The sequence below is a fragment of the Mesoplodon bidens genome (genome assembly GCF_964165515.1).
Source record: "Mesoplodon bidens genome assembly, chromosome: 15".
Taxonomy (NCBI): Eukaryota; Metazoa; Chordata; class Mammalia; order Artiodactyla; family Ziphiidae; genus Mesoplodon; species Mesoplodon bidens.
This window is the reverse complement of record NC_138171.1, coordinates 7,480,388-7,552,476: the sequence shown is the minus strand read 5'-3', so window position 1 is coordinate 7,552,476 and position 72,089 is coordinate 7,480,388. Positions and strand designations below refer to the sequence as shown.

General features: G+C 39.2%; 1 pseudogene across 1 annotated transcript; it reads right to left on the bottom strand.

Moving 5' to 3' along the window:
- Nucleotides 1-44,892: 44,892 nt before the first annotated feature.
- LOC308628755 (adenylyl cyclase-associated protein 1-like) lies at nt 44,893-47,779 on the bottom strand (annotated as a pseudogene). The gene has a single exon. The product of its transcript is annotated as an adenylyl cyclase-associated protein 1-like (transcript).
- Nucleotides 47,780-72,089: the final 24,310 nt, after the last annotated feature.

Below are 72,089 nucleotides of genomic sequence, written 5' to 3'. Positions count from 1 at the left end.
CACTGTTGCAGCCTCTCCCATTGCGGAGCACAGGCTCTGGACACGCAGGCTCAGCGACCATGGCTCACGGGCCTAGCCGCTCTGCAGCATGTGGGATCTTCCCGGACCGGGGCACGAACCCGTGTCCCCTTCATCCGCAGGCGGACTCTCAGCCACTGCGCCACCAGGGAAGCCCCACACTTTGTAATTTGACATGATATACATACAAAAGAGATGCTATTTAGTGCATTATTTCAAGACCACTATTTTTGGAGGACTAGTTCTGTGAGATGGCATCCATTCATTTATTTCTGGGGTAATGGTAATGTTCTAAATGTGTACCTTGATAGGGGTTTGGGTTCCTAGAGGTGTACACTTGTCAAAAACCCCACCTCCAGAATTAACCACCGTTTTGTGTTTTCCCCACTGTAGTTTATTTTTGCCTGTTCCATAATTTCATATAAATTGAATTTTACATGAATTGCATCATATAGTTTGTACTCCTCTGTGGAAGGCGTCTTTCACTTGATGTTTTTAAGATTCATGGGTGAGGTTTTAAGATTCATGGAGTGTATCAGTAGTTTATTACTTTCTCTGCTGGATAGTGTTTCATTGTGTAAATAAACCACAGTTTCTTTATCCCTTCTTCTATTGGTGGACATCTCGGCTGTTTCTAATTTGGGGCTATTATGAAAAAAACTGCTGTAAGCATTTCTGTACATACCTCTTTGTGAACATATACTTTCATTTCTCTTGGGAAAATACCCAGTTGAATTGTTGGTCCATGGAGTAGGTATATATTTAGTTTTAGAAGAAACTGCCAGGATTTTTTCCAAAGTAATGGTATTACTTTAAATTTACATTTACATTACATAAAAAAATGGGGAAGTTCTGATTGTTCTACACCCTTACCAATACGTGATGTTGTCAGCCTTTTCAATTTTCGACATTCTAATGGGGGTGCAATGGTATTTCTTCGTGGTTTTTATTTACATTTTTCAATAACTGTTGATTCTTAGTACTTTTTCACTTGCTTATTGGTAATTCATGTATCTTTTTTTTCTGAAGTGACTATTCTAAATGTTTACCCACAGAAATCTCTTCTGTAGTCCTTTAAATGCTGAGTTGCTACAATAAATTTGCCTTAGAAGAGTTACCTATCAGTCAGTATTGAAGGAAGTTTGTTTGTGTGATACCCAGTAGTCAAGGAGAAAGTTATTTATGGTATGTGTTTAAAAATAATTATATAAGATCATAAATATAACAATTTTTTCTTTTGACTAGGTAAATTAAACTGGTTTTCATTAAAAGTTAATTAATGTACTGTACTTCTGGAGAATAATATAGATATTAGTCAATACATATAATTTATGGATTTTAATTGTAAAAAAAATAGAAACACCAAGTCACTTATCATAATGTCCTATTTAAGTATGTTAGACTTAATTTAACTTTTCTGCTACTACTGATATAAAAATATTTGAAGTTTGTTTAAGAAGCAGCATCCACATATTGTTGTGATGAAATACCTTTAGTCTGATTTGCTTCATTCACCAACTAAAAATGTATATAAATAGTGATATTCAGTGAAAATTTAATGTGAAAACCAATTTATGATAAACACCTAGCTGGACATGTTCCTGAATGGGTACATTACACTTCTCATTATAGAGAAAAGAAACTAAAAAACAGTGTCAAGAAATCCATCTTGTCAGATCAGTAAGTGGCCATCTACTTTCAAGAAGCTGAGGTTACACACAAAATACGTATTCTCGGACTTCCCTAGTGGCGCAGTCGTTAAGGATCTGCCTGCCAATGTAGGGGACATGGGTTTGAGACCTGGTCCGGGAAGGTCCCACATGTCATGGAGCAATTAAGCCCATGCGCCACAGCTACTGAGCCTGCGCTGTAGAGCCCACGAGCCACAACTACTGAGCCCACGTGCCGCAACTACTGAAGCCCGCGTGCCTAGAGCTGGTGCTCCGCAACAAGAGAAGCCACTGCAGTGAGAAGCCCATGCACTGCAACGAGGAGTAGTCCCGCTCGTGGCAAGTAGAGAAAGCACGCGCACAGCAACGGAGACCCAATGCAGCCAAAAATAAATAAATAAATTTATTTTTTAAAAAACGTATTCGGATAATAAGAAACCAGAGCCCCGTCTGTTCATCCTCATGGAACAAATAAATAGAGTCTCTGAATTTGGATGGTAAGTGGTCATCAGAGATTTGTATTTTCATAAGTACATTTTTAACCTCGCAAATAAGATAATGTTCACATAATTCAAAGGAATAAAGACCAAAGCAAGGTATTCAGTTCAAACTTTGGTCAGCAACCATTTACCCACGAGCCTTTCCAGACAATAAAATAGTAATTTGTAAAATAATGTATTTCAGCACCAGGTTCCTATATACAAAACAAAAGGCATTTTCACAATCCTCCGGGACAGTCCCTTTTTCTTGTGTTGAACTTACTGTCAACCTGCTTTGAGCTGCAGGCTGTTGGAACAAAATTATTCACTACAACTCCAGAGGGCTCCCCACTTTACATAATGATACCATTTTACAACTGGCATTTGCTGGGATAAATCTACCTTGGAACAGCTGACTTTTCAGTCAGTACTGAGGAAAGGTCAGCCCTGCAATCAAAGGGAAGGCTCCTTGCAGTGTAAGATCTGAAGTCTTTTATGAGACTTTTTAATTAATAGCATAACATGTACTGAAAGAGGCTTAAGCTAAAGCAAAATAGGTTGTTTTTTGGTGTGTTTTCATTTGTCATTCTGTTGGTAGAGGGTAGAGCAGACCTTCTTGATGTTCCCAAGCTTGTTAGAGTGAAATAAGTAGGAGCAGTGCAGTGACACAGGCACAGAACAGATAAGCTTTACAGTCTAAAGTTGATAAACTTACAATTAACTTAGGACACTGTAATGCCATTTTTTTTCTATGTGTATTTAGGGATGATGTTTGGCCAACAGGTCAACTATGGATCAATGAGAAATTCCATTTCTTAGGTCTCTTTCCCATTATTCTGCACATACTTTGCTCTGGGGACATTGCTAACTGGTTGATCAACCTGTAGGTCAAAGAGAGATAAATGAGGTTATTGTGTAGGGCAGAGTCGAAAAACTATGACCCCACCCATCCCCAGGCCAAACCTGGCCTCCCAGCCACATGTTTTTTGTAAATAATGTTTTATTGGAACGTAGCCATACCCATTCATTCACTTATTTTTTGTGGCTTCCTTTGCTCTATAAGAGCAGAGTTGAACAGTTGCAAGAAAGCCCCTCTGGCCCACAACTCTAAAAGATTTACTGTCTAGCCCATTGAAGAAAAAAATTTATTGACTCAGTGTAAAGTGATAACATTTCCCTGTTAGCTGGGTTATGTTCCAGTAATGCCTTCCTATGAAGATGTCCAAGAAACTCTCCTCGGAAAGGGAACATTTCAGTAAAAATAAATACAACTGACCTTTGAGCAACGAGGGTTTGAACCATATGGGTCCACTTACACGCAGATATTTTTCAATAGTAAATACTACAGTGCTGCATGGTCCGTGGTTGGTTGAACCCAACCATGGTAGATGCGGAGAAACTACAGATACAGGAGGGCCAACTATAAGTTATACGCAGATTAACTCCTGTGTTGTTCAAGGGTCAACTGTACATTATATCTATTTTGGGGGGACCATTACTTCAGATACTTACAGGTTTCCCCAATGTTCTATCTTCCTACCTGCATCAATAAAAAATTACACCTTTCCTACACACACAGTTTTCATTGGGATTATGACTGTTAAGAATAAGGACTAAATTCCCAACCTGCCTTACAGATAGATTTGACCAGGTGACCAACTTTGACCAAAGGACACAAGCTCATGTTATGAATGCAATTTCTGCTAAGTTTGGTACATGCCTTTTTCTTTTCCTGGATTTTTTTCTGCTGGTTGGAACATGGACATTATGGTGAGGCCAGCAACCTTCCTGGACTTTGTTAACAAGGAACACACCATCAGAAAGATGGGGTAGAAATCTGCGAGCTTCTTGGATTCTTAGCAGGGATTGCCATGCCAGCTCTGAACCACTGATCTCAGACTCTTTCTTCGTTCCTTCCTCCCTCCCTCCCTCTTTCCCTCCCTTCCTTCCTTCCTTCCTTCTTCCTTCCATCCTTCCTTCCTTCTTTCTTCTTCTTCTTTTTTATTTTTAGCATAGCAGGTTGAAACTACATGGATTTAAGTCATTGCTGATTTAAATTTTGAAATTCATGGTGCTAAATGGAAATTTACTTTAGTGTGTGTAGCTGGTGCTTATTAAGTCTGCACTTCGGCCCTTCCTTTCTGGCACTTCCTTCCTCTTTCCCCTCCATCTACATGGATATAGCAAGAACATTTATTATTATAAATTGAGATACCCCCTTGACAGAGTTGATTGCACCAAGAGTGGGCAGAAGACCCTAATGAGGACAAACAGTCACTTGTCTGGGAATTGTTTCTACTGGAGAACTAAGAAGCCTCTCATAACCATATTTTCTGATATCTGAACTTGGAATAGGGGTCAGAGAAAGTCTATATGAAAAAAAAAAGAGAGTTGTAAAAATGTAATTGGGAGAACACTTATGAAAGGAAAAATCCTGAGCACTTGAAATCCCTGCTTTCATTTCATCTTTCCATTTCTTTCTTTTGGTACCATGATACACACCCATCTTTAGTGGATAAAGTTATTCATTTACCAATTCAGAATTGAGAAGAGATGTAACTTTCTGTATTGTTTTCCTATAACTAAAATTAAATTCTGTTTTGAGAACCATTCCTGCCAGGTCATAGAAACTTTTTTCTTTTTTAAATTAAATTTAATTAATTAATTTTTTATACAGTAGGTTCTTATTAGTTTTCTATTTTATACATATTAGTGTATATATGTCAATCTCAATCTCCCAATTCATCCCACCCCCACCCCCGCTTTCCCCCCTTTGTGTCCATACATTTGTTCTCTACATCTGTGTCTCTATTTCTGCCTTGCAAACCAGTTCATCTGTACCATTTTTCTAGATTCCACATATATGCATTAATATACGATATTTGTTTTTCTCCTTCTGACTTACTTCACTCTGTATGACAGTCTCTAGGTCTATCCATGTCTCTACAAATGACCCAGTTTCGTTCCTTTTTATGGCTGAGTAATATTCCATTGTATATATGTACAACATCTTCTTTATCCATTCATCTGTCAATGGGCATTTAGGTAGCTTCCATGACCTGGCTATTGTAAATAGGGCTGCAGTGAACATTGGGGTGCATGCGTCTTTTGAATTTTGGTTTTCTCTGGTTATATGCCCAGGAGTGGGATTGCTGGGTCATTTGGTAATTCTATTTTTAGTTTTTTAATTAACCTCCATACTGTTCTCCAGAGTGGCTGTATCAATTTACACTCCCACCAACAGTGCAAGAGGTTTCCCTTTTCTCCAAACCTGCTCCAGCATTTGTTGTTTGTAGATTTTCTGATGATGTCCATTCTAACTGGTGTGAGGTGACACCTCATTGTGGTTTTGATTAGCATTTCTCTAACGATTAGTGATGTTGAGCATCCTTTCATTGGTTTATTGGCAATCTGTATATCTTTTTTGGAGAAATGTCTATTTAGGTCTTCTGCCCAGTTTTGGATTGGGTTGTTTGTTTTTTTGATATTGAGCTGCATGAGCTGCTTATATATTTTGGAGATTAATCCTTTATCAGTTGCTTCATTTAAAAATATTTTCTCCCATTCTGAGGGTTGTCTTTCCATCTTGTTTATGGTTTCCTTTGCTATGCAAAAGCTTTTAAGTTTCATTTGGTTCCATTTGTTTATTTTTATTTCTGATACTCTATGAGGTGGATCAAAAAAGATCTTGCTGTGATTTATGTCAAAGAGTGTTCTTCCTATGTTTTCCTCTGAGAGTTTTATAGTGTCTGGTCTTACATTTAGGTCTCTAATCCATTTTGAGTTTATTTTTGTGTATGGTGTTAGGGAGTGTTCTAATTTCATTATTTTACATGTAGCTGTCCATTTCCCCCAGCACCACTTGTTAAAGAGGCTGTCTTTTCTCCATTGTATGTCCTTACCCCCTTTGTCAAAGATAAGGTGACCATATGTGCATGGGATTATCTCTGGGATTTCTATTTGGTTCCATTGATCTATGTTTCTGTTTTTGTGCCAGTACCATACTGTCTTGATTACTGTAGCTTTGTAGTATAGACTGAGGGAGTCTGATTCCTCCAGCTCTGTTTTTCTTTCTCAAGATTGCTCTGGCTATTCAGAGTCTTTTGTATCTCCATACAGATTTTGAGATTTTTTTGTTCTTGTTCCATAAAAAATGCCATTGGTAATTTGATAGGGATTGCATTGAATCTGTAATTGCTTTGGGCAGTATAGTCATTCTCACAATATTGATTCTTCCAATCTAAGAACATGTTATATCTCTCCAGCTGTTTGTATCATCTCTGATTTCTTTCATCAGTGTCTTATAGTTTTCTGAGTACAGGTCTTTTACCTCCTGAGGTAAGTTGATTCCTAGGTATTTTATTCTTTTTGTTGCAATGGTGAATGGGATTGTTTCATTAATTTCTCTTTCTGAGCTTTCATTGTTAGTCTATAGGAATGCAAGAGATTTCTGTGCATTAATTTTGTATCCTGCAACTTTACCAAATCATTGATTAGCTCTAGTAGTTCTCTGGTGGTATCTTTAGGATCTTCTACGTATAGTATCATGTCATCAGCAAACAGTGACAGTTTTACTTCTTCTTTTCGAATTTGTATTCCTTTTATTTCTTTTTCTTCTCTGATTGCCATGGCTAGGACTTCCAAAACTATGTTGAATAATAATGGTGAGAGTGGCCATCTTTGTCTTTTTCCTGATCTTAGAGGAAATGCTTTCAGTTTTTCACCATTGAGAATAATGTTTGCTGTGGGTTTGTATATATGTCCTTTATTATGTTGAGGTAAGTTCCCTCTATGCCCATTTTCTAGAGAATTGTTATCATAAGTGGGTGTTGAATTTTGTCGAAAGCTTTTTCTGCATCTATTGAGATGAACATATGGTGTTTATTCTTTAGTTTGTTAATATGGTGTATCACATTGATTGATTTGTGTATATTGAAGAATCCTTGCATTCCTGGGATAAACCCCACTTGATCATGGTATATGATCCTTTTAATGTGCTGTTGGATTCTGTTTGCTAGTGTTTTTTTTTTTTTTTTTTTTTTTTTCGGTACGTGGGCCCCTCACTGCTGTGGCCTCTCCCGTTGCGGAGCACAAGCTCCGGACGCGCATGCTCAGCGGCCATGGCTCACGGGCCCAGCCCCTCCACAGCATGTGGGATCCTCCCGGACCGGGGCACGAACCCGCGTCCCCTGCATCGGCAGGTGGACTCTCAACCACTGTGCCACCAGGGAAGCCCTGTTTGCTAGTGTTTTGTGGAGGATTTTTGCATCTATGTTCATCAGTGATATTGGCCTGTAGTTTTCTTTCTTTGTGACATCTTTGTCTGGTTTTGATATCAGGGTGATGGTGGCTGCGTAGAATGCGTTTGGGAGTGCTCCTTCCTCTCCAATTTTTGGAAGAGTTTAAGAAGGATGGGTGTTAGCTCTTCTCTAAATGTTTGATAGAATTCACCTGTGAAGCCATTTGATCCTAGACTTCTGTTGTTGGAAGATTTAAAATCACAGTTTCAATTTCATTACTTGTGATTGGTCTGTTGATGTTTTCTATTTCTTCCTGGTTCAGTTGGAAAGTTATACCTTTCTAAGAATTTGTCCATTTCTTCCAGGTTGTCCATTTTATTGGCATAGAGTTGCTTGTAGTAGTGTCTTACGATGCTTTGTATTTCTGCAGTGTCCATTGTAACTTCTCCTTTTTCATTTCTAATCTTATTGATTTGAGTCCTCTCCCTGTTTCTTGATGAGTCTGGCTAAAGGTTTATCAATTTTGTTTATCTTCTCAGAGAACCAGCTTTTAGTTTTATTGGTCTTTGCTATTGTTTTCTTTGTTTCTATTTCATTTATTTCTGCTTCGATCGTTATTTCTTTCCTTCTGTTAACTTTGGGGTTTTTCTTCTTCTTCTTCTTCTTCTTCTTTCTCTAATTGCTTTAGGTGTAAAGTTAGGTTGTTTATTTGAGATGTTTCTTGTTTCTTGAGGTAGGATTGTATTGCTATAAACTTCCCCCTTAGAACTGCTTTTGCTGCATTCCATAGGTTTTGGATCATCGTATTTTTGTTGTCATTTGTCTCCAGGTATTTTTTGATTTCCTCTTTGATTTCTTCAGGGATGTCTTGGTTATTTAGTAACATTTTGTTTAGCCTCCATGTGTTTGTGTTTTTTACGTTTCTTTTCTCCTGTAATTTATTCCTAATCTCATAGTGTTCTGGTCAGAAAAGATGCTTGATATGATTTCAGTTTTCTTAAACTTACCAAGGTTTGATTTGTGACCGAAGATGTGATCTACCCTGGAGAATGTGCCATGTGCACTTGAGAAGAAAGTGTAATCTGCTGTTTTTGGATGGAATGTCCCATAAATATCAGTTAAATCTACCAGGTCTATTGTGGCATTTAAAGCTTATGTTTCCTTATTAATTTTCTGAGTGGATGATCTATCCATTGGTGTGAGATGTTAAAGTCCCCCACTATTATTGTGTTACTGTCAATTTCCTCTTTTTTAGCTGTTAGCATTTGCCTTATGTATTGAGGTGCTCCTATGTTGGGTACATATATATTTATAATTGTTACATCTTCTTGTTGGATTGATCCCTTGATCATTATGTAGTGTCCTTCCTTGTCTCTTGTAACATTCCTTATTTTAAAGTCTATTTTATCTGATATGAGTATTGCTACTCCAGCTTTCTTTTGATTTCCATTTGCATGGAATATCTTTTTCCATCCCCGCACTTTCAGTCTGTATGTGTCCTAGGTCTGAAGTGGGTCTCTTGTAGACAGCATATATATGGGTCTTATTTTTGTATCCATTCAGCGAGACTGTGTCTTTTGGTTGGAGCATTTAATCCATTCACGTTTAAGGTAATTATCGATATGTTTGTTCCTATTACCATTTTCTTAATTGTTTGGGGTTTGTTTTTGTAGGTCCTTTTCTTCTTTTGTGTCTCCCACTTAGAGAAGTTACTTTAGCTTTTGTTGTAGAGCTGGTTTGGTGGTGCTGAATTCTCTTAGCTTTTGCTTGTCTGTAAAGCTATAGATTTCTCTGTCGAGTCTGAATGAGATCCTTGCCAGGTAGAGTAATCTTGGTTGTAGGTTCTTCCCTTTTATCACTTTAAATATATCATGCCACTCTCTTCTGGCTTGTAGAGTTTCTGCTGAGAAATAAGCTGTTAACCATATGGGAGTTCCTTGTATATTATTTGTCATTTTTCCCTTGTTGCTTTTAATAATTTTTCTTTGTCTAATTTATGTCAATTTGATTACTGTGTGTCTCAGCATGTTTCTCCTTGTGTTTATCCTGCCTCGGACTCTGCATTTCCTGGACTTGGGTGGCTATTTCCTTTCCCATGTTCAGGAAGTTTTCGACTGTAATGTCTTCAAATATTTTCTCAGGTCCTTTCTCTCTCTCTTCTCCTTCAGGAACCCCTATAATGCAAATGTTGTTGCGTTTAATGCTGTCCCAGAGGTCTCTTAGGCTGTCTTCATTTCTTTTCATTCTTTTTTCTTTATTCTGTTCCGTGGCAGTGAATTCCACCATTCTGTCTTCCAGTTCACTTATCCATTCTTCTGCCTCAGTTATTCTGCTATTGATTCTTTTTGGTGTATTTTTCATTTCAGTTATTGTATTGATCATCTCTGTTTCTTTGTTCTTTAATTCTTCTAAGTGTTGTTTAATTCTTCTACGTCTATGTTAAACATTTCTTGCATCTTGTCGATCTTTGCCTCCATTCTTTTTCTGAGGTTCTGGATCATCTTCACTATCATTATTCTGAATTGTTTTTCTGGAAGGTTGCCTATCTCCACTTCATTTAGTTGTTTCTCTGGGGGTTTATCTTATTCCTTCATCTGGTATATAGTCCTCTGCCTTTTCATTTTATCTATCTTTCTGTGAATGTAGTTTTTGTTCCACAGGCTGCAGGATTGTAGTTCTTGCTTCTGCTGTCTGCCCTCTGGTGGATGAGGCTATCTAAGAGGCTTATGCAAGCTTCCTGATGGGAGGGACTGGTGGTGGGTAGAACTGGGTGTTGCTCTGGTGGGCAGAACTCAGTAAAACTTTAATCCACTTGTCTACTGATGGGTGGGGCTGAGTTCCCTCCCTGTTGGTTGTTTGGCCTGAGGTGACCCAGCACTGGAGCCTGCAGGCTCTTTGGTGGAGCTAATGGTGGACTCTGGGAGGGCTCACACCAAGGAGTGCTTCCCAGAACTTCTGCTGCCAGTATACTTGTCCCCATAGTAAGCCACAGTCACCCCCCACCTCTGCAGAAGACACTCCAACACTAGCAGGTAGGTCTGGTTCAGTCTCCTATGGGGTCACTGCTCCTTCCCCTGGGTCCTGATGTGCACACTACTCTGTGTGTGCCCTTCAAGAGTGGAGTCTCTGTTTCCCCCAGTCCTGTCGAAGTCCTGCAATCAAATCCTGCTAGCCTTCAAAGTCTGATTCTCTGGTAATTCCTCCTCCCATTGCCAGACCCCCAGGTTGGGAAGCCTGACATAAGGCTCAGAACCTTCCCTCCAGTGGGTGGACTTCTATGGTATAATTGTTCTCCAGTTTGTGAGTCACCCACCCAGCAGTTATGGGATTTGACTTTATTGTGATTGTGCCCCTCCTACCATCTCATTGTGGCTTCTGCTTTGTCTTTGGATGTGGGGTATCTTTTTTGGTGAGTTCCAGTGTCTTCCTGTCAGTGATTGTTCAGCAGTTAGTTGTGATTCTGGTGCTCTCACAAGAGGGAGTGAGCACACGTTCTTCTACTCTGCCATCTTGAACCAATCTCTCCAGGTCATGGAAACTTAATTTCAAGCAATTCAAGGTTTCCCAATTCTTTTTGCCTGGGGTTGCATGTCACTTCCTGGAGTTTTCTGTAAAGTGTTCAAGACGATGGTTTCTCAGTCAGTGCCTTGGTCCACGTTAAAATATGCCTACACAGCATCATTCTTAAATTTAATGGTTGGTGGTATCAATTGCCCCGTATTCCCTTTGTAGCAAATTGTATGTCCATCATCACTGAGTTGAATGAAACCCATCATAGTGTTGTTTTTTACTCCAAAATGTTTTCTTGGGATAACCAGCATTATACATTTTCTAACCCAGTGATTCTTACATTTTGATGGGCATGTGAATCACCTCAATATCTTGCTAAAATGCAAAATCTGATTCAGTAATTATGGGGTGGGGTTGAGTTCCTGCATTTCTCACAAGCTGCCCCGTGATATTCATTCTGATGGTCGTTGGCCCACAGTTGGAATAGCAATGTTTTAACACATGTGTAAACATGAAACGTCCCTTTGTTTTATACCTCGTTATATACATCTTAGGCTTCTTAATGAATGCATCTCTGTTCCTTAGAATAGGCCATTCAATATATATATTTTTATAACTTTTGTGTTCATTTTTGTCACTACAAACTGAAAGCATCTATACTTTAAGTAATGTATTTTTTTAATCTTCTTACTTACCATGCTATATGATGTCTTTTGGCAGACAGTAAAATATTGTACTGAGTCAAGGTGAATATATTCAAGTATAGATTCGACTGTACTCAAAATATGTCCTTGAGTCAAATTCACTTCTTGAGTTTATTTTCTGGTTACTGGGGGTGACATTTGCCCCACTTATTCCCACAGTGTTGTGAGGTTGTGAAGGGGAATAGTAGACACGAGAACATGCTTTCAGAAAAAGTGCCATTGAACCTTACCTTTCTAGTTGATACTCTTTGGCAACTGGCAGCTGTACATTTCCAGCTGTTTTCACTGTTCCTACTGTGACCCCAGTGTGTTGGAAATCTTGCTCATGAAAATACTGAATTACATCTTCCTTTGTGACTTCACAGTCAGTGCCAGTGTCTTATTTAGGTGGGCTCTGGTTTGTGTAAACAGGCCAATAAATAGTTTGTTCTGAATCTTTCCTCTGGGAATTTTCCTTAAAACTGCACCCTAACATCTCATTTCAAAGGGAGCAAGGAGGGGGCCGAGTCAAGATGGCAGACTAGGAAGATGCAGAATTCATGTCTCCGCACAACTACAACTAGGGCACCTACCAGACACTGCTGGGGGACCACAGATACCTAAAGGGACGGGAGGAACCCCCAGTGACTGGGTAGGACATGGGGGGGGGAATGAGGGGGGAGGAGAAGTGGAGGCAGGATGGGACCTGTGCCCCTGAAGGGCAGCTGAGGGTGGGGAAGGGATCCCACGCCTGGAGGGGGAAAGGGGGGGACCACTGGGAGGGCAGAGGATCAAAAGGGAGGGTGGCCAGCGTTTCCCCTGCCCACTTGGGCCCCTGGGAGCCTGCTGAGATCCCGGGCCTGATCCTCTGCCCACTGAGCCCCCCTTCAGCCATGCCTGTCCTGAGGGAGTGAGAGGGAGGGAAGGGAGAGGAAAACTAAAGGCCAGACCTATGGGACTGGCACCCCTGAGGGGCAGCTGGTGGAGGGGAGGAGTTCCGACACCCAGAGGGACCCACCCACAGTTAGAGGCCCAGCAGCAACCGGGAGACCCTGAGGGGTGGCAGAGGAATGGCAGGGAACATGGCCAGCTCTTTCCCTGCCCAGTTGGGCACCGGGGAGCCTGTTGGGCTCCCGGGCCTAATCCTCTGCCCTCGGAGCCTCTTTCCTGCTGCACAGAGCCCATGCACCGCCCCTTCACCCCAATCCAGGGCCCTACTTTTACACGTGGCACTTGGCACTTGGGAGCCCCCTCTGAGACCCCCACAAACCATGCTGGGCCTAACCCACACCCACACACCCGAATAGCCAAAGCAATCTTGAGAAAGAATAACAGAGCTAGAGGAATCAGGCTCCCGGACTTCAGAGTATACTACAAAGCTACAGTAATCAAGACAGTATGGTACTGGCACAAAAAAAGAAATATAGATCAATGGAACAGGATAGAAAGCCCAGAGATAAACCCACGCACATATCGTCACCTTATCTTTGATAAAGGAGGCAAGAATGTACAATGGAGAAAAGACAGCCTCTTCAATAAGTGGTGCTGGGAAAACTGGACAGCTACATGTAAAAAAAATGAAATTAGAACACTTCCTAACACCATACACAAAAATAAACTCAAAATGGATTAAAGACCTAAATGTGAGGCCAGACACTATAAAACTCTTTGAGGAAAACATAGGCAGAACACTCTATGACATAAATCCCAGCAAGATCCTTTTTGACCCACCTCCTAGAGAAATGGAAATAAAAACAAAAATCAGCAAATGGGACCTAATGAAACTAAAAAGCTTTTGCACAGCAAAGGAAACCATAAACAAGACAAAAAGACAACCCTCAGAATGGGAGAAAATATTTGCAAACGAAGCAACTGACAAAGGATTAACTCCAAAATATACAAGCAGCTCATGCAGCTCAATATCAAAAAAACAGCAACCCAATCCAAAAATGGGCAGAACACTAAATAGACATTTCTCCAAAGAAGACATACAGGTGGCCAACAAATAGATGAAAAGATGCTCAACATCACTAATCATTAGAAAAATGCAAATCAAAACCAATGAGGTATCACCTCACACCAGTCAGAATGGCCATCTTGAAAAAATCTAGAAACAATAAATGCTGGAGAGGGTGTGGAGAAAAGGGAACCCTCTTGCGCTGTTGGTGGGAATGTAAATTGATACAGCCACTGTGGAAAACAGTATGGAGGTTCCTTGAAAAACTAAAAATAGAACTATGGTATGACCCAGCAATCCCACTCTTGGGCATATACCCAGAGAAAACCATAGTTCAAAATGAGTCATGTGCAACAGTGTTCATTGCAGCACTATTTATAATAGCTGGGACATGGAAGCAACCTAAATATCTATCAGTGTATGAATGGATAAAGATGATGTGTCACATACATACAATGGAATATTACTCAGCCATAAAAAGAAATGAAATTGAGTTACTTGTAGTGAGGTGGATGGACCTAGCGACTGTCATACAGAGTGAAGTAAGTCAGAAGAGAAAAACAAATACCATATGCTGATACATATATATGGAAACTAAAAAAGCGGTACTGATGAACCTAGTGGGAGGGCAGGAATAAAGACGCAGCTATAAAGAACGGACTTGCGGACCCAGTGGAGTAAGGGGAAGCTGGGACGAAGTGAGAGAGTAACACTGACATATATACACTACCAAATGTAAAATAGATAGCTAGTGGGAAGCAGCCGCATGGCACAGGGAGATCAGCTCGGTGCTTTGTGGCCACCTAGAGGGGTGGGATAGGGAGGGTGGGTGGGAGGCTCAAGAGGGAGGGGGTATGGGGATCTATGTAAACATATAGCTGATTCACTTTGTTGTACAGCACAAACTGACACAACATTGTGAAGCAATTATACTCCAATAAAGATGTGAAAAAAAGCGGGGGGCAAGGAAAACATAAGCTAGTGAAGGGCACTGCATTATTTTTTTAATGTACAACTTAAAAACATTACATCTGGTTTGTATAGAAACACATCTGTCTGGGCAACTGTCACAGTGGGTCACGCTCTTTACATGTGGAAGTGGTCACACATAGGATCCATGTGGCTCTGCTTGGTATTTATAGGGATTGGAAACCATAGCCATGAATGCTCTTCCTTGTATAATACCTACCTTGTGATGCTAAAGATTCTATATTAAAGTAAAGCAAAAGTAGGTTTGTATATCCTTATTTCCAAGTCAGTTATTGCTGCTGAAGTCTGATAAACCAGTTATAAAGCCAGGCCAAGCAGATAAATAATCAAAGCAATAACAAACATGCAGGTATTTTCTCCTCTGCCTACCACATCAGAGAGTAGCTCAGCAAGCCCTTCTCTGATTGTTTGGTTTCAATTTTTAAAAGGTACAGCTTTCTCAGCCCCTTTAGAAGACAGAGATGAGAAAATGTCATCTGACCCAGAAAGTAGAGTTACAGCTACATTGTTTGATCAAGAATGAAGAAGGAGGCCTCTGGGGTAGTGTTCAGTAGGCAAAACAACAGTCTTTTTCAGCGCTAAATGCCCTACAGCTGCAGTCAGCAGTGCCTTGGGCAAGGCGAAACATCTGGCATTCTGCTTCTCCTGCTGCTGGCACTTTGCTGGCAGCCACAGGATCCTTCCTTCCTAACCTGGGAAAGTCACAAACTCACCAGGATTCACGAAAGATTTTTTAGAGGTTTTCGTCAATTTCTTGAATTATGCACCCATGCATAATTCTGTTTTATTGTTCTCAAATATGATCTATATCATATTCTCAATATGACTGTTTTATTGTTCTCAAATATGATCTATGAAGGTAGATTTAGATTTTACACTACCCATTGTTACATGAGTTCCCTGGCATTCTTAATTTGCTCATTCGTTTATTCAAGGCCTATTCATTGAGAGCCAATAGTCCTACATTTATTGATAGAGATGTATAGATGCAGAAGATACAAAGGCAAAATAGACAAGCTGCCCTCCCAGAGGAGCAGTGCTGTCGTACTTACATTTCCACGGGACTCAGACACCCCGCCCTCCAGTGTGGTGACAGGCTGACCACATTTTTTGGCTGAATAGGCATAAACTTCTTGTGAGTACTCCATTTGAGGCCCAGTTTACATCTGGTCTCTCAAATTCTGCAGACACATCGGCTCATTCAAGCCTTTGTCCATATGTTTTTAGGATATTTTCAACCCTTTCTCTAATATCTAGGAACTCTGGGGACCCTGCAGTGCAGGAGTGCTTGTGCATCAAGATGCAGGGGGCTTCAGAACAGGAATGTCAGATCTGGATCAAGGGTGCCTCCATTCTCTACTCCTTTGTCCATGGTAGACATTGGTGAGAGCTTAGCATACACTTCCTCACTGAGCTTTGGCACTGCCATTGACCTATTCTCAACATACTGGTTCAGGCAGCCAAATAAATTAATACTGACCCAGGAGATGACCTTTAGGTCTTCTCCTACTCCTTGGATGGTCCCATTGATCTGCATCCATAACTGAGTATTCACAGCACCCACAGATGCAGAGCCCCATAAAATCACTCATATCTTATCCATTTGGATCCCAGAAGGCACCGTTGTCATCAGTACCTGATGACTTCATTTTAGGATAAATCCAGTCTCTGTGAACTCCATCCATAGCCACAAGTTCCACAACCCCAAGTCCTTTTAAACCTTGGTCTTATACTCACACTCAAGAATCCCCAGCCTTTATTACTTGCAGTACACTAGCTGGCCAAACACATCACACCAAGTTAGTTGAATTATTGGTCACAGTTCACAGTTTAATACAGGTTGGTGGGATGTGTTGGAGGGGAGGGTCTCTACTCCATAAAAGTATTCAGGCACCCAAGTCCTTTCAACCAAAGAGTGTTGTTATCTTCCAGGGTCTCAGAGCCATCTACCAGATCTCCTCCATTGAGCCAGTGAGGAAAGAGAAAGAAGGTGGGGAATCACACATAGTATTTTTTAGGGTTGAGGCCCTGGAAGTGACATGCATCATTTCCACCACATTCCACTCACTTAACTGCAGGGGACACTAAAAAATAATGCCTAATAATTCGACTAAACTAGACAGGCTATTCTAGGTGACAAATAACTCCACAGATTCTTGACATAAAAGAAGTTAATTTACCATTTGCAGAAATTCTAACATGTAGGATCGGCCTCAAAACAGTTGGGCAACCCTCTAGGACAGTTTGCCTCCATGCAGTGACTGAGGATCCAGAATGCTTTCATCTTGTGGATCTACACTGTGGTCTCCATGGTTACTTCCAAAGGGAAAGAAAAAATGTAAAGATATGCACCAGGTTTAAATGCCTCAAACTGAGAAGCAACACACCTCACTCTGCCCACATTTTTTGCTAGAAATAGTCATGTGACCTTACCTAACTGCATAGGGGTCTGGAAGGAAGTCTTCATGTGCCCAGGAAGGAGAGGAGTACATGGTGGTCACTAGCTACTCTGCCACATGTGGACTAAATGTGTCCTTAGGAGGAGATGGAAAGAGAATGTGGTAAACACAGCGTTGCCTCAGCCACAAGGCATCTCTTTCCCTCTTCTCTCATAATGTCCTAGAAGACCTTGAGCCTATAAAAAGAAGAAAAAATATATATAATTTTAATAAATGCCAAGTGCTAACTGGAAAGTAATTAGGATGTAACTTTTTAAAGAAACTGATATTATGTGATTTTTCAAAAAGTGACTATTTTTAAGCATATCCTGGTTTCAGAGTTTGCAGTTTGAAGGTATGCATAAGAGAGAAATTTCTTGGTCAAAAATGAGATAAACCTAATTTGAACAGTCGTGAGCCAACCAAGGGATTTTACTCGCTCGTGTAGTTGAAAACTCTTGGCATGGCTGGATCCAGGTGCATAAATGATATTGTCATGAATCTGTGCCTTACCCTCTTCCAGCCCTGTTTTCCGCTTGCAGGATTCACTCTCAAACAGGCTGTCCTTAAGTTGTGGCAAGACAGCTACCAGCAGCTCCAGGCAGCCCCTGGGAAGAGAGAGTGTGTCTCCCCCAGTGATTATAACAAAGTTGGGGAGATGATGCTCACCGAACTGCATTGGGGGAGCTGTCCATTCATTTAAAGGATAATAGATAATAGAATAGACATAGATAATAGAATTGGCTGGGTTTGAAATCAAGTGTTATATCATCCCCATCTAAGCTGCAAAATAGAGATGGGAGGTAAGTAGTTTCCCAAAGGAAAACCTGGTTGTTGTTACCAGAAAACAGAACCAAAAATACCCACACAGTGTTCCACTGTATGACAAAAATAGGAGATTGCCTTGCTGCCTAATTAGGGGCTTGTGGTGACTTCCCCCGCCCCAAAAAGTCACTGTGGCCCAGAGTCTGATCATCAGATTTGCAGATCTAAAGACCTCATTTGTTATCACTGCAAGAGACATTTGGTCTCTGGGATAATGGCTGGTGCCAACCCACCTCGTAGGACTGATCCATAAACTAGAACTCTGGCTTGTTCATGTCCCTAAGAAATATAACTTCTTAGTGGACCAGAAAAATTTCAGCTACACTGACCAGCTCCTTATATATTAGTTGAGCATGAAATCAGACTCGGAAAATTAGTTATATAAGGACGTGCTGTGACATACAACCGTTATTGCCCAATAAACACATTCCAGAGTCATGACATACCTGCGTGGAGGCTGTCATTCGAATAGGCTCATCTGCACACTTCTCTCCACACCCACCTGGGTGACTGTTGCTAAATTTTGCCCTCTGACATTGTAATTCCTATCACTGTATTTTCACAAGGACTATTTCCTTTCACTGACACCTTATTTAACTGAATTGTCTTCATTTGCTTTTTGATTAGGTAACAGTCCATTAATAATTACTATATATTTAATAAGGCAAAGCGTCAGAAATCTCAGCTTCTGTATTGATTACAAGTGTTTAAATAGCCACTTATGAGAATTTTCTCTTGAATTTCCAAGCATTATAATTGGTTAAGCTCTTTAAAATCAATATAGCAAGCAGAAAATACTTCCTGGATTTTCACGTTATCAGAGTCTTGCCTTTCTTCCTGGAATTGTCCAAACCACATTGGTGAAGTTTGTCAATTGAGAATTTTCTCTTTTTATATTGAAACAAGTTCAAAATGAGGTTATAAAACATGATCATTATTTTGATATCATTTCAGACTTACATCAGGTCTCAGGAATAGTACAAGCAACTTCCCTTTATCCTTTTCCCACATTCATCAATTGTTTATATTTTGCTCCACTAGCTTTATCGTTCTTTCTCTGCAGGGTAAGTTGAAAACATTGTGCTCTTTTCCTTAGATTCCATAGAGTTCATGTCCTAAAAACAAGGACCTTTCTTACATAGCTGTAGTACAATGATTGAAATCAGAAAATTTAACTGTGGAACAATGCTATTATGTAATCAACAGTTTGTTTAATTTTTTGAAATTGCTCCAATGATGTTATTTTTTAGCTATTTTCTCGCTAGCTCAGGTTATATCCAGTATCATGCATTGGATTTAGTCATCTCTTCTTTTTGGAATTCCTTATCTCTGAACAGTTGCATTGCCTTTTTCTGTCATTTCTGATGTTGAGCTTTTTGAAGAGTATAAATCTAGTTATTTTGTAGAATCTCGCTCAATTTGGTTTTTTTTCTGACTTTTTTGCATAATTAGATTCAAGTTGTATACTTTCTGTGCATCTTGTTCTGTCTTTTTTACTGCATCATGTTAGGATGGCCATGATATTGGTTTGTCCCAACTTTGATGGCAATTTTGATCACTACCTTAAGATGGTGTCAAGGTTAAGATGGTTTCCATCAGATTTCTCCATTGTAAAGTTAATTTCCTTTCTGTTTGTAGTTAAGTAATTTGGGGAGAAGGTTTTTTTGAGATTATGTACAAATCCTGTTTCTAATATCTGCTTCCTCTTTTACTCCTCCCAATAACTTGTGTCAAGTAAGTACACGTATTCTTAGTCCATTTGACATGTGAGTGAATGGAAGCAAACGGGTTAAAGGAATTGTCCTAACATAATGCTAGATATGGGGTTAGAACCTAGTTTTTGTACTCCTTTATGTGACATTTCTCCCACTTACTTTTTGTACAAAATCTTGGTCACCTGCTCTGCTGCTTTAGCACATAACATCTTATATTTGGAACAACTTTGGAGGGTCAGTTAAACCTGGGACGGAGCTTGACTGTCACTTGTGGGCTGTGTAATCTTTGTAAAGTTTTATAAAATTCTGAATCTCAGCTTCTTCTCCATAAAAAGAGATAATACTGCTCAACTTTCAATGTTGTTTTGGGATTAAATGAGACTATATTTTTCTCATGCACTAACATAACGTCTGTAATACAGTAAGTGGTTAATAAATGTGGATCCTTTCTCCTCTTGATTCCTTCAGGTTTTTTTTCCCCTTCTTGTTTTTAAATGAATAACATTTGCTAGGCTCTGTTTATATTCTGGGGATGTAACCATGAGAAAACTTAGTTTTTGCTGAAACAGAAAGAGAGAGAACATTCACTGACAAAGTGAAGTTGTGGGTCTTGTAGGTATGGGGGAGAAGAGATTTCTGGGTAGAAGAAACAAGATCAAAGGACCTGGATGGTCGTATTCTTGACATCTTTGAGGAAGAATAAGGAAGTCAGTATGGCTGGAGCAGAATATGTGAGCTGAGAATGAGAAGGATGAGATCAAAGAGGTGGTTGGGGCCAGATTGTGTAGGTCAGCATCAGAGCTGGAGATTTATTCTTAGGGAGATGAAAGACACTGTAGGATTTGAGGCAGAAAAGTGATTTGTTCCTTCTCTTATTTTAAATGAATCACGTTTTTGTGTTGAACTGTGTCACCCAATAAGATATGTTCAAGTCCTAGTCCCCAGTGTTTGGAAATAAGGTCTTTGTAGATGTAATCGAGTTAAAATAAGATCATACTAGATTAAAGTGGGACCTAATCTAGTATAACTGCTATCCTTGTAAGAAGAGGGAAATCGGAATGCAGAGATGAAGACCATGTGAAGAATGAGGCAGGGATTGGAATGATGCATCTACAGGCCAAGGAACACCAAGAATTGCTGGTAACTACTAGAAGCTGAAAGAGCAAGGAAGGATTCTTCCTTAGAGCCTTCAGAGGGACTGTAGCCCTGCCAAAACCTTAATTGGGGACTTATAGACTCCATAACTGTGAGAAAACACATTTCCTTTGTTTCAAGCCACCTAGTTTGTGGTAATTTGTCATAGCAGCACATGTTATGGACGATTATAGAGGACAGGTGAGGAAGCAGGGGGCTATTACATTGTCTGTATGAAAGACAAGGGTGACATGAACTAAGGCAGTAGAGATGGAGATGCAAGATGTGGCCAGACTCTGGTTATGTTTTGTAGGTAGATAAACTGTACTTGGCATTGGATTGGCTGGCCCAAGCCAGGAACACTTTGCAGAGAAAGGAAGTGCTACTAATAATAACACAGGGACAACAGGCAGGATCTAGGGTGTATGATTATTGAACTGATGAACTGAATGTAAAAATGTGAAAGAGAAGAGTCAAGAATGACTAAGATTTGACCTGAAGTCCGGGATGAATAGAGTTAACCATTTATGAGATGAGGAAGACCACAGAAGGAGTGGTACGGAGAAGGAAATCATAAATTCAGTTTGAGATCTGTTAAAATTTGAGATATCTATTAGCACAAGTGGAGAACTGAGTAGGCAGTTAGATGAAGGAGCCTGGTGTCCAAAGGGAAAAGTTCAGTGTAGATATATAAGTTGGTTGTTAATAATGATATTTAAAGCCATGAAACTGTAGGAGATCTAAAAACCTAGAGAATGAATGATAGAGAAGGTAATGAGTCCTCCATATTTTCCTAGTAATTATTAGACTGCCAAAGACAATAGGAGGTGCTTCTATTTATATCTGTTGATTGTTTGAAGGTGAAAACGTAATAAATTTGGGTAGGTTAAATCAAATTTGTTCAATTTGAACAATTTGTTAATTTGAAACAACAAGAGATTAGTTCTTTAAATTGGTAATGCTCAGTGTTAAGGTGCCGGGGAATTATTCTAGGTAAGTGTTAAATATCAAATTGCTTCCCCTCAATCCCATACATTCTGTTTACATAGCCACAAGATGAGGTCCAGAATTCTTAGTTTGTGAAAAGTAAAGTAAGAAATTGTGATGCAGGGAATCACAGGCTACGTTTTTAGAGACACTTCTTTGAGAAATTTTTCTGGTTAAGTTTTCTCTTATAGTATTCACACCCAATTTGTATGTTGTGTGTGTTCAAGTTTTTGTGCATTTGATTTTCTTAAATTGTGCCACTACCATAGCAGCTGCCTGAACCCTATAAACAATCTCAGGATGACAAATGTGTATAAAAATGATGTCAGTATTTCTGAATTTGTAAATCTGTCTTGAACAGAGAAGCTACAGTAAAACAAGTGAGTGATGTAAGGTTGGGTGAAAAAAGGGTCAGGAGGATGAGAGCCATCCACTGTCTAGCCATGCTCAGTATCAGATATCCCTCCCATGATTCTGCACACCAGGAAATGCAGCTGAGAATTTCCCAGCCTGGAAATGTAAGAGCCCCCATCTCGTACTTTGATTTCCTTTTTCCATCTGCTTCTTGTGCCTATTTGAAATATGTTGGCACTATTTTACCTACAGCTCTAGTAATTCCAAATTGATTCCTAATCAGAAACTCAGCATGACTCCCTCCAAACTCTATTTGGTAATTGGCTCTTTTTTTTTTTTTTTTTTTTTTTTTTTTTGCGGTACGCGGGCCTCTCACTGTTGTGGCTTCTCCCGTTGCGGAGCACAGGCTCCGGACGTGCAGGCTCAGCGGCCATGGCTCACGGGCCCAGCGGCTCTGCAGCATGTGGGATCTTCCCAGACCGGGGCATGAACCCGTGTCCCCTGCATCAGCAGGTGGACTCTCAACCACTGCGCCACCAGGGAAGCCCTGTAATTGGCTCTTTTTATATTAATATAATCCCCATGAAAATATATTAGAGATATGGTACAGTGACAGCAGAGTATCTACAACTTCAACTACATTAAAATGCTCTTAATGGGAGAGATCTTCAAGAGGGCAGAGGAGGAAGATGTGGAGATCAACGTCCTCCACACAAATGCATCAGAAATACATCTACATGGGGTTCCCTGGTGGCACAGTGGTTGAGAGTCTGCCTGCCGATGCAGGGGACACGGGTTCGTGCTCCGGTCCGGGAAAATCCCACGTGCCATGGAGCGGCTGGGCCTGTGAACCATGGCTGCTGAGCCTGCGCATCCAGAGCCGGTGTTCCGCAACAGGACAGGCCACAACAGTGAGAAGCCAGCATACCGCAAAAAGAAAGAAAGAAAGAAGTACATCTACACGTGGAACAACTCCTACAGAACACCTACTGAACGCTGGCAGAAGACCTCAGACTTCCCAAAAGACGCCCTCAGGCGACCTACATGCAGAGACAGGGCCAATCCAAAGCTGAACCCCAGGAGTTGTGTGAACAAAGAAGAGAAAGGGAAATTTCTCCCAGCAGCCTCAGGAGCAGCAGATTAAATCTCCACAATCAACTTGATGTACCCTGCATCTCTGGAATACCTGAATAGACAACAAATCATCCCAAAATTGAGGTGGTGGACTTCGGGAGCAACTGTAGACTTGGGGTTTGCATTCTGCATCTAATTTGTTTCTGGTTTTATGTTTATCTTAGTTTAGTATTTAGAGTTTATTATCATTGGTAGATTTGTTTATTGATTTGGTTGCTCTCTTCCTTTATTTTTTTATACGTAGATATATATTATTTTTCCTTTTTCTCTTTTTGTGAGTGTGTATGTGTAAGCTTCTTTGTGTGATTTTGTCTGTATAGCTTTGCTTTTACCATTTATCCTAGGGTTCTATCTGTCTTTTTTTATTTTTAGTATAGCTTTTACTGCTTGTTATCATTGGTGGATTTGTTTTTTGGTTTGGATGCTCTCTTCTTTCCTTCTTTCTTTATATTTTTCATTTTTTAAATTTTTATTAATTTTTTTATTTTAATAACTTTATCTTATTTTATTTATTCTTTCTTTCTTTCTTTTTTTCTCCCTTTTCTTCTAAACCGTGTGGCTGACAGTGTCTTGGTGCTCCGGCCGGGTGTCAGGCCTGTGCCTCTGAGGTAGGAGAGCTGAGTTCAGGACATTGATCCACCAGAGGGCTCCTGGCTCCATGTAATGTCAAACAGCGAAAGCTCTCACAGAGATCTCCATCTCAATGCTAAGACCCAGCTCCACTCAGCAACCAGCAGACTGCAGTGCTGGGCACCCTATGCCAAACAACTCGCAAGACAGGAACACAACCCCACCCATTAGCAGAGAGGCTGCCTAAAATCATAATAAGGTCACAGACAACCCAAAACACACTACTGGATGTGATCCTGCCCACCAGAAAGACAAGATCCAGCCTCATCCACCAGAGCACAGGCACTTGTTGCCTCCACCAGGAAGCGTACACAACCCACTGAACCAACCTTAGCTACTGGTGGCAGACACCAAAAATAATGGGAAATAAGAACCTGCAGCCTGAGAAAAGGAGACCCCAAACACGGTAAATTAAGCAAAATGAGAAGACAGAAAAACACACAGCAGATGAAGGAGCAAGGTAAAAACCCACCAGACCAAACAAAGAGGAAATAGGCAGTCTACCTGAAAAAGAATTCAGAGTAATGATAGTAAAGATGATCCAAGATCTTGGAAATAGAATGGAGAAAATACAACAAATGTTTAATTAACAAGGACCTAGAAGAACTAAAGACCAAACAAACAATAATGAACAACACAATAAATGAAATTACAAATTCTCTAGAAGGAGTCAATACCAAAATAACTGAGGCAGAAGAACGGATAAGTTATCTGGAAGATAAAATAGTGGAAATAACTACTGCAGAGCAGAATAAAGAAAAAAGAATGAAAAGAATTGAGGACAGTCTCAGAGACCTCTGGGACAACATTAAGTGCACCAACATTCGAATTATAGGGGCCCCAGAAGAAGAAGAGAAAAAGAAAGGGACTGAGAAAATATTTGAAGAGATTATAGTTGAAAACTTCCCTAATGTGGGAAAGGAAATAGTCAATCAAGTCCAGGAAGCACAGAGAGTCCCATACAGGATAAATCCAAGGAGAAATATGCCAAGACACATATTAATAAAACTATCAAAAATTAAATACAAAGAAAAAATATTAAAAGCAGCAAGGGAAAAACAACAAATAATATACATGGGAATCCCCATAAGGTTAACAGCTGATCTTTCAGCAGAAACTCTGCAAGCCAGAAGGGAGTGGCATGACATATTTAAAGTGATGAAAGTGAAAAACCTACAACCAAGATTACTCTACCCAGCAAGGATTTCATTCATATTTGACGGAGAAATTAAGACCTTTACAGACAAGCAAAAGCTAAGAGGATTCAGCAATACCAAACCAGCTTTACAGCAAATGCTAAAGGAACTTCTCCAGGCAGGAAACACAAGAGAAGGAAAAGACCTACAATAACAAACCCAAATCAATTACGAAAATGGTAATAGGAACATACATATCGATAACTAACTTAAATGTAAATGGATTAAATGCTCCAACCAAAAGACGTAGACTGGCTGAAGAGATACAAAAACAAGACCATATATATGCTGTCTACAAGAGACCCACTTCAGACCTAGGGACCATACAGACTGGAAGTGAGGGGATGGAAAAAGATATTTCATGCAAATGGAAATCAAAAGCAAGCTGGAATAGCAATTCTCATATCAGACATAATAGACTTTAAATAAAGACTATTACAAGAGACAAGGAGGACACTACATAATGATCAAGGGATCAATCCAAGAAGAAGATATAACAATTGTAAATATTTATGCACCCAACATAGGAGCACCTCAATACATAAGGCAAATGCTAACAGCCATAAAAGGGGAAATCAACAGTAACACAGTCATAGTAGGGGACTTTAACACCCCACTTTCACCAATGGAAAGATCATCCAAAATGAAAATAAATAAGGAAACACAAGCTTAAAATGATACATTAAACAAAATGGACTTAATTGATATTTGTAGGACATTCCATCCAAAAACAACAGAAAACACTTTCTTCTCAAGTGCTCATGGAATATTCTCTAGGATAGATCATATCTTGGGTCACAAATCAAGCCTTGGTAAATTAAAGAAAATAGAAATTGTATCAGGTATCTTTTTTGACCACAACACTATGAGACTAGATATCAATTACAGGAAAAAAATCTGTAAAAAGTACAAACACATGGAGGCAAAACAGTACACTACTTAATAACCAAGAGATCACTGAAGAAATCGAAGAAGAAATCAAAAAATACCTAGAAAGAAATGACAATGAAAACATGACAACCCAACACCTATGGGATGTAGCAAAAGCAGTTCTAAGAGAGAAGTTTATAGCAATACAATCCTACCTCAAGAAACAAGAAAAATATCACAAATATACAACCTAAACTTACACCTAAAGCAATTAGAGAAAGAACAAAAAAAAACCCAAAGTTAGCAGAAGGAAAGAAATCATAAAGATCAGATCAGAAATAAATGAAAAAGAAATGAAGGAAATGATAGCAAAGAACAATAAACTAAAAGTTGGTTCTTTGAGAAGATAAACAAAATTGATAAACCATTAGCCAGACTCATCAAGAAAAAAAGGGAGAAGACTCGAATCAATAGAATTAGAAATGAAAAAGGAGAAGTAACAACAGACACTGCAGAAGTACAAAAGATCATGAGAGATTACTACAAGCAACTCTATGCCAATAAAACGGACAACCTGGAAGAAATGGACAAATTCTTAGAAATGCACAACCTGCCAAGACTGAACCAGGAAGAAATAGAAAATATAAACAGACCAATCACAAGCACTGAAATTGAAACTGTGATTTAAAATCTTCCAACAAACAAAAGCCCAGGACCAGATGGCTTCACAGGCGAATTCTATCAAACACTTAGAGAAGAGCTAACACCTATCCTTCTCAACCTCTTCCAAAATATAGCAGAGGGAGGAACACTCCCAAACTCATTCTATGAGGCCACCATCACCCTGATACCAAAACCAGACAAAGATATCACAAAGAAAGAAAACTACAAGCCAATATTACTGATGAACATAGATGCAAGAATCCTCAACAAAATACTAGCAAACAGAATCCAACAGCACATTAAAAAGATCATACAGCATGATCAAGTGGGGTTTATCCCAGGAACGCAAGGATTCTTCAATACACGCAAATCAATCAATGTAGTAAACCATATTAACAAATTGAGGGAGAAAAACCATATGATCATCTTAATAGATGCAGAAAAAGCTTTCAACAAAATTCAACACCCATTTATGATAAAAGCCCTCCAGAAAGTAGGCATAGAGGGAACTTACCTCAACATAATAAAGGCCATATATGACAAACCCACAGCCAACATCATTCTCAATGGTGAAAAACTGAAATCATTTCCTCTAAGTTCAGGAACAAGACAAGGTTGTCCACTCTCACCACTGTTATTCAACATAGTTTTGGAAGTTTTAGCCACAGCAATCAGAGAAGAAAAAGAAATAAAAGGAATCCAAATTGGAAAAGAAGTAAAACTGTCACTGCTTGCAGATGATATGATACTATACATAGAATATCCTAAAGATGCTACCAGAAAACTACTAGCGCTAATCAATGAATTTGGTAAAGTAGCAGGATACAAAATTAATGCACAGAAATTTCTTGCATTCGTATACACTAATGATGAAAAATCTGAAAGAGAAGTTAAGGAAACACTCCCATTTACCATTGCAACAAAAAGATTAAAATATCTAGGAATAAACCTACGTAAGGAGACAAAAGACCTGAATGCAGAAGACTTAAGACACTGATGAAAGAAATTAAAGATGATACCAACGGATGGAGAGATATACCATGTTCTTGGATTGGAAAAATCAACATTGTGAAAATGACTATACCCAAAGCAATCTACAGATTCAATGCAATCCCTATCAAACTACCAATGGCATTTTTCATAGAACTAGAACAAAAAAATTCACAATTTGTATGGAAACACAAAAGACCCCAAATAGCCAAAGCAATCTTGAGAAAGAAAAATAAAGCTGGAGGAATCAGGCCCCCAGACTTCAGACTATACCACAGATCTACAGTAATCAAGACAATATGGTACTGGCACAAAAACAGAAATACAGATCAATGGAACAGGATCGAAATCCCAGAGATAAACCCACGCACATATGGTCACCTTATCTTTGACAAAGGAGGCAAGAATATACAATGGAGAAAAGACAGCCTCTTCAATAAGTGGTGCTGGCAAAACTGGATAAGTGCATGCAAAAGAATGAATTTAGAACACTCCCTAACACCATACACAAAAATAAACTCAAAATGAATTAAAGACCTAAATATAAGGCCAGACACTCTCAAACTTTTAGAGGAAAACAGGCAGAACACTCTGTGACATAAATCACAGCAAGATCCTTTTTTGACCCACCTCCTAGAGAAATGGAAATAAAAACAAAATCAACAAATGGGACCAAATGAAACTTAAAAGCTTTTGCACAGCAAAGGAAGCCATAAACAAGGGGAAAAGACAACCCTCAGAATGGGAGAAAATATTTGCAAATGAAGCAACTGACAAAGGATTAATCTCCAAAATATATAAGCAGCTTATGCAGCTCAATATCAAAAAAAGAAACAACCCAATCCAAAAATGGGCAGAAGACCTAAAGAGATGTTTCTCCAAAGAAGATATACAGATTGCCAACAAACACATGAAAAGATGCTCAACATCACTAATCATTAGAGAAATGCAAATCAAAACTACAATGAGGTATCACCTCACACCGGTCAGAATGGCTATCATCAAAAAATCTAGAAACAATAAATGCTGGAGAGGGTGTGGAGAAAAGGGAACCCTCTTGCACTGTTGGTGGGAATGTAAATGGATACAGCCACTATGGAGAACTGTATGGAGTTTCCTTAAAAAAACTAAAAATAGAACTACCATATGACCCAGCACTCCCACTACTGGGCATATACCCTGAGAAAACCATAATTCAAAAAGAGTCATGTACCACAGTGTTCATTTCAGCTCTATTTACAATAGCCAGGACATGGAAGCAACCTAAGTGTCCATCAACAGATGAATAGATAGAGAAGATGTGGCACATATATACAATGGAATATTACTCAGCCATAAAATGAATGAAATTGAGTCATTTGTAGTGAGGTGGATGGGCCTAGAGTCTGTCAAACAGAATGAAGTAAGTCAGAAAGAGAAAAACACATACCATATGCTAACACATATATATGGATTCTAAAGAAAAGAAAATGGTTTTGAAGAACCTAGGGGCAGGACAGGAATTAAGATGCAGACGTAGAGAATGGACTTGAGGACACGGGGAGGGGGAAGGGTAAGCTGGGACTAAGTGAGAGAGTGGCATGGACATATATACACTACCAAGTTTAAAACAGATAGCTAGTGGGAAGCAGCAGCATAGCACAGGGAGATCAGCTCGGTGCTTTGTGACCGCCTAGAGGGGTGGGATTGGGAGGGTGGGAGGGAGATTCAAGTGAGAGGAGATATGGGGATATATGTATATGTATAGCTGATTCACTTTGTTATAAATCAGAAAGTAACACACCATTGTAAAGCAATTATACTCCAATAAAGACGTTAAAAGAAAAATGCTCTTAATGCCCTCAATTTGCTAATTACAGTCTGTGCATGATTGGAAGAATGTTATAGGTTAAAATACTTGTAAACACTATGAAGGTAAGAGAAGATGGGAGCATTTCTGATTAGATTTTAGAATTGTGCCCTCCTTGCAACACTAATTGTAGAACTAGGATTTTTTTTTAAAGAAAGACCATTAAAAGGGAGAAAGAAAAAAAAATTTAGGAAAAATTCCTCTCTTAACTAAAAGATTTTTTATTTTAAAATATCTAAAGTGTTTTTATTTTGATCATTTAAATACATTTTATCCAACACTCTTCTAACATTTATACTTAATGCTTGTCCAGAAATGTTTTTGAAATTATTTTACAGCATTAAAGAGTTATAATTGAGAAATAGAAATGAATATTTTTAAGGTGTGCAACATGATGATTTCATGTACATATACATTGTGAAGTGATCACCACAATCAAGTTAATTAACATATCCATCATCTCACACAGTTAACCTTTTTTTTTTTTTTTTTGGTATAGTGAGAACACTGCATACCTATTCTCTTCACAAATTTCAAGTAAACAATACAGTATTATTAGCTATGGTCATTATGCTGAGTTCACTGAGGAGTTTCAGGTCTGGAAATCCACAAAGAAAGAAAACACAGTCTTGATAGCTCTACTTTTGTGTTAATTACACATGAAGTCATAAGCCTTAACTCATTCATTCATCTGTTATACAAATGAGCATTGCTATGCTTCAGGTACTAGTAAAAAGATAGATGGTTGAAAAACCAGATATGGCTCCCACACTTCTAAGATCACATTAGGGGTACTTTCTTGGGATCATCATATTTCAAGTATTTCAGAAAGACAAGTGTTGGAAAATGGACTTTGGGATTTGTCAGGATCAGTATCCACTACACCAGATCTCAGACTTTGGAATTTCCTTCACAGCTTTTGTAGAAAAGTATGTGTTTTAGTCACAGTTCTCCAGAGAATCAGAACCAGTCTAATATATTATACATAGAAATATAGAAAGAGATTTATTATAAAGAGTTGGCTTATGTGATTGTGGAGGCTGAAACCTCCCACAATTTGCTCTCTGCAAGCTTGTGGCCCAGGAAAGCCAGTGGTGTACAGACCCAAAGAACCAGGGGAACCAGTGGCCTAAATCCCAGTCTGAGTCTGAAGGCCCTAGAACCCAGAGCACGGATATCCAAAGGCAGGAGAAGATGCATGTCCCAACTCAGCAGAGAGCAGATTTGCCCTCTCTCCACCTTTTTGTTCTATTCAGCCTCTCAGTGGGTTAGGTGATCACCACCCACACTGGTTGTATACCTTTTTTATTCAATCTATGGATTCAGATGCTCATCTCTTCCTGAAACATCCTCACAGACACACACAGAAATACTCTTTTTACCAACTATCTGGGCATCCATTAACCCAGTCAAGTTGACACATAAAATTAATCATCACAAATGCTGAATATATTTATTTTTTCATACGCTTATTTGCTATCCATGTATCATCTTTGGTGAAATGTCTATTCAAGACTGTTGCCCATTTTCTAACTAGATTGTTTGTTTTCTTACTGTTTAGAGAGTTCTTTATATATTCTGGATATGTAGTTTGCAAATATTTTCTCTGCATCTATGGCCTTCGTTTTCATCATTGTAACATAACAAAGTCTTTGGCATAAAAGACGTTTTGAATTTTGATGAGAACCGATGTATTAACTTTAACTTTTTTGTATCATGACATTTGGTGTCATGTCTAAGAACTCTTTGCTTAGTCCTAGGTCATGATTTTCTTCATCATTTTCCTCTAGATGTTTGATAATTTTACTGTTTATATTTAGACCTATAATCTATTCAAGTTCTTCTTTTTAGGTATGGGCTTTTGTTCCAGGTTCTTGTTTGTTTTGTTTTGCCTGTAAATGTCCAATTGTTCAAGCGCCATTTTTTGAAAAGACTGTGCTTCTCTGTTGAATCACTTTTGCATATTGGTCAAAAATCATACTGTATGTGGGCCTATTTCCAAATTCTCTGTTCTGTTTCATTGATCTATATGTCTATTCTTTTGCTAATATCACGTTGTCTTGATTACATAGCTATACAGCAAGTCTTAAAAATTAACTAGTGTGATTCCTCCAACTTCTTCTTTTTCAAAATTATTTTTGCTATTCTAATTCCTCTGCCTTTCCATATAAATTTTAGAATCAATTTATCTATATCTACAAGGAATCCTCCTGGGGTTTTTGACAATAATCGTGTTAAAGCTGTAGATAATTTGTGGAGAACTGACATCTTTACTATGTTGAGTCTTCCATTCTGTGAACACAGGATGTCTCCACTTATTGATTTCTTTCATTAGCATTTTGTAGTTTTCAGCTTACAGATCCTATACATGTTTGTTAGATTTATATCTAATATTCTTTTCTGCTTTGGGGAGTGATTGCAAATAGTAACAAAAATATTTTAGCACCAAGTATTAAACATATATATAGCTCTTTGAAAATACATGAATTTTTTGTTACATTTGCCATTTTGCAGATAAAATGTCATACGAGGACAAGTGTTCAGAATCTATTGTTCTAAACACAAGCTCCAAATATATAGGATTGGGTCTCTTTCACTGAACCAGAATAGGGTCTAATATATAGTAGGTACTATAAATTTGTTGAAGGAATGAATAAATAAATTTAAAACATTTTCAGAAGGTTTAGTTACTTACTTTTCAATTAATGTGAATGTGATGGTGAATCACACACAAAAAACCCATGAATGCATATACATATTACTTCTCAGAATTTCTCTACAAGGTGGGGCACGCCCCAAGGAAATCTTAGCAGAACATCTAAGAGAATAAATATGGACTGAAAATACTCTAAAATTTTTTTTCTGAGGGCCTAAAATATAAGTCCCTTGTTCACTGATGATTATTGCCTGTGTCTAGTGCACTCTGTGGGACAAAGCCACAGCTCAGTGGACATTTGTTGAATAATTAAAGAAATGTATGACTGAGGGAAGGAATAATTAAGATAATAAAAAATATATGACCTCTAACTGTTCAACATGGTTTGTATCATTACATTCTCTGTACCTAGAGATATGGTTTCTAATTTTCAAGTTTGGATCATACAATATTATTTTTTTAATTAAACTGATGAGTATATATAAGCATTTCCTAAGTCATTAAAAATCCTTTTTATATGATATTAATGGGTAGGCAATATCCATTAATTTCTATATCATATTCTGATATGAATAGTCTATCATTTAAAATAACTCAATGTATATGCTGTTTTCTAATTTTTTCACACGTGTAATAATTACATACATAAAATACATATATATATTTGGTTATTTCCTTAGTATATCTTGGTGGGAGAATATTTATTTACTTAATATGCACACATATTTTAATATAAATGGTACATATGCAAAAGGCCCTCCTGAAAGAGTTTTCCAATTAATCTTTGCCAAGTGGTGTTAGGGTGTTGTTTATCTTAAACTTTAGCCAATGCTGAGAAACGTTGTTTCCTATTTGAAAGTTGAAAATGAAATCTCCTTATTCTTTTCATTCTTATTTCTCTAGTAATTTGGAAAGATAAAAATTTCCATATAAGTTCATTGACATAAGTGTGTCAAATTGCTTTTAGAGTCTATATGTCACTTTTATCCTGCTTCCTCATGTTTGCCTCTAAGAGAAGTATTTGCAAATTGACAGTTGCATGGATTCTCCTTACTTCCCTCCTTGATGTACATGCAATTCACACTAGAATCCTTCTTTTGAATCTTAAGATGAGGGATGTGGTTGTACATATCCCTTAAAAAATTTCTGGAGTCACTGTGGGGCTGCACCTGATGTATGTATTGAAAGATTATTGTGAGTTGGCTGAACTATTGGTTGGGAGAAAGGTGGAGAGTAGACAGGGCAGGAATGGGGTGTGTGCAATAGTATGCTTGTACGAGCAAGCACAAAGGGGTGGCCACAAATGTGGTGTGTCTGTCTCATGGCCTGTGTCCTAGGGAGCAGGGAGAGAGAACTAGATGTGATGTCTTACTCTGTTTCTTAAAGTACGTTGGATGTAACATTTTATGGTCTAAAAATACAACTACAGATTGTCATCTTATTTCCTGTGGATAGACTTAGGACTGGCTTGACAATGTCTATTCATTTTGTAAACTGAATAATTTAACTTCCTTTTATTAGTTTTGAAGTTTCTACATAAATATCTACTTTTTCACTTTTGAATACCCTCACGTTTAAAAGACTGATGTGAGAATACTAGGAACTTCCCGTTAAAGTGAAGAGAATAGATTAATTTAGGAAGTTATGGGGTTTGCTTTCAATAAATAAAATTTGGAAATCTTAAAAGCCAAATAATCTTTTGGATGAATTTTCTACAGAAAATACCTATTTATATAGTATGTAAACACAAACGTGCATATGGGGGGGTTGTTTATTTATTTATTCAGAAATGAACCATTCGACAACCATAATAGCCTTTGCATTGAAGGAGCAATTTTCAGGAGGCATCCATATCCTAGAAATGGCAACAAAATAATAAACGGAAAGTGGAATGAATATAAGACCTCTATGCCGGTGACACCAAAAGCCTTGCTTCTAAGGAAGTTCTAAGCACTTAAATACCATGGTGAGCCTCTGACAGTTCTCAATTGCTAGATGATAATTCCCCACCACCCCCCACCCAACCACTTTTCTTCCTCCTGTACATTTTCACCTTCCCCGCTCACTTATTTCAATTCTTTCTCTAATCTTTGGATCTCTGTTTCCACCTTTCTTCACAGGCAGTTCTCAGCCATCCAGAACTACCTGGTGACACTGGTAGCATTTGGGAGACTCTTCTAGTTACCATACTAGGTTTATTAATTTGATAATCCCTCCTCTGTTAACCTTGGGCCTTAATATACCCTTAATACCCCAGATGTGGAGACATTCAACGCTGAAAATGTAACATGAGGGATAAGAAAAGCAACATAGTTTATCTCTGGTAGAAAAAATACTGAACTGGGGGTTAGAAGACATTCTTTGTAGACCAGTACAGTCACCAGAACCTTTCCAATGTTTATATGAATGTAAAGTTTCCTACATAGTTATAAATATTTATACTTACAGACTATAAATGCTATTTAGGCAAGTCTTAGCTAATGCAATAGGACAAGAAAGGAAATGAAAGTTATACTGATTAAGAAGGAAGAAAAGACAGTCCTTTTTCACAGATGACATATTCACCTACGGAGGAAATCTGAATCAACGAAATAACTCTTGGAATTAATAAGCAGTTATATCAAGGTTGCAGGACACTAGGTTAATACACAAAAGTCAATTGCTTTATTATATGCCAAGAATGAACAAGTGGAATTTGAATTTAAAAACACAGTACTACTTACACTAGTACCTCCCCAAATGAAATACTTAGGTATACCTCTATCAAAATATGCACAAAATCTATGTGAAGAAAATGACAAAGCTTTGGTGAAAGAAATCAAAGAAGAACTAAATGAAATGGATAAATATTTCATGTTCATGGATAGGAAAACTTAATATTGTTAAGATGTGAGTCCTTGCCAACTTGATCTATAGATTCAATGCAATCCCAGTTAAAATCCCAGCACTTTATTTTGTGGATATCAACAAACTAATTCTGAAGTTTATATGGAGACACACACACACACACACACACACACACACAAAACAGGATAGCCAATACAATATTGAAGAAGAAGGAGGACTAGTACCCCGGACTTCAAGACTTACTATAAAGTAAGTCTTACTTACTTACAGTAATCAGGACAGTGTGATATTGGTGAAAGAATACACAAATACATCAATGGAAGAGAATGGCCCAGAAATAGATCCATGTAAATATAGTCAACTGATCTTTGACAAAGGAGCAAAGGCTATACAATTCAGAAAAATAGTCTTTTCAACAAATGGTGCTGGAATAACTGGACAAAAAAATGAATCTAGAGATAGGCCTTACATCTTCACAAAAATTAACTCCAAATGGATCACAGACCTAAATGTAAAGTGCAAATCTATATAACTCCTAGAAGATATAGAGGAAAACTTAGGTGACATTAGGTTTGGTAACACTTTTCAGATACATTACCAAAGGCACAGTTCATGAAATAAATAATTGAAATATGGATGTTATTATAATTTAAAACTTCAGCTCTGCAAAAGACAACAGCAAAAGAATAAAAAGACAAGCCACAGACTAGGAGAGAATATTTACAAAAGACATATCTGGTAAAGGACAAAATAAAGAATTCTTAAAACTCAACAATAAAGAAAATAAACAACCTGATTTTTAGCATGGGCCAAAGACCTTAACAGGCACTTCACAAAGAAGATATATAGATGGCAAATAAACATATGAAAAGATGCTTCATGTCATAAGAGAAATGCAAATTAAAACAGCAATGAGATACAACTACATACCTATTGGAGTAGCTAAATTCCAGAGCACTAACAACACTAAATGCGAGCAAGGATGTGGAGCAATAGGAATTTTCATTCATTCATTGCTGGTGGAAATTCTATATGGTTACGGCCACTTTGGAAGAGTTAGGCAGTTTCTTGAAAGCCTAAACAGGCTCTTACCATATGATCCAGCAGTCGTGCTTCTTGGTATTTAGTCAAAGGAGCTAAAAACTTATGTCCACACAAAAGCATGTACACAGATGTTTATAGCAGCTTTATTCACAATTGCCAAACTTTGGGAGCAACCAGGATGCCCTTCAGTAACTAGTGAGTGAATAAACTGTGGTACCTGTAGACGATGGAATATTATTCAGTGCTAAAAAGAAATGAGCTATTAAATCATGTATAGACATGGTGGAAACTAAATGAACACTATTAAGTGAAAGAAGCCAATCTGAAAAGGCACATACTGTATAATTTCAACTAAAGGACATTCTAGAAAAGGCAATATTATGAAGACAGTAAAATAATCAATGGTTAGGGATTGGGGGAAGGTAAAATTAATAGGCAGAGTACAGAGAATTTTTAGGGTAGTGAAACTATCTGTAAGATACTTTAATGCCATTATACATTTGTCCAAACCCATAGAATGTACAGCACCAGGAGCGAACCCTAATGTAAACTATAGACTTTGGGTGATAATGATGTGTCAATATAGGTTCATTAATCGTAACAAATATCCATTCTGGTGGACAGTGATGATAACGGAGGAGGTGAGGGGTATATGAGAAATCTCTGTACCTACCTCTTCATTGTACTGTGAACTTAAAACTTCTCTAAAAATATAGTCTTAACATGCAAAAAAAGAGAAAGATTTACTGTATATTTTTTCATCATAATGGAAGCCCTTATAAAGATCTGATGATATGACCTAGCCTGGTCCTGAAGCTAAGGGGTTATTTATGATGCTAAACTTGGTCTGGAGTAGTGCCACCAGAGCCATCCTAGGGTGGTATATCCACAAGTAGATGATGTAACTTCAGAGACAGGGGTTGGGAGCAATAAGACTCAGCTACCCCTCTCTACAATGTCATTCTCTTTCCTTGTTGACTAACACATTTCTGGGCAACATTTAATTTTGAGAACTTTCTTCATTAAACCATTCATTCACCCATCTCAAATTCAGCAAATACTTAGTTGGGTAAGTAGAAAGTGCTAGGCGTTAATACATTCAACAAGTATCATTGATCATCATTGTGTTTCAGATACAACAGTGACCAAGACTATTTTCCTGCCCTCGAGGTGCATTTAGTCTAATATACTTATTTACACATCAAAATTATAAGTGAATGTAATACTAAGTAGAGTATAATATATGAGAATGATAAATAAAGTAATATGGAAGTTTATAGAAGGATGACTTTTTCATGATTGTGGGTGTCCAGACAGAATTAAGCAAAAAAGGGTGAATTCAGAGATGAATAAACAAGTCAGGTGTGGGAGAACAGAGAATATTTTAGTGAGGGGAAAAGACCATAAGTTGTACAGAAACAGGAGGGCAGAAGCATACTAGGAATAGGTATATAGTCCACTTTGACTAGAAAAGAATATTGAATAGATGAAAAAACTAAGAAGATTGAGATAGACCAAGGTCAAATTACAGAATGATAAAGTCATGGTGACTATGAATCTTAAGAAAAACAAGGGAAAACGCTAATAGTGGAGATCAGAATGAAGGAGAAAATGTTCTTAATGAAATCTCTGCTGGATCCCCTAGGGCTAAAAAGTATAAGTGAAAATAATCATTTTAGATGTACAGGAAACCCAGAGAAAGCATTATCACAAAAGATCATTTCTGAAATTGAGACTATTAAGTAAAAAGAAGATAATCCCCACTTACGTGGAAGTGGTAAGTAAATAGGTACAATTGGCCAAAGATAGGGATATTTATTTCCATACTTACAGTTTACGTTAACAGTTCTTGAAATGTGATGCGTAAAGAGATGAATAGAATCTGATTGAAATAGAAAATTGGCTGTGGAGTGGCAATGCAGAAGGAAGAATGAATATAATTGTAAATAATATAATTTCAAAATTTCAAGGAATCTTTTTATGCATCCTCCACTACCCACCCCACTACTCAGATATATTTTCGATAAAAAATTAACTTGGGGGAGTAAATGAGTTAATATCAAAGGGAAGTGATTCAAGCTGTTAAGAAAGGCACTCTACAACACCAACCTGTTATTACTAATGATCACAATAATAATGACAAATTGCTGCACAGGTCGGGGGTCTGCACCTTGTCTTTGAGAGGGAGGAGAAAAGAAAGAGTCAGTGTGTTCACACTGCCTATAGCACTGCATGGTATGGGAGCGAGACAGGTAGGAGAGTAATTTTTCCCAATAGCTGAAATTCACTTCTGGCATCTTTAGACATAGAGAATCATCAGATAACAGTTAACAAAAAAGTAGGAGGAGGATCCCAAATGCCCACTAAATGTAAAAGCCTCAGCATTGTGCTGGGACACAACTGTAAATATTAGACTCTGCTGTTATGATAATGGCACGTATTTGGCACTCACCTATGCCGCCCATCTGTTGGCTGTTCTCAGGATGGAAGCAAGACAACGGGCTGGTTTCTTTCCTATTCAAAGCATGAGCAGTTTGCCATTCCTCATTTAGGATTTAATGTGCATTTTAGGACAATTGCTCCAGCAGAAAATGATAAGGTAGGGAAGGAGAGAACAGCTCCTGGAGACCACAGATTATTCAGAACCAACAGAGAGGAGAGCTGGTGAAGATGTTCAGTCTGAAGGCAGCCAGTTAATTCATATGTTTGAGGAATTCTGTGGTGAGCCTTGCTTCATGCCAGGGTTGGAAAAATAAGAGAGGCTAAGAGCTTTTTCTGAACACAAATTTATTTTCTTAATACAATGGAAGTCTGGCCCAAAGATGCTTGGTTATTATTGTTTCCTTGTCATCTCCTCAATTCTATCTGTATTGTGAACTAGACAAAGCTCAGACACAGGTCCTGAAAAATATTGTAATCAAGTCTGATGAAATTCTGATTTCCTTCTAATATCTATTTGATCAGCCACTATAAATGCCTATTTCTGTATTTCTTTCTGCTCATTAGACTAGGTACTCATTGAAAGCAGGGGCATATTCATCTCAGTATTGATGATGTCTAACACAGCATCCAGCATGGAAAAGATAAAAGCAAATATTTAAAGAAAGAATGGCAAGAAGGCTTAAGGGGGATGCTTTACCCATAGCCCAGGTCTGTGATCAGGTCCTTGTGTCCAGTCACCTGAGATGACAGTGTAAGTGATTGGTACTTTGGGAACCTTATGCAAAAGTCTCATGGCTCTCAGAGAAGCCACACTGTAACCATCAAATAAGTATGTGTGTGTTTCCGGGGGGAGAGGGGAGGCAGGAGGCTTCCCAACAGCACAATATGGCAGCCAGAGGATTCCAAACATCCAGGTGCTATTTAACTGATGCCATGGCTGGAACTAACCAGGAGACCATGATGACACTTCAGTTTGAGAACCTGGAGTAAGACTTACGGTCATCTCCACCACTTGGCCATTGGAGACAGTTAAGGATCTGACACACCGATTTCTAGGAGACTTAGATATACTTGATGCCAACTCATCATCCACCAAGACTGAAAGCAGGACACAAACTGATGAAAAGTGGTGGGACTCTGACTCATCCTGACCCACAGCTATTGATTGGCATTCTGGTATCAGGCCCCTGAAATTTTCCTGCCGTCTGTGTACAGCACCTACAGACAAGTAGAGTGATGGCCATATCTTCACAGAGATAATTTATGGTGAAGTCTCTCTTCTAGGGAAACTTTTTTCACAAAAGTTTTAATTTGACAATGATTCTTCATAAGATGTAATTTTTCCTGAATGTTCTTTGCCTTCAGGCACCTGTTCTGGAGCATTCTTCCCCCTGCTGTGGTGGTGCCTGAGTTAGATGAGTCTGCAGCCCAACTGCTGGTGCAAATAATGACTTTTACCTCCCAGTGTAGGATCTCAGGCTTCCGAGCCCCACAAAACTTAGAGAAAGGAAAGGAAAAGTTAGGACTTAGAGAAGGGAAAGGAAAAGATGGAATAGTGGATGGAGAGATACTTTGGAACCAAGGCAAGAAAGAAGAAATGTCCTTTGATTAGAGATAACCTCAGCTGAGGAGGAAGGAAATTCTTATCTCTGCCTTATTTTGTGAGGTCATAGAGGTGCCTTCTGACCTTCAATTTCTTCTCATATAATATATTGCTCCCTTAAATATTCAACAAATAAGTCTTGGATACCTACTTTATAGTATGACCATTGTCTCCCAACTCTGCTCGAGGAGAAAAATTTCTTGTCTCCCAGAAGTTCTATACATAGGAGTATGTCTTCTTCACCCTCCTTCATCTAGCCTGAGGATTGAGCTCTACTTTGTGGGGGGAAAAAAAGAGAATACAAACAAAAGCAAAAGAAAGAAGTATGAATAAATAAGCCTCAGCTATTTTCCACTCTTATTCCGATCTTTCATAGACGGAATGATAATCGTTTATTCATCCACCCATCCATATTTTCAAAAAAAAATTTTTATTGAGTGTGTAGTGGGAATGCACACTGCTCAAAGGGATGGGGACATAAAAAGACTTTAGAATCACTAGTTCATGGTTCTCAGTGAATGGACAAAGATGTAGTGTATCTGGAAGCACTGTCTCCAAAATACTTATGTGGAATCCATTTTCTCTCAATCCCTACTTCCACCTGTGTTTTGATTTATATAATTTCCTGCCAATTCTACATGCGTAAGTTATTCATCTGCTTATACCACTCCTGTCCTTCACATCAATAAGCTGTATATGCTTGAAATTACTGTGATCACCAAAAATATGCCAATTACCCCTAAACACACTGAAGAGCATCCTAGAAATGTTGATTAAGAAAAAAATTAATGTGCAATATACAAGTTTGTTATCTAAAAGCTTGGAAACCTAAGATTTACCTTTGATTCTTCTCTCTTACTTCAACATCAAATCCATTAACAAGTCCTCTTAGATCTACCCTCAGCTATATTCGGAATCCATCTCTTCTCTCCATCCATGCCACCACCATCCTCATTCAAGCTTCCATCCTCTCCACCGTGGACAGCTATGATTGTGTCCTCAGTGATCCACCTGCTCTGTCGTTCTACGGTCTTTTTCCACACAACTGTAAGAATAATCTTAGGGTAATCTAAATTTGATTATGCAACTTTCCCACATTAACCCTCCCTTGGTTTCCAACTCAAGCCCCTTGTCATGACCTATAAAGCCTGTATGATCCAGTTCCTGCTTCGCTCTCATCCTTATCCCAGACTACTTATTCTTTAGATCTTTCTGCTCCAACCATATTGGGCACCTTACTCTTCCTAGAGTTTTTCAAGTTCATAACCATCTTATAGACTTTGAATTTGCTATGATTTCCTCTGATTTTAAATATTATCCCTTAGGCCATTGCATGGCTGCCTTCTTATCTTTCAGATTTCAGGTCTGCTAAGAGAAACCTTTATTGACTGTCCAGTCTAAAATGCCCTCCTAACTCTAGTCACTGTCACCTATCCTGATTGATTTTCTTCCTGGTAATTACAACGATAATTTACACGATTCTTGTCTGCCTTTGCTGATGAGAATATGATCTCTTTGGAGGTGAGGTCATGCCCATCTCATTCCTATCTATAATCCTCAGAATCTAGAAGAAGACCCACAACAGAGTAGGTGCTCAATAAATATGTGTTGGATTTTTTAAAATGAATTAATTCATTAAAGAACAGTAGACTGAGATAGATGGGTACTCCCAGACCCTTAACCCTGAGGAAATTTCTCCTGTGCCACTTGTTGGCTAAATAAACAAGAACAAACAATAAACCCCCAAATCAAACAAAAAACAGACAAATTAACAATTGAAAGCATTTTAACTAATTACTGCAAATAAATACACCAAAACCCCCCCAAATCAACAAATAAACACACAAAAGAGTCAATAACCACTGATTTTATCTAATTTATTGCTGTTTGCTCTTCCTGTTGCAAGACCCAAGTATTTCCTGAACTGAGGGCCATCTTCAGCTCTTTCAGCCACCACTGCCTTTCTCAGGTGATCCACTGAGCGGTTTCTTCCACCCGGAGTAATGTTTTCCCCAGAATTCTACCACCACAGGCTTCAGTAGAAATATCTGTGACACATAGATATTACAGCCATTTTTCCCCCCAAAGTAAAAAGAACTGCTGTCTCCCCCCCAAGGGGCCCCCAACACTTCCAGGGTGGCATCGTCGTTTCCTTTCCAGCGACGTGAATGCAATCTCAGGCACACAATAGAAGCAGTGCCAACAAAGTCTGTTCTTGTCAGCCGCACAAACAGCCTCATTACTTGCTAACTGCAAACATGGTTTGAAGCTGCTGCTCCTGCTAAGCTGAAGTCTTCCAACGCCGGGGTTGAGTGATTGAAAATTCCAGATTACAGGCAGAAGGGGATGAAGAGTTGTTTAGAGCTCTTGCTTATCCGCTAAAAGCCTCTGGCCAGAAACAGCTCTCTGCTTGAAGGAAAGTAAATTTCTTCCACAGCTGAAAATTAATGTGTTTTGAGGGAGATCTAGGCAGGATTTGTGGCAGGGAACGTGGCTTACAGGCCTGGGGTAGGCATGGGGAGTGATAACTAGCAGTCATTCCTCAAACCAGGGAGGTCCCTGTCTGACAATAACCAAGGCTGGGAGCACTAAGATTTAACTGTTTCTCTCAGTGTGAGATGGGATTAGTTATGCCATTGCAGAAAAACACCTCTGTAGGTTGATCATGGCTATAATTCTAATTGTATCATATTTGTTGTAAGGGCTCTGTTTTATCTGACATCTTGAAAAACTGGACCACACATCATTGGACATGGAAGTGCCAGGATTCTGGTTGAATATTCAAGGATATAAGGACTTTAGCTGGGTTAGTGAAATCTCTTTATCTTGAATTGTCTTCAACACCAAACTGTTCTTGAATTACGGATTCAGGTAGGAAGAAGAAACAGGAACAAATTTCCTCTATTCTCTATCACATTCTCTCAACATTCAACATATACATTCATTCAATTATTAGAAATTATGAATTGAATTCTTTCTGAAACGTTAGGTGATGGTTATGCAAAGTATCTGGAGCAACTCAGTAGCATGGTCCCTGCTGTCAACTGCCTCATATTCCCTCTGGGGAAACAGAACAGACACTTAAACAAATACTCATGATGGAATGGGGTGAGTCCCATAGTGTAGGTAAATATCAGGTGTTGGAGAGCCCAGATGTTGGAGTGATTTGTTGCACTCAGTTTTGGAAAGGACCTGACAAAGGTGGAAACCATAGAAGTTAAGTAGAATGAGATTTCCAGGTCTAGATTGGGGATGGAGGAATTGAATAAGTGGCTTTCTAAATAAATAAGCACATACACGCAAACATCTTTAGAGATTATTAGCTCTGGAGGTAAAGTTGTGGGCAGACCCTTTGAAGAATATAAGGAATATTTTGCCTTTCTCACTCAAAAAATAATGCCCATAAACATACCATTTTTAACAATGTAATTCCAAGGAGATCACAGAAGGCTCCATAGCAGGTACAGATTAATACTTTAGGAAAACTTTAGTCTAAATCCCTTTAGTTCATTTTCCCCTTTAATGCAGTATTTCTCAAAGTAAAGGCTGGGAGCCAGCTACATTGGAAACACCTGCGATGTTTGCTTAAAATGCAGATTCCTGGGGCCCCATTTCAGACCTATTTAAAAAGTTTCTCTAGTGTGGGGTTCAGGACTCTGCATTTTAACAACAGCTGTGTGATTCTGTGCAATGAAAAATTTAAAAGCTCCTGGGAGATTCTGGTGCACACATTCTAAACCCTGGAGCATTTCCTGTTTATTTGGACTCACTGTGACCCTTTTAAACTAGGGGTGTTGCCCACCTACATCTGCTGAGAGGCCTAAAGGACTTCACTCACAGAAAATCACCTATTTAGGATACCCTGATTCCCATCCTTCCTGCGAGTTCCATATAGTGAAGTTCAGCTTTTGACATCAAGTGCCATTTATGCCTACCTTGTTCCCATGGGTGTGTCTTATCTGCCTAACAAGACTGCAAATTCCCTGGGCTGTTGGGTCCTTGCTTTTCATCTTGTATCCTAGATGGCTGGGTGCATGGCACGTGCTTAATAAGTATTTATTCGTTGGTTATGGAATCAGTGTTCCTTCTTCTTATTCCTTGAACACAGCTGGCCAGCCTCACTGTCATTCCATCAGGATCCAAATGGTTTCTATTTGTGGTGGGGTTTTTTTGCATTTTGTTTTCAGCTGGTCTTGTACACCCCTGTGTCTACATCATCTGGTCTGTTTTATGAAGAAATGTCTTGTTAGATTTATCCTCAGCTTCGCTTCTCCCTCCCCGGCCTCCCTGTGGTTCTTTCACAGAAAGCCCTTTGTGTTGAGCAAACAGGCTCTAATCTGCACATCTTCCTCTGCACTTCAACAGGGCTGCCAGGTGAGCATCCCGACACCAGCCTGGAACAGCTGTTCAAGTGGTCCTGAGCAGTGGGCAGTGATTGTGTGTGCAGTTCTCTTGTCTGATGGGCCCTGGGTCCAGCACGCTTGGGGAGGAAACCACAAGCGCAAATGTTTGCCTTGCTGCCTGGAAGTCGTAAAAGCAGCTGCCTGCTGATTGATGATAACTTGCATAATGACACCGAGTGTCCAGATGCTGCCAGGCGTGAGCGAGACCCTGTGAGCTCCCCTGTGCAAGCCCTGGCTGGTTGGCCAAACCCTTATCTTTCAGCATGCAGGCAACAAAGACGGCAAGAGCCAGAAGGTATCTGATCCAAAGATGCCCATTACAACCCTGATGGTTTTAACACATGGAGAGAGCAAGGGAGCAGCTTGATGCTTTCCGCTTGCAAAGTCACTAAGAAAACTACACACAGGGGCTCAACACAGACATGGTGCCTCTATATCGGAATATCAGGATAGGATGTACTAGTATTTTTATATTTTATGGATAAAATGGAGTCTATTATGGAGCTAGTAGAATTGGCTTCTAGAAACATTTCTTTTTTTTGTTTTGTTTTAATATTATTCTATTTTCTGTATAACTTTAAGTACATAAAGGTTCATTTCCACAGGCCTCAGGAAATGGGTAGAAGTCACAGGACAATCTCTCTTCCCACCAAAAAAAGTTGCATATTTTGGTAAAGTGTTTGTCCTAGAGGAAAAGCTGAAATTTACAATAGCAATTCTGTGCAAGATTTTTACACAAGACCTAAAACCAGCCTGCAATGGAGATTTTAGTCCTCTGTTCAGGTGCCCAGACAGAAGCCAAAAGCTGTTGAGCATGACAGGGCAAAGGAAGCAATGAAGATGGATCATGGGCACCCAGCATGGAAGGAGAAAGGGAAGCCAGATTCCTGGGAATGGTGTGGTTTTCCTTTTTTTCTCTCTCTCTTTTTAAGTCATCTCTGTAGGAAGGTGGTGGGCAGGGGCCCCAGAGAGAGGAAGGGTCCAAGACTCCTTTAGCTGGCCTGGGTGCAGGGCACCACCCCGGCAGCTAACACAGGACAACCTACTATCTCAGGTTCGGGCAGATACAGGATGGAATGCAGAAGAAAAGGAATGCTTATAGGAAATCATTTTGCTTGGAATGCTAGATGGCCAAGCTTCAGCCTTTGGTCCTGTGCAACCCTTGCCTCACTTGTCAATAGTGAAAGTTAGTTTAAGTTAGAAGAACCAACTAGGGTCACACCAGGTTCTGCTACCTTCACGCTCATTGTTAGAAAAAGATTAACTTCTGTGAACGTTCTGATCTGTTAATTCCTGGGGACTGCTTTCTTCTTCCCCAAAGACTATTTTATGGTCAAATAGCCCCAAAGGCTGAAAGCTAAAACACACCTGTCCTGATGTGCAGTTCCTTAAGAATGGACTGGCTGTATGGTTGAGCTAATACAGAAAAGCTGCACCTTCCTGCAGAAGATCAAAGACCTGCTATCCCACCCCAGATCTCAGCCTGAAGGATATTTCAGTGAAGGCAGGTAGCTGTGCTTCTCAAAGCAGAGAAGCAGTTTAAGAGCAGAAAGGTAGAGGAAGTCTAGAAAAGAACCATCTTGATACAGATTTATCCCACGCTGTGAGGGAGAGGGCAAAGAACCCGGTGGCACTTTGCTTATCCAGCAATTTCTGTCACTGCGGTGACCAACTACTGCCCATTCCATATGGTCTTGAGCTGCTCAGGGACTGGGAACTCATTGAAGTCACCACCTTCTGTAGGCATGAAGACATTCATCTCAGAAGATTTGGCACTGACTATCTCACAATCCAGGGAATTCTTGCTCAGGTAAACGTGGCAGCCATCTGTTCTGTTGATGGAAATGGTTGGCACTTTACCCATTACCTGAACTTTGACATCCCTACAGTTGATTATCTCCATGATGCCCACCACGTCATTGAACACCAGACAGAGTTTCTTACAGTTATCTATTGTAGCAGAGTTAATTTTGCCCTTGATTTGCAATGTTGAGTTGACACACTTGAATATGTAAGCCACCTGTTTCAGCTCTGTGTCATCTATCACCAGGTTGGAAACATTCTCCTGATTGTCCACTCTCCACTTCTTGCCCTTCAGTTCAGGTAGAACTGGCTCCTTCTTTGTGACTGGTTTGGGGGATGGGCTGACTCCTGGTTTAGATGCAGAGAATGGTTTGGGGCCACTTCATACTGGAGCAGTCTGAGCGTTCAAGGCAGGGTTCTTTTGAGTCTTCATGTCATCAGATACAAGTTTCAGGGCATGTGTGATGCTTTCCCCCTGATTAATCTGTGCAAACAGTGCTGAGCAGGAAGCAGACTCATCTGAGCCTGAACTGGTGGGGACTCGGGGGGAGGTGGGCCTGGGCGTGGAGGGGGAGGACCCGATCCAGCAGAGGGTCCAGATGGCAATCCACTCAGTCCTTTTGCCACGGCCTGGTTTAGCTCCAGGCCAGTCCAGTGGTATGGAACTCTTTAATGTAAGCCGGCAGCTCTGTCCATATACTCAAGTAACCTTTGACCCAGCCCACATCTTTGTACTCCTTGAGGAGTCAGTTTGTGTAAAACGTGGCAACATCATTCATTTCCTTCACTTAGGGACCAGACTTGGGAGCCATAGCCACCCAGCCCAGGGCCTGGATACCTTCGCTGACAGCTGACCGGTGATTGAACTTGCTGCCTCGGTTCTTCTCCCCAAAGGTTATCACTTCTTGGATCTGCTTGGAGATGGGTGCCAACAAATCAGAAAGCTTATTGCCTGCTGGCTGCTGGCCTTGAGAGGCTATAACCAAGAGCGCTCGCTGCAACTTCAGACCCGTGTGGGCCATCTCTGCAAGCTTCTGCACATCTCCCCCAGTCTCTTCACCGACCTTGAGGTACTCTGCCACAGGACCGGCCAACGGTGAGTCCAACGCTTGCACCTGTGGAGTCATTCCTGCTTTTGCAGCACTGTCTCTACACCCACGGTGTGTGTCAGGGGCATGGAGCCTGCCTTCAGGCGGCCCACCGCTCTCTGCAATCTTTCTACCAGATTTTGCATGTCAGCCATAATGTAGCACCTTCTCAGAGCTCTGCCGCACCTCGGGACTGTGATCAGCCGCTCTCCCTAGAAACATTTCTTAAGGAGATTTTTTCTTCTACTGAGGCCAGATTCTAAGCCAGCCACACTTATGTTCATTACCTCCCCATAGGATTTGGCTCACTGGTGTGGAAAAAACTAGGTAGTCTTTGAAATTAAAACGGCCTACCAAAGTGGTTAAAAATGGCAACGAAAAGTGGAAGAATACCAATGTACAGTCTTTTGCATCAGCACTTCTCAAATCACTCTCTTTCATCCATTTTTATTTCTACTGATTTAGTCGAAACCCTTACCACTTCTGTTGCAATCCTAACAGGTTCCCTTACCTGTGGTCTCACCCTGCTGTAATTTACTCTCCACATGGCAGAAAGATTTCCCACAGTCGTCATGGGTCAGGTTATTCTTCTCATTGGCTCTCTTTGGTTGCCTGTGGTGGGAAATGTCCAAACTCTCTGTTACAGACTAGAGGGTGCATCGTGATTCTCCACTTCTCTCTAAATGCAGATAAACCTCCTCAACCCAGGGGCCTATAAGCTGCAACGTGATCAGGTTTCTGTCTACGTCTCCACAGGCAGGGGACCCTTCACTCTTTACCCCTCACGTTGTTCTGTCTACCCTGCCTTGGCCTGCCTTTTGTGTCAGTAGCCATTACATTTGTCACATTGAATTCTGCAGAATGTAAGTCATGAAAGATGTTAACTGGAGCTGTTAAAAAAATTGGTCAAAGAAATTTGAGAAATTGGTGAATATTAAATCACACTATTATACTAAAGTCTGAACATCCTATTCTTAAAAAAAAAAAAAAAAAAAAAAAAGCAGCTTTGCTTAACCAAACATTTCCCAAACATAGCCGAACTCAGAATACCTTTTTTTGGAAACACACCTGGGTAAATCTGTTTCCTCGGTCAACAATCTGGAAAATTCACTCTTAAAGCTCTTTGCATCCTGGTCTCTCTTTTGCCCCCTCCCATACATACACTGATGCGAATTCTTCTGTTTTCCTTACGGCATACACCCATCACCCTTAGCACAGCGCTCTAACATTTACTATCTCAAGATTCCTTTTGATATAATTTGCAAAAAACAAATTCAGGTTCGTTTTAGCAAATGGGGAAGATTTTACATTGGCGAATATGATGGTGGATGGCAATCTTGGTTATAACTTAGTAGTTCTCAGTAGAGGGTGATTTTGTCCCTCTACCTACTGTCCCCCAGGAGAAATCTGACAATGTCTGAAGACATTTTTGTTGTCACAACTGCAAGAAAGTGGTGCTACTGGCATCTAGTGCCAGGTAGAGGTAAGCACCCTCACCACCACCAGGAGGAAGTATTGAGCCCAAAATGCCAGCGGTGCCAAAATTGAGAAACTCGACTAGATCCAAACACTCAAGTTATTAGGAATTCTTTGTTATTCCTCTCTCATTTCTTCTGTCAAAGCTTGATTTTATCTTTGTCTGCATAGCAGGAAATATGCCTGGTGTCCATATCAGATTCCCTTAAATCTAGTTTTATGACCTAATAGAAGAAAAGTCTTCTTCACTAGTTTCAACCAGAAAAATATGCAAGAATTTATTTAATTGGTCCAGGTTTAATCATGTGTTCATTACAGAATCACTCCCTGTAGATGTTACAGTGATCCCAATATAAGCCATGTTCCCACCTTTGGGGAGATGGCATAAGAATTGGGGTGGGGTGGGCAAAACTGTATTAGTCAGACAAAAGCAACATTTATCACACTTTCTTAGAATTCACTTCCTCATTTTTAAAATAGAAATGATATTTATTTCATAAAACATCATTGTGAGACCTTTTTAGTGTATGTAACGAGTCTAACAGAATATTTGATATAAGAGAGATGCTTAATAAATGGTAGATATGATTCGTAGATTCTTTTTAATGTTTTACCGTGGCAAGAACACTTAACAGGAGATCGGCCCTCTTAACACATCCTTAAGTATGCAATGCAGTATCGTTTACTACAGGCACAATATTTTATGGCAGATCTCTAGAACTTACTCCTCTCACATAACTACAATTCGATACCCTTTGAGCAGCAACTCCCCAACCCCCCTTCCCTCAGTCCTGGTAACCACCATTCTACTCTCTATTTCTATAAGTTTGACTATTTTAAAGACTTCATATAAGCAGATTCATACAATATTTGTCCCTTGTGTCCAGCTTACTTCACTTAGCATAATGTCCTCCAGGTTTATCCATGTTGTCATATATGGCAGGATTTCCTTCTTTTTCTAAGGCTGAGTAATATTACTTTATATATATATATATATCACTTTCTTTATCCATTCATCATCAACGGACATTTAGGTTGTTTCTGTATCTTGGCTATTGTGAATAATGCTGCGATGAACAAGGGAGTGCATGTATTTCTTACAGATCCTTATTTTAGTTCTTTTGGATATATAGCCAGAAGCAGGATTGCAGGATCATAGGGTAATTCTATTTTTTAATTTTTTGAGGAGTCTCCATACTGTTTTCCATAGTGGCTGCACCATTTTACATTCCTACTAAAAATGTGTAAGAGTTTCAATTTCTCCGCATCCTCACCAATATGTGTTTTGTTTGTTTTGCTTTAAAAATAGACATTCTAACAGGTGTGAGGTGATATCTCGTTGTGGTTTTATTTGTATTTCTCTGATGATTAGTGATGTTGATCACCTTTTCTTATACCTGTTGGTCATTTGTATTTCTTCTTTGAAGAAATGTCTTACAAGTCCTTTGCCCATTTTTTAATGACTATTTTATTTTTGCTATTGAGTTATAGGAGTTTCTTACATAATTTGGATATGAATCCTTTATCAGATATATGTTTTGCAAATATTTTCTCTCATTCTGTAGGTTGCCTTTTCTCTCTGTTGGTTGTTTTGTTTGCTTTGCAGAAGCATTTTAGTTTGATGTAGTCCCATTTGTCTAATATTGCTTTTGCTACTTGCGCTTTTGGTGTCATATTAGTTGGTAGCTATTTAATGATGATGCTGATTAGAAGACAAATAAGAAAGCAATATAAATAGTCAATCTCTAACATGAAAAAAACCAATATCATATGTAGTCCAGAAATCAGAATAGAAAACATAATATTTATCTTTGGTTTTGATTTTTATTTTTAAGTGTCAGCAATTGGGCTTTTAAATTTGCTTGCTTACAAAAGTATACCACAAGCTGATAAAATATATCTGGTAGCTGTGGTGTCAGGAGTCCCTTTCGAGTTGTGAAATATACACAGTTTGAAATATTTGGTGTCAAGGTAGCATTTAAATCTTCAGACCAATTAAGTCTAATTATTGAGTGAATAGTAATACTTTTCTTCAACAATGTGAAATTTAAATTAAAACTTATTTTCAAATTAGAAGGTAACACCTACTACCTGTCAGTTAGTCAAATGTTTGTTTGAGGATCTGGTTAGGAAAACAATAGAGGTTAAAAATACTAAAGTCAAGTCAAGTCTTTCTTATATTATGAGCATTATACTTAGATTAATCAAAAATCTTGCTTTTTAAACCAGTACTATGGCAAACCTAAAATAGATTTTTCTGAAACTCATGAACAAGGTCTAGTTAAAGGTGTCAAGCATGTGTGAATTGTAGGTAACTCATGGGCTTGAAACGGCAGAAACGTCCCATCGGTTGTTGCCAACTGACAACAATCTCATTGTTCTCTCCAGCTATATTAAAATTACTTAATATTTCTCCTGTTTTATGTGAGCTCTGGTGGAGAGCTATAAAAAGTAAACAGATAGGTAAGAACCTGGCTACAGAGATTAGCGCAGGAGGAAAACCTTACCATGGCAGTCAGCGAAGAAAACCATCTTGTTGGGTATAAAATTCACGAGTAAATACACACAGGGTATACACACATATATGAAGAATATTCCAGGCTTCACCCACTGTGCTACAGAAGCTAAAATTTTGCTCACTGGGTTATGGATAACATATGAAGGGTGCTGTGCAGTGTAGAAACAAAGACATCAGAAATGGCCAATGTGAACCACATTTTCTGATGATCAATAAATACGGAGTAGGCTCAGTTTTATATTCAACTATATATTTTTCTTTTTTGTAACATCTTTATTGGAGTATAATTGCTTTACAATGTCGTGTTTCTGCTTTATAACAAAGTGAATCAGCTATACGTATACATATATCCCCATATCCCCTCCCTCTTGCATCTCCCTCCCACCCTCCCTATCCCACCCCTCTAGGTGGTCACAAAGCACTGAGCTGATCTCCCCGTGCTATGCTGCTGCTTCCCACTAGCTATCTGTTTTACATTTGGTAGTGTATGTATGTCCATGCCACTCTCTCACTTCGTCCCAGTTTACCCTTCCCCCCTCCCCATGTCCTCAAGTCCATTCTCTATGTCTGCGACTTTATTCCTGTCCTGCCCCTAGGTTCTTCATAAGCTTTTTTTAAAAATATATTTCATATATATGTGTTAGCATACGGTATTTGTTTTTCTCTTTCTGACTTACTTCACTCTGTATGCCAGACTCTAGGTCCATCTACCTCACTACAAATAACTCAATTTTGTTTCTTTTATGGATGAGTAATATTCCATTGTATATATGTGCCACATCTTTATCCATTCATCTGTCGATGGACACTTAGGTTGCTTCCGTGTCCTGGCTATTGTAAATAGAGCTGCAGTGAATATTGTGGTACATGACTTTTTTTGAACTATGGTTTTCTCAGGGTATATGCCCAGTAGTGGGAGTGCTGGGTCATATGGTAGTTCTATTTTTATTTTTTTAAGGAACCTCCATACTGTTCTCCATGGTGGCTGTATCAGTTTACATTCCCACCAACAGTGTAGGAGTGTTCCTTTTCTCCACACCCTCTCCAGCATTTATTGTTTGTAGATTTTTTAATGATGGCCGTTCTGACTGGTGTGAGGTGATACCTCATTGTAGTTTTGATTTGCATGTCTCTAATGATTAGTGATTCAACTATATTTTTAATAAAGGCATGCAGCAAATTAAGAACAAGTACTATGGACCCTACTATCCCATTTCATTACCCACATGAATAAATCGTCTTGGGTTGGCTGCTCCAATCACACCTTCTCCCTGCCTTTGCCCTTCTTATGATTCAATATAATGTTTCCAAGATTTATTAATGTTAATATATGTAGCTTTAATTCACACAACCTATGACTTTAAAAAAATCATTAGGGCTTCCCTGGTGGCGCAGTGGTTGAGAGTCCGCCTGCTGATGCAGGGGACACGAGTTCGTGCCCCGGTCCAGGAGGATCCCACATGCCGCAGAGTGGCTGGGCCCGTGAGCCATAGCCGCTGAGTCTGCACGTCCGGAGCCTGTGCTCCGCAACGGGAGAGGCCACAACAGTGAGAGGCCCGTGTATCGCAAAAAAAAAAAAAAAAAAAAACATTCTTCCATAGAATGGAACAAAGTAATGTATATTACTACATGGGTATGTCTCAAAAATGTTCCCATACCAACACCAATAACCTTGGAGTTTCACTGACCAATAATCCTATGAATTTGCAATATTCCCTCCCCCTCCTCTCATTTCGCAAATGTGGAAGCACAAGCCCTTAACCACTAGGCTGTATAGAGACTGAATTCATGCCTTAGAGCTGGTTCTCAATATCTGCTTATATATCTAAGTGGTTAGTAACTCCAAGCTAAATGAGCTAATCAAATTTAGGAGTATTTTGAGTATATGTAGATTGTTGTTTTCCAAGTTCTGTGGGCATGGAAGGAGAGCTGTGTTCAGGAGAGCTGTGTTCTTGACTCTTTGAAAAATAGAGAGTTAGGTTTATCAATTCAGAAGGGCCTGTGTTTCTACTCTCTAAATAAGAGACTGTTAACAAATGTCATATCATTGTGGCAAAAACTTTCTTACAATATGCCAAATTCCTTTGCTTCACTCTCTTGTACCTTAAATAGACTAGTACACTTAAGCACTCAAAATCAAATCATTGGAAGATGTTTTATATAAAAAGTCCTTTAGTGCTTTTTCCCCTCCCTTCTTATTAAAATGTCAACACCTAAGTCTAACCATGGAGAAGGTATTGTTTGCTGGATGAATAATCTTAGCCAGTGAGTGGTCCTTTCCCTCATGCCTCCCTCCTTCAAAAAGAGGATTAAGCCATTGTTCCCTCTGAATTCAACAACTAAAGTAATAAAAATGATGTTTTTCTTTATAAAGTCAAGAAATTACAAGTTTACTGGTTTTCTGGGTTCAAATTATAACCCTCAACAGCCCTGTATGGCATTCCTGAGAGGGTAAACCCCTGTTTTCTTTTTCCCAAATGATAACAGGAAAATTCTTCTTTCAATGTACCAGAAAAGGCAGAATTAATACAATATTGGTAACACTGAAAAAGAGAAAAAGAAAGAAAGAAAAGAAAAACAAAGAAAAGCAACAAACAATCATTAATCATTGAGCATTTTACAAACACTATCTCATTTATCCCTTCATTGGTCGTGGAAGTATTACCATTATCACAGATAATTGTGGCTCCATGAGGTGATATTATCTACACAAAATCACTCAGATGCTAAGAGGTGAAACTGGGGTTTAAACGTAAGTCATTTTTGACCCCATATCCCTTATGTGTGTACATTCAGCCATATGAAGTATTTCATCAAAACTCACTTCTTTGCTCTTTTCTCATATAAGTTTAAGATTTACTGGATATTAACCTGTTAACCTTTTATTCTTCCTCACCGCATGTTATTCTTAAATAGGGAAAGGAAAATGAAATGTGCCCTCAGGAGCCAAAGTTGTTAGGTCTAGTTTACCCTACTATGTTCCCCCCCAACTTTGTCTACTCAACCTCCATTCCATGAGTTGAAAACTCCTGCTGATAAAATAGAAGCTGTTAATAATGAAATTCAACATCATACTCTAGTTTTTCACACTGGGTTGTTGAACATCAGGATTCCAATCTAGTCCCAATGTTTTTTCTATCTGCTTTCCTTGGGCGACCTCATTCACATCCATGGGCTAAATTATTACATCCGTGCTGCTTGTTTTCAAATCTCACTGCCCAGCCCGTACGTCTTCACTGTGCTCCAAATCCTTGAGTCCAAGTACTTCTTCTTCATTTAGAGGCTTCACTGGCGTCTAGAATTCAACAAGTCCAAAACCAATTCTGTCACCTCCCTGCAAAATAAACATTATAGATGTGATAAAGAAAGAACAAAAAGGAAATACGGAAGGAGGGAAGAACCAGTTCCACATTCCGTGCTCCACTTTTCATTGAAGGGTACCACCAGCCAGCCAGTGGCCAACCAAACACCAGAGCACCACATTTGACTACTCTTCATTTCTTGCAGCTGATCGATCTCCAGGACCCCCCTGGCTTTACAGTCTATGTATTTCTCAAGGAGTCATCCTTTTTGCCCCTAATGTTGTTCAGTCTCTGGCATCTATTTTCAGGAATCAATCCACTAGCTTTCGAAAGCGGTTTCTGTTCAACCTTTTTCCTTGTCCACTCCTACAATCTGAACTCCATGCTGTAATATGAGGTAAACATTGAAAAATGAATATCTGAACATGCCAATCCCTGTTCCTGCTGTAGTACTGTAGGGTTTAAGGCATGGAGCCAGACTGCCTGGGTTTGATCCTGGCTCTGTCATTTATGACCTTGGGAAAGTTACTTAACCTCTCTATGCATCAATTTTTTTTTTGTAAAATAAGGATAATAATAATGATAACCTTATGGGATTACTATGAAATTAACCACACGAAATGCATACTATGTAAGTGCTATATAAATGTTAGTTGTTTTAGTTTTTTCTTATTATTGCTGAAACACTTCAGTGAAGCCCTAACTCCATTACAGGACTTACCAGGTTTTTTGAGTTCTGACTACCATGTACCTCACTGGTCTAATTCCTCAACACTTTTCACTCTCACTGTAGAAGCTCTGGCTATAAATTACTTGCACTTCTTCCAGTGTATGCTGCTTTCTTTTATCTCTGGCCAGTCCTTATGTCTGGAACACATTTTCCTAACCACCCACCTCCTCTTCTTCCTTAAGGTCTCAGTATAGTTATTTCTTCCTCCTGGAAGCTTTCCTTGAATCCCTAACCTGAGTTAGGTGCCCTTCCTCAGTGATGCTATGACATCCCACAGCTGCTCCATCTACACTTACCATCTCTCTCCAGAGCACTGTGACTGACCATCTACGTATCTGTCTTCACCACTAAATGTGCAGACACCGTGAGTGTGGGCACGCTGTCTTCCTTGTATTCTTTGACATAGCGTCCAGTGCAAAGTACATTCTTTATAAATATTTACTGAATGTGTTAACTAAATAGACTTTTTGCTGTACGCAGGCCTCTCACTGTCGTGGCCTCTCCCGTTGCGGAGCACAGGCTCCAGACGCGCAGGCTCAGCGGCCACGGCTCACGGGCCCAGCCGCTCCGCGGCATGTGGGATCTTCCCGGACCGGGGCACGAGCCCGTGTCCCCTGCATCGGCAGGCGGACTCTCAACCACTGCTCCACCAGGGGAGCCCCCATAATCACTTATTTATGCTTCTACTATATTCAAGCCACTTTTAATGTTTGCTTGAATCATTGTTTCTTCTGGAATTGCCAGTGGTGATAGAAAGACGGTACCACATTATATTTGAAAGTGCAGGGAGAATTTCTTCAATAATCCCAAAGGTAGTGAAATTAACTACTAAACAAGTATAATAAGTAACAGCAAAAGTACCATGATTAATAAGTTATAGCAACATTTTCTAAGCTAATTTTCAACATATTAAGTTGCTACAAATATTTTTTTGCTGAAACAAAAGAAAATAAAAAGAATAGAATCGGATAGGAATTTTACAAAATATGATTTGATCGAAAATAGGAAAATTTTAAATGCACAAAAGATTGCCCCGCAGTCTCCACACTGTTTGGAAAAATAAGTGACAAGGGAAGACTATAAAGTAACTTTTCTAATCACATCCCCCAGTTTTCTGTCCGTTGACTGGACAAATTTTAAAATAAAAGCCCCGAAATAAAACCCAGCTTTTCCTTTCTTCTTTACTATCCTTGAGGCCACTTTAATTCTTTACATGCTAAGAATAGCCCCCAAAATAGGTAAGAATTTTCCAAGGGGAAATATTATTTCAGTTTTCTTCATTCAATATCTACCTCCCCTATGTCATCTAAATTCTAATTCTACAGAATTCCTTTATGTCTTTCCTTATGACAGTACACTGGTGATTTAATAACTCTCTTTCCCCCCTCCCTCCCTTCCCCCCTCCCTCCCTTCCTCCCTCCCTCCCTCCCTCCTTTCCTCCCTCCCTCCCTCCCTCCATTCCTCCCTCCCTCCCTCCCTTCCTCCCTCCCTCCCTCATTTCCTCCCTCCCTCCCTTCCTCCCTCCCTCCCTCTCTCCCTCCCTCCCTCCCTTCCTCCCTCCCTCCCTCATTTCCTCCCTCCCTCTCTCCCTCCCTTCCTCCCTTCCTCCCTCCCTCCCTTCCTCCCTTCCTCCCTCCCTCCCTTCCTTCCTCCCTCCCTTCCTCCCTCCCTCCCTCTCTTCCTCTCTCCCTCCCTCCCTCCCTCCCTCCCTTCCTCCCTCTCTCCCTCCCTCCCTCCCTCTCTCCCTCCCTCCTTTCCTCCCTCCCTCCCTCCCTTCCTCCCTCCCTCCCTCTCTCCCTCCCTCCCTCCCTCCCTTCCTCCCTCCCTTCCTCCCTTCCTCCCTCCCTTCCTCCCTTCCTCCCTCCCTTCCTCCCTCTCTCTCCCTCCCTCCCTCCCTTCCTTCCTCCCTCCCTCCCTCTCTCCCTCCCTCCATCTCTCCCTCCCTCCCTCCCTTCCTTCCTCCCTCCCTTCCTCCCTCCCTCCCTTCCCCCCTCCTTCCCTCTGTCCCTTCCCCCCTCCCTCCGTCCCTTCCTTCTCCCCTTCCTTCCTCCCTCCCTCCCTCTCTTCCTTCCTTCGAATCTTTAGCACAACCTGGTACTGTGCTACCAATTTGTTTATGACCCTTAATGAACCACGGTTCACACCAGGAGAGCCTAGGTGGGGTGATGTTTCTCTCCATCTGTTGTTTGTCATGTTAAATCTAGATATCTCTGGCAGTGCCCAGATTCGATAATGATAGGTGAGGGTGTGTTATATATGTGCTAACAGAAAGCTATTTTATAATTCCTGCATGCAATTAGTAATTTTCATCCCAGTTCAATCTTTCTTGCTTGCAGTAAACCTTAACTACAAAATACTCAGCTGGAATTACTAACAAAATAACCTTTTCAAGTGATGCCTTTTTTTCTTTACCTGGTATCATTTGAAGCGTGAGGTAGAACTTTAATTTCTAAGTATGTATGTATGTATTTAAATAAGAGAGCTTGCACGTAAAAATTGCTTGCTTCTTTCCATTTCTAGAGATAGTGTTGTCCATTTATCTTGGAGTAAATGTTCTCTTTTTCCCACCTTATAGTTTGGTGAAAAAGTGGACATGTTTGCGTATGGAGCCCAGAGGCTTGCTGAGAGTGGAAAGATAATGATCTAGACTCCTTCCCATTGAGTTTCCATGTTTATAAACCATGTCTGAAGGACCTGGAGCTATGACTGAGACCTACGAAATCCTAAAGGGAGATAACTGTAATGAAAAGGGGAATTAGGGCTAGTGTCCCAGACACAACACCAACCTATAAGTTTTTATGTCAGGTCATATAACAGATGAGTTACACTTGTTCCCTTTCTGACCCAGTTACTCAGGTACCATGAGTGTGGTTGAAAGAAGGAGATCCTCTGTACAATCTGTTTTACGTCTTAAGACTGCTGGCCCTCCCAATTGGGAAGAATGACACACAGAGGTAGTAGCAGCAGCAATGGAGAATGAAGTCTCACCTTCCTTTCTATTATGACCGTCAGCACGCCAAAGCTACTAGGTCCTGGGAGTGAGAAATGAAGTGTGGACTTCCCCAAATCAGTGGGATGAGGGGTCGAAGGCATTTAATCTGAGTATATAAGTAAACTCTTCCCCTATTGTGTAACTTCACCTAGAGAACTGACACCATCTGGTAATATAATGTACATGGACTGTATTATTCCAGTTGAGTGATCCGAGCATAAATCAGATATTTTTGAGGTTGGAGGAAACAAAATAGACTCATGGTGAAGGAAATGTATGCCTTATCTCAAGTTGATTTAAATGTTTGAACTTCTTGGAAAATTTCCAGTCCAAAAATTAGGCAGTAGTTGCCCCTGTTGGCTTTGTATGTGCTGATGTGGCCTGGTGGAACCGCGTCTCCTGGAATCCCCTTCTGCGCAAGTGTGTGGTCAGCGAGGGCCAGAGAGAGATCCTCGTGGGGGATCAGGAGGGTGAAGTGGAGCTGTAGCCCTTCTGTGGCTGGTGACACACATTGTCACCACTCAACTGCCAGCTCACCTCCTTGGCCTGAGCCACCAGCTGGGTCAGCTATCAATTCAGTTTCCTTGGTTTTTCCTGCAGCTTCTTTGACCCCTGGGCCAGGTATGTGTTCAGCTCCATGATGAAAGGTCCAGCTCCCATAGGACACCCTACTCATTATGGTCAGAGGCAACAAGAACTGATGAGGGTTTCTGTCCATCCTTGTAGGTTCCAGCTTGTTCTCACTCCCACCCACTTTGCATCAGCTTTCCTTCCCCAAACCCAACTTCTGTCCAGCAGATATCAGCTCCAGCATCAGAAATGGGGATAACAGCCTTAGAGAAGCTAAGTACTCAGCTTCCACAATTACGTATGGCCAAATAGGTACTAAATCCATATATATCTGATCTACAGTTCTGTTTCTCTGATTGAATCCTCACTGATACACTGTCATCTGGCACCGTAGACTTAAGACTATGGCAGTCACATGGACACCCCTGGCAACATTACCTTTCAGTAAGTCTTTTAGAGGCGTATATACTTAGGCAACTATTTCCCTCACTCTTCAAATTTGAAGGGATCATTTTAACAAAGGTAAAACTCATTCTTCTGACAAACATGTTCCCGATTCTACTTCCTCACCCTCTTTTTTTTTTTTTTTTTTTTTTTTTTTTTTTTGCAGTACGCGGGCCTCTCACTGTTGTGGCCTCTCCTGCTGTGGAGCACAGGCTCCGGACGTGCAGGCTCAGCGGCCATGGCTCACGGGCCCAGCCGCTCCGCGGCATGTGGGATCTTCCCAGACCGGGGCACGAACCCATGTCCCCTGCATCGGCAGGCGGACTCCCAACCACTGCGCCACCAGGGAAGCCCCCCTCACCCTCTTTTTAAGGCACTGTCTCTTTCCATCTTTTCCCACCTTTGTTAGATAAAGATCAGGACAAAATATTTGAATCTGAAGTTCTAGAAAGCTAAAGCTTATCTGTTTCTCAAAAGATTGATAGTGGAGCATTTATCACACTATTTTTCGATGGGTACTTCTTTAATAAATCTGTAATGCAAGTGCAAGGACAACTTGATTTGGGGATTTTTTGTTGCTGACCAAGGTTTTAAATCTCAAAGACATCAGTGCATGGAAATCTTCATCAGTGTGCATGTTACTTCAGCACCACCTTCATCAGAAAGTTGGCAAGGAAAGAAAGAAAACATCTAAGAAAGTAAGAATGAAAATGGAGCTTGATTGATCGCTTAAAAAATCATCAGTACACATATCAAGCCTGAGCTTTTTCTGGGTTAGAACCACCTCTCCTTCCACCCTGTAAAACTACCCTTAATCATTAGATTCCACTAAATGAACAAAATCCATAACCATATTTCAAACACATGTAGAAAATTAACTCATAAGAAAAAAGTGAAAATGCTTCATTAAGGAATTTAATTTCTAGTAAAGTTCTTATTAATGATATATTGAGTCAGGAGTAGTGACAATTTATTATAAGATAAACAAAGCAACGTGCTACCTGATGTTGGGAAGCTGAGCACAAAGAAAGGTTCCTGGTATAGCCTTTGATAGGATCATTTCAACAAAAATCTGAAATTAAATGCCAAAAATATCATATATGATATGATGTGAAATATAAATATATACATGATATTTGGGGCACTTAATTTAGTATAAATATGCAAATATATATAATATATAATTTAATATATATGCAAAACTACTTAATTCTTTATAAATTTTAGAAATATATTTTTGAGAATAGTAATGTAGCAACTATAATGAAGATTCGGAGTATACATAAAGTTGGACACTTAAGTGCATTTGTGATCTAAGGTGAGTTAAGACCTTCCCAAAACCACCAATAGGCCTCAGGAAACAACAGAGTCTGAATTACTCATTTTACAGATGAGGAAACTGACAACCAAGGACATAGAGACCTGTGGTGGTCACCGCAGGTCAGGGGTCCAGGGTCTCCTGACTCCTAATCCAAAATGCTAACAAACTAGTGGTTATCAGTAGGGTGAGGGTGAGGGGCAAGACAAGGTAGGGGATTAAATGGCACAAACTACTAGGTATAAAATAAATAAGATACAAGGATGTAATGTACAGATGTACAGCATAGGGAACATAGCCAATACTTTATCATAACTTTATATGGAGTATAATCTATAAAGCTATCAAATCACTATGTGGTACACCTGAAACTAATATAATATTGTAAGTCAACTATACTTCAATTTAAAAAGTATAAAAATAGATAAATGCTGACCCCTCACACTGGCCCCTCTGTGGGGAGCAGCTGGTTCTTGGGTAAAACAAAAGGGTTGTGTTCTAACGCTGTGATCACTGCAGCTTTAGTTGCAAATAAAGTGCACTTCCCCCACTTTACATAAAGGACAAAATCCACATGCTAAGAATATCCCTGTTGTCGGTGTGAAGGGAGTGATTGCACATTTCACAAAATGATGCAAACTCAGGCACACGTTGCTGGTGCCTGCTCCCTGCAGGCTCGGGCACCTCTCGAAGTCCAAATCCAGCTGCCGTGTCTCATTTTGAAGCTCGTATAACCACCTTCTACTAACAAAAGTCATGCTTATTCTTTCGATTTTTTAAAGTTATGTGTGAAAAGTAGGAGATTAAAGCAGATGAAGAGAGAGCCATGCACATAGCAGGGGCAACTTGTTACGACAGTGAGGCACAGGCTGGGAATTAAATGAGTTACTATTTCACTTTTAGAGTTGCTAGAAAATACAGCCAGAGGAAAATACTGAGAATCTGGGCACAGGTCTCTGGATTTGATGTTTAAAAATTTGCTTAAATGATTCATACTGGCCTTTTAACAGTCACTGCATACCTGTTAACCCAGTTCCACCACTTAGCAGCTTGGACCTGTTGACCCCTCTGTGCCTCAGTTTCCTAATCTCTAAAATTGGAGTGTAATAGTATCCACACTCCCGCGTAGACTGGCTTATGTTAGAGTCCTGGAAATACCCCCTTACACAGTGGGCAAACCACAGTAAAACCTTGACCTTTCTGCCATCTTTTCTGTTCTACCTCCTGTTCAAAATACTGTGAAGATTGAAAGAGAATAAGATCTAAAGGGCTATAGAGACGTGGGGGATGGTTACAATGCTCTGTCTATACTGTTCCTACCCTCAGTGATGTGATCTCCAAACACCAACACAGGTGACCAAGGTTACCTCTATGATATTGAGCTTAAGACCCTTTCACTCTGTAGTTGTGAACCTTAGCTTCTAGGGAAAAACTCGCTGGAAAAATATTAGGACATTTTATTTGTCACAGGATGACACTCCCACCCCAACTGTCTTATGATGGTTTCAAAGTATCAATGCTGGGAACCCATTTCAAACAAACTACACACACACACACACACACACACACACTCACTCACTCACTCACTCACTCACTCACTCACTCACACACAGAAGTTGGATCCAGAAACTCGGGGCATGTTGTCATGTCTCTTCCATACCCTCTCCCATATCCAAAGCACCTACATGATGTCTACAACATATGAACTTCTCAAATTATTGAGTGACGTCTTAATCTACTATACATGTCCGCTGACATATTTTCTTTTTTTTTAAACACCTTTATTAGAGTATAATTGCTTTACACTGCTGTGTCAGTTTCTGCTTTATAACAAAGTGAATCAGTTATACATATACATATGTCCCCATATCTCTTCCCTCTTGCGTCTCCCTCCCTCCGAGCCTCCTTTTCCCACCCCTGTAGGTGGTCACAGGGCACTGAGCTGATCTCCCTGTGCTCTGCAGCTGCTTCCCTCTAGCTATCTATTTTACATTTGGTAGTGTATATATGTCCATGCCACTCTCTCACTTTGTCCCAGCTTACCCTTCGCCCTCCCCGTATCCTCAAGTCCATTCTCTAGTAGCTCTGCATCTTTATTCCCATCTTGCCCCTAGGTTCTTCATGACCTTTTTTTTTTTCTTAGATTCCATATATATGTGTTAGCATACAGTATTTGTTTTTCTCTTTCTGACTTACTTCACTCTGTATGATAGACTCTAGGTCCATCCACCTCACTACAAATAACTCAATTTCGTTTGTTTTTATGGCTGAGTAATATTCCATTGTATATATGTACCACATCTTCTTTATCCATTCATCCGATGATGGACACTTAGGTTGCTTCCATCTCCTGGCTATTGTAAATAGAGCTGCAATGAATATTTTGGTACATGACTCCTTTTGAATTATGGTTTTGTCAGGGTATATGCCCAGTAGTGGGATTGCTGGGTCGTATGGTAGTTCTATTTGTAGTTTATTAAGGAACCTCCATACTGTTCTCCATAGTGGCTGTATCAATTTACATACCCACCAACAGTGCAAAAGGGTTCCCTTTTCTCCACACCCTCTCCAGCATTTATTGTTTGTAGATTTTTTGATGATGGCCATTCTGACCAGTATGAGTTGCTATCTCATTGTAGTTTTGATTTGCATTTCTCTAATGATTAATGATGTTGAGCATCCTTTCATGTGTTTGTTGGCAATCTGTATATCTTCTTTGGAGAAATGTCTCTTTAGGTCTTCTGCCCATTTTTGGATTGGGTTGTTTGTTTTTTTGATATTGAGCTGCATGAGCTGCTTGTATATTTTGGAGATTAATCCTTTATCAGTTGCTTCATTTGAAAATATTTTCTCCCATTCTGAGGGTTGTCTTTTTGTCTTGTTTATGGTTTCCTTTGCTGTGCAAAAGCTTTTAAGTTTCATTAGGTCCCATTTGTTGATTTTTGGTTATATTTCCATTTCTGAAGGAGGTGGGTCAAAAAGAATCTTGCTGTGAATTATGGCACAGAGTGTTCTGCCTATGTTTTCCTCTAAGAGTTTGATGGTGTCTGACCTTACATTTAGGTCTTTAATCCATTTTGAGTTTATTTTTGTGTATGGTGTTAGGGAGTGTTCTAATTTCATTCTTTTACATGTAGCTGTCCAGTTTTCCCAGCACCACTTATTGAAGAGGCTGTCTTTTCTCCACTGTATATTCTTCCCTCCTTTGTCAAAGATAAGGTGACCATATGTGCGTGGGTTTATCTCTGGGCTTTCTATCCTGTTCCACTGATGTATATTTCTGTTTTTGTGCCAGTACCATACTGTCCTGATTACTGTAGCTTTGTACTGTAGTCTGAAGTCAGTGAGTGTGATTCCTCCAGCTCTGTTTTTCTTTCCCAAGATTGCTTTGGCTATTCGGCGTCTCTTGTGTTTCCATACAAATTGTGAAATTTTTTGTTCTAGTTCTGTGAAAAATGCCATTGGTAGTTTGATAGGGATTGCATTGAATCTGCAGATTGCTTTGGGTAGTAGAGTCATTTTCACAGTGTTGATTCTTCCAATCCAAGAACATGGTATATCTCTCCATCTATTTATATCATCTTTAATTTCTTTCATCAGTGTCTTATAATTTTCTGCATACAGGTCTTTTGTCTCCTTATGTAGGTTTATTCCTATTTATTTTATTCTTTTTGTTGCAATGGTAAATGGGAGTGTTTTCTTAATTTCTCTTTCAGATTTTTCATCATTAGTGTATAGGAATGCAAGAAATTTCTGTGCATTAATTTTGTATCCTGCTACTTTACCAAATTCATTGATTACCTCTAGTCATTTTCTGGTGGCATCTTTAGGATTCTCTATGTATAGTATCATGTCATCTGTAAACAGTGACAACTTTACTTCTTTTCCGATTTGGATTCCTTTTATTTCTTTTTCTTCTCTGATTGCTGTGACCAAAACTTCCAAAACTATGTTGAATAATAGTGGTGAGAGTGGGCAACCTTGTCTTGTTCCTGATCTTAATGGAAATGGTTTCAGTTTTTCACCATTCAGGACGATGTTGGCTGTTTGTTTGTTGGTTTGTCATATATGGCCTTTATTATGTTGAGGAAAGTTCGCTCTATGCCTACTTTCTGGAGGGTTTTTATCATAAATGGGTGTTGAATTTTGTCAAAAGATTTCTCTGCATCTATTGAGATGATCATATGGTTTTATTCTTCAGTTTGTTAATATGGTGGATCACATTGATTGATTTGCGTATATGGAAGAATCCTTGCATTCCTGGAGTAAACCCCACTTGATCATGGTGTATGATCCTTTTAATGTGCTGTTGGATTCTGTTTGCTAGTATTTTGTTGAGGATATTTGCATCTGTGTTCATCAGTGATATGGGCCTGTAGTTTTCTTTCTTTGTGACATCTTTGTCTGGTTTTGGTAGCAGGGTGATGGTGGCCTCGTAGAATGAGTTTGGGAGTGTTCCTCTCTCTGCTCAGTTTTGGAAGAGTTTGAGAAGGATAGGTGTTAGCTCTTCTCTAAATGTTTGAGAGAATTCACCTGTGAAGCCATCTGGTCCTGGGCTTTTGTTTGTTGGAAGATTTTAAATCACAGTTTCAATTTCAGTGCTTGTGATTGGTCTGTTCATATTTTCTGTTTCTTCCTGGTTCAATCTCGGAAGGTTGTGCATTTCTAAGAATTTGTTCATTTCTTCCAGGTTGTGCATTTTATTGGCATAGAGTTGCTTGTAGTAATCTCTCATGCTCCTTTGTATTTCTGCAGTGTCAGTTGTTACTTCTCCTTTTTCATTTCTAATTCTATTGATTTAAGTCTTCTCCCTTTTTTTCTTGATGAGTCTGGCTAATGGTTTATCAATTTTGTTTATCCTCTCTAAGAACCAGCTTTTAGTTTTGTTGATCTTTGCTATCATTGCCTTCATTTCTTTTTCATTTATTTCTGATCTGATCTTTATGATTTCTTTGCTTCTGCTAACTTTGGGGTGTTTTTGTTCTTCTTTCTCTAATTGTTTTAGGTGTAAGTTTAGGTTGTTTATTTGAGATTTTTCTTGTTTCTTAAGGTAGGCTTGTATAGCTATAAATTTCCCTCTTAGAACTGCTTTTGCTGCATCCCATAGGTTTTGGGTCGTTGTGTTTTCATTGTCATTTGTTTCTAGGTATTTTTTGATTTCCTCTTTGATTTCTTCAGTGATCTCTTGGTTATTAAGTAGTGTGTTGTTTTGCCTCAATGTGTTTGTATTTCTTACAGATTTTTTCCTGTAATTGATATCTAGTCTCATAGTGTTGTGGTCGGAAAAGATATTTGATACAATTTCCATTTTCTTAAATTTACCAACACTTGATTTGTGGCCTAAGATATGATCTATCCTGGAGAATGTTCCATGAGCACTTGAGAAGAATGTGTATTCTGTTGTTTTTGGATGGAATATCCTATAAATATCAATTAAGTCCATCTTGTTTAATGTATCATTTAAAGCTTGTGTTTCCTTATTTATTTTCACTCTGGATGATCTGACCATTGGTGAAAGTGGGTGAAAGTGTTAAAGTCCCCTACTATGATTGTGTTACTGTCGATTTCCCCTTTTATGACTGTTAGTATTTGCCTTATGTATTGAAGAGCTCCTATGTTGGGTGCATAAATATTTATAATTGTTTTATCTTCTGCTTGGATTGATCCCTTGATCATTATGTAGTGTCCTCCTTTGTCTCTTGTAATAGTCTTTGTTTTAAAGTCTATTTTGTCTGATATGAGAATTGCAACTCCAGCTTTCTTTTGATTTCCATTTGCATGGAATATCTTTTTCCATCCCCACACTTTCAGTCTGTATGTGTCCCTAGGTCTGAAGTGGGTCTCTTGTAGACAGCAAATATACGGGTCTTGTTTTGGTATCCATTCAGCCAGTCTGTGTCTTTTGGTTGAAGCATTTAATCCATTTCCATTTAAGGTGACTATCGATATATATGTTTCTGTTACCATTTTCTTAATTGTTTTGGGTTTATTATTGTAGGTCTTTTCCTTCTCTTGTATTTCCTGCCTAGAGAAGTTCCTTTAGCATTTGTTGTAAAGCTGGTTTGGTGTTGATGAATTCTCTGAGCTTTTGCTTGTTTGTAAAGATTTTAGGTTCTCCGCCAAATCTGAATGAGATCCTTGCTGGGTAGAGTTATCTTGGTTGTAGGTTTTTCTCTTTCATCACTTTAAATATGTCCTGCCACTCTGTTCTGGCTTGCAGAATTTCTGCTGAAAGATCAACTGTTAACCTTATTGGGATTCCCTTATGTGTTACTTGTTGTTTTTCCCTTGCTGCTTTTAATATTTTTTCTTTGTATTTAATTTTTGATAGTTTTATTAATATGTGTCTTGGCGTGTTTTTCCTTGGATTTATCCTGTATAGGACTCTGTGTGCTTCCTGGACTTGATTGACTATTTCCTTTCCCATATTAGGGAAGTTTTCAACTATAATCTCTTCAAATATTTTCTCAGTCCCTTTCTTTTTCTCTTCTTCTTCTGGGACCCCTGTAATTCGAATGTTAGTGCATTTAATGTTGTCCCAGAGGTCTCTGAGACTGTCCTCAATTCTTTTCATTCTTTTTTCTTTATTCTGCTGTGCAGTAGTTATTTCCACTATTTTATGTTCCAGGTCACTTATCCATTCTTCTGCCTCAGTTATTCTGCTATTGATCCCTTCTAGAGAATTTTTAATTTCATTTATGGTGTTGTTCATCTCTGTTTGTTTGGTCTTTAGTTCTTCTAGGTCCTTGTTAAACGTTTCTTGTATTTTCTCCATTCTATTTCCAAGATTTTGGATCATCTTTGCTGTCATTATTCTGAATTCTTTTTCAGGTAGACTGCCTATTTCCTCTTCATTTGTTAGGTCTTTTTCAGGTAGACTGCCTGTTTCCTCTTCATTTGTTAGGTCTGGTGGGTTTTTGCCTTGCTCCTTCATCTGCTGTGTGTTTCTCTGTCTTCTCATTTTGCTTAACTTACTGTGTTTAGGGTCTCCTTTTTGCAGGCTGCAGGTTCGTAGTTTCTGTTGTTTTTGGTGTCTGTCCCCAGTGGCTAAGGTTGGCTCAGTGGGTTGTGTAGGCTTCCTGGTGAAGGGGACTAGTGCCTTTGTTCTTGTGGATGAGGCTGGCTCTTGCCTTTCCGGTGGGCAGGTCCATGTCTGGTGGCATGTTTTGTGTGCTGACATATTTTCTAAAGAGCATGAATATTTCAAATTCTGGATAGTATGTTGATCTAGATTTTTTTTTATACTTTACAAAATCACTTGTGTTTCTTTTGCTAGAATATGTTCTGTCAAGCCCTGGGAACTTATTCTTCATTGTAGAAGTACTGTACAAAATAAAAAATACATTCTCAACCTTTTCTTCAGATGCTTTAGACATCCTGGCCTCATTTTAAAAGTGAGAATATTGAAGTTTTCAGAACATTAAAGTTATGATATTTTTGTCTGTCTGAACTTTAAGGTACCTGAAAGAAGAGGAACATTTTCCTGACATTCTTTTTCTTTTAACAGAGTGTTGTATATCACTCATATGGGATAATTTGTGGAAAAATAAGGGGCAGTGTTTGCCCTAAAATTTGTCACAAAATACCCTAAATTTTGAGTTCTTAATTGACTAAAGTTATAACCGCACAATAATTTCTTCAAGTTAAACACTGCCTCTTCATTTCAGGCCCACCTTCCTTCATTTGTCTGTTTATTCATTCATTCATTCATTCATTCATTCAACAGTCATGCACTGAGCATAAAATTAGGTACTGGAGACAGCCAGTTGAATGAAACAAATGCACAGAAAGAACATCATATCCCAAGCAAGAGGATGCAGATTTGATTAATTCAGCAAATGTTTATTGAACCTCTCCTGATTATCAAGCATTGTGCTAGGCTCTGGATATAGAGCTGTAAACAAAATACAGAAGTGCTCTCCTTATAGAACTTAAAAGATAGTGAGTCAGAAAACAAACACCTGAATAAACAATAGAGCGATCATTTCTATGAGAGTTATACATGGGGTGATATGATAGAAATCCATTGGTGGTTATTTTCAACAGATAGGGTAGTTAGAAAAGACCTCTGAAAAGGTTATCTATGGTCTGAGAACTGAAGGAACTGAAAGAGGAGGACAAGCCATGTGAAAAGGCAGGGAAAAGAATGTTCCAGGTTAAGGAACAGTATCTGCAAAGATCCTGTTACATAAAGAATGATCTGGAAAGGAGACAAGGGTGGGTAAAGTGAAATAAAACAAGATGAGAAGTGGGGAAGGGTGCTAGATAAGGTATGCCTTAAGACATGGTAACAGGTTTGATACATTCCCTTTGATTAGAACTATGGTATTAATGGCCAGCTGTCATATATCCAATAACTATGTGTTGTATAAGGGATCAGAGCATCAGGAGAAACTATATATCCTATATGAAAGATACAGAAGCAATTTCAAATTTACAGAAGAGTTGAAAGAGTAGTGCATAGAACTCCCATATATCCTTTGCCTAGAGGCTTCTTTCAAGTTTCTAATTTTCCCATTTATGTCCTTTGAAGTAAAAGGATGCATATCCAGGATTGCAGGGAACCAGTTGTCAGCTCTCTGATCTCCTCTAAACTGGGACAGGGCCCTAATCTGGCCTTGACATTAATTTTCAGTGCTTACAAGCCAGTTATTTTGTGGAATGGGGTTTCTCTAGTATTTCTTTATAATTTGACTAAGGTATGCATTTCTTCTTTTTTGACCAGATGATCACATATGTGATATTTTATTCTTCTGTCTGCATCCTACCGCATGGTTTGTGACACAGGTTTGTTTCATTACTGGTGGTGCTAACTCTGGTTACTTCATTAAGATGGTACCTGCCTGGCACTATTGCCTCTACAGAGGAACTTTCCTCCCCCTTGTAATTAACAGTGTTTTGTAGAGAGATAACTTGAGGCTAATTAAAATCCTATTCTTCTCACTTTTACCACTGGTTTTAGCACCACTGATATGCCTTGCCTGAATTAATTAATTATTAGTATGATTATTACCATGAAATGGAGATTTTCTAATTACATAATTTCTTTTATAGTTGTTAGTTTGCATTTTTTTGTATGGAAAAAATCCCCCCCTTTTATTCATACAACTATTTGTTTATATTAGTATGGACTTGTAGATTCCAGTTTAATTTAGTGAGTTATAATCTCTTAATATCTTTATTAATTTTGAGGCTCAAATTTTCCCTGATTTTAGCCAGTGGGAGACCCTTCAAGCTGTCTTTGCATCCTTTTGACATGTCCTCATCATTCTTTGAGCATTTTCTTACTTTCTGGTACAACAAAGTGCTCCAGGCTATCTTGTTATTTTCCTGACCTAGTCCTGGGAATCTGCCATTTCTCTGATGAGACCTGGTTCCTTTCAATAGAGAAATGGTATTTAGAAACCAAGATCTGGACACTAGCTGTACTCATGGCCACTAGGATGTCAGTGATCTTAGGATCTCAGGGTGGAGAATTCACATCAATATCTCCAATTCCGATCCAACAATAAAAAGTTCATTCTAGCTTTTCCCCTTTCCATTTTTCCCCTCCCTTCTCAGACAGTGAGAAACCTCACTGACCTGCCTTCTTATTGCATTTCAATACCCTCCTCATATGGACCACAGCTGTCACCAGACTGACTGAAAAAAAAAAAAAAAAAAAGAAAGGAAGAAATGAAGGAAGGTAGACATTCATTTTTTTAATGAATGAATTTAGTGATACCACAGTGAAATCATTTCTATTGAATGTATTTTGTTTCAGGATCATTCCATTTACAACCATATCCAGCCTCTTTCAATCTAAATTGTTAGTCACCCAACAACTTTCCCTCCTAGAGTCTTTTGGAGTCCAGCATCACTGTTGTGTCATTTTAACCTATCCAGTGGCTACGTGGATCTACTTTTAGAAAGTTCTTGTTTAGGCACAGGTGGCGGGGCTGTAAAAAATACATAAGTTACAGTTCTTCAACCAAAAATGAGGGACTCTGCTCTAGCAGAATGGCTAATCTGTCAATGACTCTGTCTCAGAAAAGATTATGATAAATGTCATAAGAAGAATAAACTGCATCAAAGGTGTAAAGGAGGGAAAACTGATAACTAGAAACAAAAACTGTTCTCACTAGGGCTTAGTTTGTAGTCTACCTCGGTCTTACTTGGAGAACAAGTAAATACCTAAGAAAAGATAAAACTGTTAGATTTAATAGAATTTGCAGAAGACCTTAAACTAAACACATCTAACAACAGCAACAACAAAAAAAATGTGATGATGGAAATGTCAATTTCCTTAACAGCTTCCTCTATTTTACTTTCTGATGCCAGGTACAAATTCACTCTAAATTCTGTCACAGGGATTTAGATGCACATGTTTGAGACATTGACAGTTGCTCAATAGTGGATTTTAAAATACCATTGGCTTGCAGGAATGCCTGATAGAGGATATGCATGATTCATGGGGAAGTGGGCCTTCCTGACTCATTTTCTAGGCTGCTTCTATCACCAAAGGCAAACATTTGACCCTGAAATCCCCAACATTAATTTATCTTACCCAGTTCTAAGTCTTGCTGCGTTATTTTTATCTTCTCACAAAGAAGTCATTCATCCGTTAATTCCTTCAGTCAATCAACAAACACCAATAATTCTCTTCTGTCCCATCAGCATGGGATAAAAAGATGTTTCTGAGATTCATATATTTATTCACAATTCTTTACTAAGTAGTTACTATGTGATAGGAATTATTCTTCGTGCTGGGGATGAACAAGGCAAAAGTATCTGTTCTCATGAAGTTTGTGGGAGATTGACATATAAAGTAATGAGTACGTTTCGGAAAATAATAAATGCAGTGAAAACAATGAAACAGGCAACATGATGGAGTGTTGAGGAGTGCTACTTTCGATTTGATGGTCAAGGAAAGGCATCCCTGAAGAAGTCTTGCTGGGTCTGAATGATGAAAAGCAGCACAAGTCTAAAAAGACTTTGAAAAGAGTATCTGAGACAGTGATATCCATTACATTTTAAAGAAACAGTACAATACAAACTGGGCATTCACTGTAACGATAAGTTCTTCAGTGGAAGTACATATAGTGAGTTTAGGCAGACAGAAAGTAGTGCATTAGGAAGGCTGGGAGCGTGAGACAAATATTGGAGATTAGGGAAAGCGTTGCAGAAGGGTAATATTTCAGAAGAGTTGATGATATTTCTGAGCTTCTTAGGCAGATAAGAAAGAGAAAGACATGAAGTCAAATTATCATGGGCAAAGGCTGAAACCACACGGTATGTTCAGGCAGTAAACTTTGGTGGATACACTTAGAGCTTATAATGAAAATGAGACTGAATGGAAATGAGTGGAAAGGTAGGAACAGGGAAATACATTTTTTAAGTTCTGCACTGAGGACTGAACACTCAGTTGAGCTACAATTTGATTGCTGTGGTTTTTAAAAAATAGGTTAATGATCCTCACAAACCACCTAGATCTACGATATTCCAAGCATTTCTCCCAGTGTCCGAAAATTCTTAAGAGGGC